Below are 72089 nucleotides of genomic sequence, written 5' to 3'. Positions count from 1 at the left end.
CTTGTACTGAGCGGGATCGCCGTTCGTGCTTCCAAACACCTGAAAACCAAGTTGTTCAAAAGTGTCCACCATAAATACCTATGCATGGCATTTCAAACCATTCCAAGTAAATTCTCATGCGCTACCTTTAAAACCTTCAAAATGCTTCTCAATTTGTGTTAATGTTTCATAGCTCATGAGGAAGTATGTGGTGTTTAGCTTTCAACCTTGTCATTTACTTTTGACGGACTCTCATATGGACTAGTGGCACATCCGCTTATCCAATAATTTTGCAAAAAGAGCTGGCAATGGGATTCCCGATCCCAAATTAATTAACTTAAATAGACACTCCTCCATGGTTTGTGATTGTTGGACTAGCACCCGAAGGATTCGGTTAGCCATGGCTTGTGTGAGCAAAGGTTGGGGGGAGTGTCATCATCATAATAAAACTTAAATAAAAAGGCACTCCTTCATGGTATGTGATTGTTGGCAGGCACCCGAGGATTCGGTTAGCCATGGTTTGTGAAAGAAAGGTTGGAAGGAGTGCCACCCAAAAAATAAATAAAATGGGAGCCGCTCTTGTGAGTCCGGTTGATGAGGTAGTTAGTGTACCCATTACCATTCGTTGACAACAACAAACACCTCTCAAAATAATTTTACTCCTGCTTTACAAATGAAAAGCTCTAGCGCATGTTAATCCCTCGCTTCCCTCTCGCGAAGGGTCAATCTTTTACTTTTATGTTGTGTCTTCATTCTTTCTTTGAGCACTATCTTGAGAGCACAACTCGTCATTCTTAGTATAATATGCTTGTCTCAAAATATGATTGATTGTGGTATAACTTTGATGCTTTTATCTTTGACAATCACTACTTCTAGTCTTTCTATGAACTCAAGAGGTGCCTCGGCATTTATGTTTTGCCGATCAAATACGAGCAAGCGAGATACCACTTTATCATATTCTCTTATGAACATTGCAATCCCGCTTATATACATGATTCATGGTGCTTATTATTAATTGTTGGTACCTCTCCATGATTGACATAGCTGTTGGATGATCTTATTTGCATGTATCTCATTATGAACTCGTTTAAGTATTAGCCATAGCATGAGAATATATACATCATATGAGCAAATGTGTTCGTGAAAGCTCTTTTATCGCTCGCTTGTTAACTGAATTGCTTGAGGACAAGCAATAAGCTAAGCTTGGGGGGAGTTGATACGTCCAAAACGTATCTACTTTTCCGAACACTTTTGCTATTGTTTTGCCTCTAATTTGTGTATTTTGGATACAATTAACACGGACTAACGCTGTTTTCAGCAGAACTGCTCTGGTGTCTCGTTTTTGTGCAGAAATCCAACTTTCGGGAAAATCCTCGAATTTATGCGTAAGGCCCTATTTTACCAAAATATTGACGGAGCTGTAAGGGCAAGGGAGGTGGAGGCCCGAGGGCCCCACACCACATGGCGGCGCGGCCTGTGGGGCCCGCGCGGCCATGTGGCGTGGCCCCCTCGGCCGGCCTCCGACGCCCTCTCGGACTACTTATTGGTTTCGACCTGAAAACGCACGGGGAGAAGTCGAAGTCGCCGTAAACCCTCCGGAGAGCCGCCACATCGCGAAACTCCGTCTCGGGAGCCGTAGTCTCCGTTCGGCACTCCGCCGGACGGGGAATTGGAGGAGATCTTCACCGCCATCACCTCCAACGCTCTCCATCGACCAGCCATGTTTCCCCCATCCATGTGTGAGTAATTCCCCGCCGTAGGCCGAAGGGGATGGTAGGGATTGGATGAGATTGGTCATGTAATAGTCATAAGATTGTTAGGGCATAGTGCCTAGTATCCGTAGATGTCACTTTTATGATATTGTTGCAACTTGTTATGCTTAATGCTTGTCACTAGGGCCCGAGTGCCATGATCTCAGATCTGAACATGTTATTGATTCATGAAGATATTCGTTGTTTATGATCTTACCTCGCAAGTTGTATACACATGTCGCCGTCCGGAACCAATGGCCCCGAAGTGACAGTAAATCGGGACAACCGGAGGGGATAGTAGTGATGTGAGGATCACATGTGTTCACGGAGTGTTAATGCTTTGCTCCGGTACTCTATTAAAATGAGTACCTTAATATCCAAGTAGTTTCCCTAGAGGCCCTGGCCGCCACCTACTGGTAGGACAGAAGATGTTGTGCAAGTTTCTCATTGCGAGCACGTACGACTAAATATAGAACACATGCCTATTGATTGATTAGTACTTGGATACCGTTTTATTATTATCTCGCAAATGCCCTCGCTTTGATTGTTACATGAGTTTCTCTCATCCATGCAACGCCCGTTAAATCCGTCCCCGTGCCTACGTATTTTAATCCTCGCTGTTTACTATAATCACTACCGCTGTCTTTATTTCACCGCCGTCGTTATTTCACTATTCCTACCGCCATAAAACCGTTACTATCGATAAACTCTTGCGAGCAAGTCTCTGTTTCCAGTGTGCACTGAATTGACAACTCCGCTGTTAAGGCTTACAAGTATTCTTTGTCTCCCCTTGTGTCGAATCAATAAATTGGGTAATACTTCCCTCGAAGACTGTTGCGATCCCCTATACTTGTGGGTCATCACCCACCTAGTAGAGATTCATGTTGATGCATGCGTAAAAAAGGAAAAATTAAAATACGGATCATGTTTGATATAAATTCTAAGTTCGTCTGTTTTGGTGCTGGTTAGAGGATGGATAACCGTGACTGGATGTACGATGGCAGAATCGGTCCGTGGAAATATACCGAGGAATGGGGAGAAAAGACCAAGCAGCTTCGTGGACGGGGCATTTGACATCCCTAGCAGTACCCAGGACGCTTTTTGCCCTTGTAGTAAGTGCAACAACCAAAAAACACAGGACAAGGAAACTATGAGTCTTCACCTGATCAAGTCCGGGTTTAAACCGTCCTATAAGATTTGGACTTTTCATGGAGAAAAGGCGAAGAAACGTGCTACGAAGGAGGTGCGGCAGATTCAACCTACGAGAGAATATGATACTGGGTTTGGAGTCCTACTCCGGTGCTCCCCCCTAACACAAGTTGAGAGGTTATGTTTTTTGTTTGTTTTCCAATCTTAGGCCCGCTGACCCATATCCAGCCCATGTATGCATGTCTATATACATACGGTATTTCTGTTTCTGATTTGGTGGGGAAATTGGTGGGGCGACATACGCGGAGACGTCTACAACTCTTTTATATGTCATGCCTATTCAGTACACGCACGTCACCGTACAGTATACTTACAGAAAATAATCGTACAAGATAACGTGAGCCATACGGGCCTCTAGAGGGTCGTACGTACATATCAGTTTTTTAAATTTTACGATCATGAACCCGCTTACGATGGGGTATTGAAAGATCTCAACCATTATTATTTTTGACGCAGCCTGACATTTGCCAGGGGAGCACCGGAGTAGAAGTGTACTTCAAAATCATGTAATATGCATTTGTACTTGCCGGTTGGACCAAGGACCAAAAAATACAAGTGAGAAACGAACCGTCAGTGGAGGCATTCAAGAGCTGTGCGTTGAGTGGGCTGCGACTGCGATGCCTCCATCTTGAATGAATGCGCGACCCAAAGAAACGAATCGACCAACGCCGCTTTCTCCACTCCCCCCGTCTCTTCCACCCAAACTCGAGAGAGACCATGTCGCCGCCGCTGCCGCTGCATCATCCTTGTCGCTCGCCGACGCTCCCTTCTCCTGATATGCTCGCTCGCCGACGCCGCATGGACGCCGCACCATCCTTCCGCGAAGCTCCTGCTTCGCCTGGTCCGTAGTCTCCTCGCCCTTCAGTCCCGGACTCCCCATGCGCTGCCGCTTGTGGTCTGGGAGCCAGCCACGGCGGACAACGCGCCGGTCACCGCGGAGACCATGTACCGCCCACACCGCCCCCCGCCCGGAGGACAACGCCTCAATCTGAAAAATACTTGCGGCGCATCTTGGCCTCACCCACCGGCGATGATGTCGATCACCGCCGTCGCTGGCAGCCCCGGCGACCGTCTACATAGGCACGAGTGCTCAAGGTACTGACTTGTGCCCAGTCTGAACCCGCTTGCTTTTCCCCACAATTTCATCTCTCTGACTTCAAATCGATTCTTTCCGGTCGGAGCAGTCCGCACGAGCGGAGATAGCTTGTCGGAGCAGTACCCTACAACAAGTCCGTCGCCAACAAGGTCCTGCCTGCCTGCGCATCCCACCCATCCCCATCCCTGCTACCCCCGTTTTGACCTAATCCGACCTAGCTCATTGTGAATTGGGCACTTTGGTATGTGTGGGAGCTACCTGAAGCCCCGAGTCCCAGGATATGTGCAACAAACAGGGGTTGTAGTTCGCCACGGCCACGGAACCTGTCGACGGTGCCTACCACACGGATAGCGCAACTTTTATTCAATCTTGATTTTGTCTTGGTAAATCAAAATGTATAATTCTACTTGCCGATTCCTTCTAAATTTATACATACAATCAAAATGTAAGAACGCCCTTTCCACAAGGACAATCGATTTGGGTTCCATGGAAAAATTAATGTGTATTTCATGACACAGCTGACCTAGCTCAGAAATCCTATCTAGTTATGATGTAAAACTGATCGTTTCATTTTCAATGGAATAGAATGGGGCTGCGGCCTTTTGATCTAAAAAAACTAATTTCTAGTTTGGGAATGTCAATCTTACTTCAGAGAGATGTCTATCGTACATCTGTAGATTTAATCGTACCAATTGTTTATCCATACTGTCTACAGAGCGCTCATATTTTTGCTATTATATTGATCAGGTTAATGGAGCGACTTGGTGGCTCCAGTGACGGCGCTAGTGTTGTGGAGGCCAGAGACCCCACTACTATTGTGGTCAGGATGCTTCTAGTATGACCTATACTTTTAGGAGGAAGTGGACCTTCACACATTGTTTGGTTCCGGTGTGGCGCCCTCTCTGCTCGGGTTCGCCACCCAAGACTCCGTCCCCAGCAAAAACGAATGTCCTCGGAGAAGATGCCAGTGCCGGCTGTGGACGACCTCAACCACGAGGTGTCATGTCCAGGATGGACACGCTTGCCGGCATTACCATCAAGTACAACATCAAGGTAATCTCACTCGTTCCAACCCTCGTGGTCTGATATATTTTGTTACTGCACCTTCTCATCTCTTGTGCATTATGTATATTCTTGCGAATGGGAGGAATAGGTTAGGGGAGAGTAAGAATTCCAGAAATGTTGGTACGTAATTGCTATGTGCCCTTCATATAATATGTGTGGAGTAATCATATAGTGTGTCGTGCTTTCCGTGGGAGTTTATTCAGAGCTAATAGTCTACCATTTCTCTATTTTGTTGCAGATTTGGAGATCATATTTCTCAAGTAGATAGATTACTAACTTTTCAGTTTTGACGCTTCTAAAACAAAAAATAATCGATCCTGCTGAGTTGTAGGTTTCTAGTTTTTCTGTTTGAATGTTTTAGCTTTGCTATTCTCTTGTAAGAATTCCCTTTCACGAGGATAATCGATTTGGGTTTCATTGAGAGGATTCTCTATATGCAGACAAAGCTGAAATTTGGTATCTCTATATAATAATTTGACATACTAACCTAGGTTAGAAATTCTGTCTAGTTTGGAATTATTATGTGTCAATCTTTGAAGTGCAACATCTGAGAGATGTCAATCCCACATCTCTAGATTTAAGCATACCAAAACTTTATCAATGCTATCTATCTTATGTTTCTACCAATCACTCACATTTGCTATTATTGACGTAGGACAATGGAGCAAGTTGTGATGGCTACGACGGTGTCGCTCGTGCGGCGGAGGACGCAGATCCCTCTGTAAGATGCTACTAGTAGGACCTGTACTTTGAGGAGGCAGTAGGGCTTGACCCATTTGTTAGTTTTGGTGTAGCGCCCTCGCCTTCTGGGTTCACCAACGAGTACGAAACCAGATAGGACGCTGATGCCCTCCTGCTTGGTCATGGACGACCTTGCACACAAGGTGTCCATGATGAACATGCTCACCGGCATCACCATAAGTTCAGGGTCGAGGTAATCTCACTCTCTCCAACCCTGCTGGTTTGGTTGATGTAGATGGTGTTCTCTGTGAATTGTGTTATTGCCAACTGTGAGGGATAACCATGGAAAAATAAAGGAAGTGATAATGTTTGCATGGTTCTTTTTTCTTTTATTATTATGTTAGCCTCTTTGGTTGATCTGGATTGGTAGCCTTTTTCTGTTGGTTGATGCTGGCCATGTGCAGGTAGAGATCGTGGCCGCGGTCATGGATTTGGATCCCAACTGCTTGCTGAAGCCCCCTGCCTCAAGCACGAAATGCTCTGTCAAGAAACACCTTCCTCCTCCAGGTTGCTTGTTACATTCTTCCCATAAAATTCTCCTCTTTTCTTTCCACCAGCTGCTCATGTAATTCTTGGTTAAAAAATATAAATAGCCACCAAATAAGGTTGACTTCTTCTCTATTTTGCTGTAAGGGAGGGGATAATTAAGTTAACTAGATCATTTTCTCATGCAGATGGATGCATCTTGTTTATGAATGTGTTGCTGTAGGTGAAGGACATCCATGCGCTCTATTTGGCTCTAAAGGATCTCGTTGATGATGTACCCTTCCTGGAGCAATTAGACAATGTCCTCTATGCTAGCCATTCCCTGGATGGTTGCTCTCACACGGTGAGATATACACAAGCTAATAAAACAGTAATTACTTCAAATTCTCCCCAATTTACTGGCTGCTAAATGAGTCTTCTTGTTGTCCCAGATCGATTTGGATTGCGGTGAAGACCATTCTGTTGGCTCTTATGATCTAGGCATGCAGGCCTTCGATCCGGTGATGAAATGGCAGAGACTTTGGCACGGGAGAGGGCGTCATCCGGAGGAGGGGGGCGACCTGGACATATTTGACGAGGACAATGGCGCTCTGCAAAAGGTTCCTTTTTTCTCTTCTCGTTCTGCTGTGCTCTAGCCTGGTTTCTATGATTGATACAGTGATAAAGAACTACTGTGCAGAAGTGTTCGTTGTGCTGCCATGTGGCAAGCATCACTAGCTGAGTTGTGTTTTTAAGCAACAACATATGTGCTCATTAGGATGAAGAAACCTGATGCCATGTGTTTTTGGGTTTGCAGTTTTTCTGTTTGAATGTTTTATCTTCGATTTATTTGGTACAATATTCATGTAGGTCAGTTGATAAATGTAGATTATGACCGTGTGACAAAACTATCTTATTAGCAACTTATTCTATTTGATCTAGTGTTGAAATTTTACTGCGTAGTGCTATTTTTTTTGTTGCCGCGGAGAATTAATAATATACCCTATGCATTGTATTGAGCTGGTTGTGTAATGATTGAAATTTGGTGCAACACCTCTCCACAGGGAGGGATCAGCCTACTGTAGCTTCACTATGCGCACACAACACTGCGGGTGTGTCATCATTTTGCAGATGAGGAGAATGTACGATTGAGTTTCTAATGTAAAATGTGTGTTAAACTAAATAAATCTTGAACGTCATGCTAATTTTGGGGACATTTCTGTGGCACTGGGATGATGATATCATTATTATCTTGCTGTTGGGATTTAAATCATACCCTATTCCTTGTTGCGTTGGGCATTGACAAAATTTTGGTGTCATGCCTTACACCAGGGAGTGATTGCGCCAGCGAGGAAGCATCACGAGTTGCTTTCCCCAAGGCTAGGTCGGGCACGTGCGCGTCCATGTCGTGCAGGAGGTTATGCCTAGATGCAGCCTTTTAGGAGCTCGTCAACACCGGCATCCAAAGGTGCCTTCTTTTTCTGTAACATAGATGGTGATGTGAATTTAAATGATATAATGTTGTGCAGAGAGCATTGTGAGCTGTGCTGTAACCCTTTTATTTATTTTTGTTCTAATATCTAGCTCATATATTAAATAGATTTACCAGACAGATGATATTTGCATGAATTGGAGGCTCTCTGAAGTGATAATTCATTCATGGCTTTTATTCATGTATGGGGTTAGCCCTCTACTACCCGTGTCCTGTATTTAGAGTCCAATAATGTGGGTAACTTCCTTAATTAAATAATCACTCTTTTTAAGCATTTGCATTCTAATCTTCGTGTCCTTTACATTTATTTTTGCAATGAATAGATATCAATCTGCTATTGCCTTGATTGATTTTGGTGCTCTCAAATTTGATTATCAGCTTTGGAAACAATTGTCTTGATCGAGCATTTTTGACCTATTAATTTGTTATAAGATTTGATATTGATCTTTGGAACCTCTGTTAAGCATCTAAGAAAACACCTAAGTACTTTAATATGCTTGATTCTAGCTGTCCTTATTTTCTGTCCAAACTTGTCTATCAATAGATTAATTGCTGCTTTGCTTTTGTTTGTTGGTGCCGGAGGATGAACTGAGACTTCCTATGGTATGGTTTACCTGAAGCTATCCTCCGGTCGAGAAAAGACTACTCTTTTGCCACAAATTGCTTTCTTTATTTGTTCCGTGGGCAGGATGAGGGGCTCCTTTGGTAGATCAAACCTGGGAACGCTGTTAATGAAAGTTCCATTGAAGACGCGAGTGTAGCACCACCTTGGTTCTGTGAACGTGGGTATTGATTTCTTGTTTCTTTTTGTTGTTTTAGTCGTGGTGATCACCAGGGAAGAAAGAAATGAATGAATGTCCTTTTGAGATGTAGAATAATACACATACCCAGATGCAATTTTTAGCTCAGTTCGAGGGGAAGACCCTCGAGCTATTAGGGAATACAACTAAGGTAGGTAAGTTACTTTTTTTGGTTTTCAAAGAAAAATTGGTAGGAATCTGATTAATTCCCACTGCTTTGATCACTTCACGTTGCTGACATACCCCGTCCAGTCGCTCGCATATTCCCATGCTGCTTTGTTGGGTACTATTGTGCAGGTTCTTTCTTGCATCTACAATTCATTGAATGATGGAAAATAGCCCACATTGGTTGTTCATCGCTTTAAATTATAAGAGAACTGTAAATCTTGCCCTAGTTTTTTCTGTCTTGTTTTAGAATAATGAGCGGGTAATAAAGGGAAGATGTTATATGTATGTTATACATCCAGTTTAGCATGATCTATGATTTAAAATCGGTTGAAACTGAATTTTGATGAACCTTGAGATGAATTTGTGTGGAGACATTAGACAATTGTGATGAGTAGACAAATATGTGACACTAATGCTAGCTGTCATGCCACCTAGGATCTTCATCTCAGCTCGTCGTTTGTTATGATTGTACTAGTCTTAAAGACAAGAAGGTTTTAGCTGTACACCCAAATCAATCTTGTTTTCTTTGGGAGCAGAATGCAACTGCGTTCCACGTTTGGTTCCAGATTTTCCAAATCAGTTCTATGTGAACCTTCTGAAACACATATAGTTAGCATGTATATGTGTTCGTTCGATTATTCTTAATATAGAGCAGCTGAATGTATTTGTTGTGACAGAACTATGAAATATAGATACAATTTTAAATGAAAATTGTCTTCTAGCATATAGTAGAGCACAACATCAAATTTATGGTGAAATCATCTAATAAGCGTTGACTGTTTTGTTGTTTGGGATGTCAACTGAGTTGTATCTCTTGTATAAAATACTATCTTTTCAATGAACGAAACACATTTTCTTGGATTTTTTTTAGATTAGGGGACAAAACAAGTTTCAGTAGGACGAGCATAACCAAACACCAGTGGTGATCTACAAATACTTGCAATATATCACAACGAATAAACAATGCTAGGCAAAATGAGAGCTGAATCGAATAAGTGCTGCAAGAGGAGAGGCCTATGTATTTTTATAGTAGATATTTCACTGTAGACCTCCCTTTCTTCAAGTAGATCATTAAAATTTCACGCTGCTAGCCATTCTTTGATGATTCAAAAGAAAAAATATTTAATGATTCGATTTGTAATTTAGCAACTATCATTAATTTTTTTTTTGTTCTAAACTCAAACCAGGGAAGGGCGGGCCTAGCGCAGCGGTAGAGTATCTCCACTTGTGTCCTGGAGGTCCTAGGTTTGAATCAGCCTCTTTGCATAACAAAATGCAAGGGAAATGTTGCGTAGAAATACCCTTCCCCAGACCCCATAATGTGTGGGAGCTTTCAGCACTAGGTACGCCCGTTTTGTTGGGACATGATGCAAACCCACAAGATTGAAATGTAAAATGGTGGAACACGTATGGGAGTAAACCCGTGTTAAACCTAAGAGGTTTGGCTGGTAAAATTTATATAAATTTGTTTCTTAGGTTGTAAGCACTATTAATTACTGGCGAGAAAGGTGGCCTCTCTTCTCCTAGAAACAGGGGCGGAGACATGCCCAGGGCAACAAGGGCCATGGCCCGGGGCGCTGGGAAAGTTTCTTCGTACTACTATGCTAGCGAAAGGGAAATTGGCCCAGGGCGCAGCCCAGGTCAGGCCGAACTCGACCCAACGAGCAAACCTTCGTTTGCCTCCAGTCTCTTGCCTCGGTCGAAGGCGCTGCTCCCGTACGCCCACTTCAACAACTCCTGCTCCTGATTGATTTCCGGTCGGTTGCTCCTCCTCCCGAACTAGGTAATTTCTTGTTTTAGAAATAGATAGGGCATGGAAATAGAGAAAGAAAAAATATAGTTTAACAATTGTTTATAATTGATTCTATGTTTAGGAATGATGAAGGGATTTTTTTTCGTTGATATCATCAGCCAATGCGCCAGGAAATCCCCAATCTGAATTAACTCCTCAAACGGAAGATGCTACTCAAAATGAATCAACTCCAGAAATTTTAATGTTTCCGACTCAAACCGAAGTAGCTCCTCATACCGAAAATAAATGTTCATCTATGCTATCATACCAAATTTTCTATGTTATTATAAGAAAATTAAGTAGTATTTTTGCACTTAGTTTTTGGCCCGGGGCTTGCTCCAATCCTGGCTCCGCCACTGCCTAGAAAGGAAAGAAAAGGCCAAACCAGGACGTCGTCATCCTCTGCCAGGTAGTTTTTTCTATCTAGTTAGCTAGTATCTTCACGTGTTCATGTGATTGAGTTGAATTGCTCCACTTTGTGTTCATGCTGTGTTGTTTTAACTCATATTTGATGTTACTAAGATCAGCTGTGAACTTTCATGAGCTTAGTTATCAAGTGATAAGAAATTCCTAGTATAGTTTGTTGTAATCTGGGAGTTTTCCTCGTTCCATGTGCTATTCTTCGGTATATATGCTGGAATTTGTGCCTTATTTTCGTTCAGCTGGGATGTGTTGCTAGGTTGCAACCAGTAGGTTATGCTGGAATTTGTGCCTTTGTCCCTGTTGAATTGAAAGTGTATAGGCAGTAAGGACGCATGTATGCAAGATGGACATCCATTTCCACTCAATAAAAACTCCTTGTGTCCATAGGCAGTACGTATGTATGTAATAATATTTATTATTATTTTTACTTCTTTTGCTGCCTGTTATACATAGGCAGTAGAGAAACTATAATATTTTCTTGTTCATAGTGTATAGGTTTTTCCCGCTTATGCATAAGATTGTTGTATGGAAACAAAAATGTACTGGACAGTGATAGTAATTTCAAGCTAGCTTCTACTTTATTTGGTCATACTGATACTACTTACTACTCACTTCTGTTTCAGTTTTCACTAAGGTTTGTTTGCTCGCTAACGTATGGCAGTTATTTGTGGCCACGACTTCTAGTGCCTACACTCTACGTACCAAAATCAGCGCCTTTTTTTATATGTATGAATGATGCAATCTTTTAGTGAATGTGGTAAAATGATAGTAAAGAGAACTACAGAAAAACATGAATGCATTGAGTTTGACATCTCCTAGTCATCTAAAATTTTAATTATTCTGCGAGTTTGTACTATGTGCAATGCCTGGTATTTTTGCTACTGGGTTTGGATTATCAGGAGTTTGACTAGTTAAACCAGTGCCTCATTAGAATTTCCTTGCTAAATAGCAATGCTGACTACAAATCTGGTTCATTAGTGAAGCGTCATAATTCTACCATAGTCTTGCTGCAGTTCAACCTATATATAGTTATGTGATTGTCATGACATCCTATTATTTTGTCAACTGAAATGCAGCTTGTGATGTTGCATTCTTCTGCTCCCTTATGATTCATCCACATATCAAATGATGCTTATTACTGGTTTAGTATTAGGTAGAACAAGGACGGGTCCCAGGTTGAGTACACGGTGTGGAAGCCCTTGAGATTTAAGTTGGTTTCTGCCATGCTCGTGGTGTGGACAACATCTTGATTGTAAGTTCATTGAGAATTAACATCTATTCTGAATTGTTTGCATACATTTCTTGTCAATGTTGCAGTGTAAATTAGCTTCATTGTTGATTTGAGGTGCAAACAAAGCTGTAGTATTTCTCATGTGCATTATTATGTCTCTGTTTTCTTACCTTGATGAACTATTCTTTATTTTCATGAACTACCTTCTAATGTATGATGTGTCGAAACAGCAAGCGTTTGAGTGGTGTTTTGTGTCCTGATAATTATGTCTTGTACTTTTTTCTGTTGTAGTTGGCAAAAATTCCATGGACTGAACCATGTAACTCTCTTATGATGGACTTCTCCCGATTGTTCTTTCCTTCCTAGTATGTAAGTAGGAGATACTATACAGATCTGATCTCAAGTTAACGGTTTGAACCAACAGAAATTAAAATAGCAGTAGCATTTCCCTTGTCATGTGATATTTTTTCATTTGTGTCTGCTATATTTCAAGAAGTCTGAATGTATATTCTTCACGTACATATGCAGATCAACACATACTGCACTTGTTATAATTATAGCTTGCTCACCATTCACTGCCGATGCAACAACCAGTACAACATTTATCTACTGTAGCTTCATTCTCTCGATTGGCTACTTAGATTAATGTGTGCGTTTTACATATTGTTTGGTCCCTTATTGCTAGAATCATATGAAAATATTTATGGCTTAGAAATATTTACCTAGTTATGTTTAATTGTGCAAAAACATGATTGAAGTGAGTCTGCCATCTTGTTGTCATTTAACATTCTAGTCTTTTCTGATATTTTAGTAATTAGCTAGTTGTAAATTAAGTACATTTCTTATTTTGAACAGTACATTTCTTAGTAAATTATGGTTAAACAAGTGTGGTGGTGGCTGAGGTCACCGCTGTGCTCCTGTCTCCACCATGCTGACAAAGACCAGATCATGGTGTTGCTGTCAACCTTGGTGAGGCCATTCATATCTAAATTTTTATTTGTGGGCGATGCAATAGTTCCATGGACCAATTGTTATGTGATAAACCGCTGCTAGTTCATAAATCTTTACTAAAAATGAACTTGCCATGAAGAATGGTTTTAAAATTTAGTTTACCTTGTTCGTTCTACATTGATATCTGATATGCAAATCTTGCAAATATTTTTAGTCACTGAACCTTCATGTATGGTAGATGACGTACTTTTTCCCATCGGATATGCTTTTAATAGCAAGCTTGTAGTAGTCTGCTATGTGAATTTTAACTCAATTGCATTTGAACCTTTTAACTGGATGATTCTTATTCATGTCTATTTGCGGATTCCTTTTTATGCACTGAATCCTTTACATAATAGCTTATTCTGTAGGTTGGCACTAGTTTCTTGTACGTACTCTGAACTTACAAGACCACATTTACATTCACTGCAGGTGCTCGATGGCACAAAGCAGGGGAAAATTGATGATAACCCCCCCAGTTGGCGCGCCTTCTATCATAACCCCCCTTTGTGTCGCTGACATGTGGGGTCCGGACCCACATGTCAGTGACACAAGGGGGGGCTATGATAAAAGTGTGCACCAACTTGGGGGGGGGGGGTTTCCTGGATTGCCCCCTTGGATGCTCGCCGGAAGATCAAGCAAATCTGAAGCATGCAAATTATTCACCATTTATCATGTCATCTTCATATCTTGTCTACTGTCTAGTTATTCGTGTCTATGTGTGGCGTCAAGTACTTCTGATGTATGTCTATGTCAAACTATTTATATATGTTACTTTGAAGCCGCTATGTGTATGACTAGTTGATTGTCATGTAGATTGAGTCAGATTTGTTTGTCTTGGTGTGTTGAACTGCTCTCTAAGTAGTAACTCATGGTGACCAGTATCTTGAGCAGCTTTTCAGCCATTACTGTTGTGCTGCTACATGTTGAATTTTCCAAATTTCCGTGTTGAACACATAATGTGTAGGTGAGCAGATTGCTAGGAGTTGATATACTCGTCCCCTTTAATCTAACCAGAAAAAATCTGTCAATTTGGGTTGGGTTCCTATTTGGGATTAAGAAACCCGGTCTCCATTTTGGAGGAACAGATTGGCCTGAAGACCAAAACGACGGAACCAAAAAAAACTTAAATAGTCGAATGTCCAGCTACAGTCGACTTGTCTAGCTTGTTGCATCTTGCAAATAAAGAGTATCCAATAGAGTGTCATAAATAGGAGTAGATTTTCATCTTGAACATTTTAGGAGTTAAGTAATATTGAATATTCTGTTGTGCTTGCTGACTGCCTTGCAAGTAGCCTTTTACCATACTTCCTTTGTATTCACAGTAGTTTTTGAAACTGTGAAATAGAATTCACAAGATTATTCTTCTTGAACAATTTCAGGGTTATTTGATATGGAGAATGGAACCCAGGAGCTGAAGAGCGACCTCAAGGACCTCCACATCAATACCACAATGTAAGTAGATGAATGATCAAGAATTCAAACTTGTAATCTTCGATATTTGTTCCAGGTTGTTTGCTGCAAAATCTGTTGTCCAGTGTTTTACATGTATTCGTGTTCACAAGAGTTTTTGAAAGTGTGAAAGAAAAATAAATAGTGAACTGATCATGTTCTTCACTTGCTACCACTCATGGATTGTATTCATCCATTTGTACATGTATATGTGACTTATCCCAACTTATAGTGTGAAATTTTTCACCGGTCAAGTGTTTCTTTGCTTGTTGTGTGAAATCAGATTGACAACACCATAGTTAGTTCTTATATTATGTGGTGGAGTCTGGAATGTGTCCACTTTGGTCAGATATTATGAACTAGTCTGTTCTTCATTGAGATTATAGGAATTAGTTAATGTTGAATATTGTGGTGTACTTGCTGCCTGATCCTATCTGTATTGGATATGGTGATCTTTAGGGAAAAGCATATATTATACAAATCAAGCCATGCTAACTCTTTTTTTGCAACATTCCAGTTACAACAGAACGTTCTAAAAAGTCATGTTACTTATGCATGCAGGGTCTTGCAGGTTGATACATTGATTGTGTGTGAGTGGGAGTTCTGCTGGGGAAGACGATGAAACAGGCGGAGATGAAAGAGAGACACTCGACGCTGCGGCAGTGACAAATTCCTGCTCTTGATGGCCATCATGGCTCTTGCTGAAATTTTGTCAATGAAGAAGTTAAGTTGTGAAAGTTTGGGAGCAGCCTTTGAACCAGCTTGGTTTTCTATGTAGAAGTAGTTTTGTGTTCTTAGGAGCCAATGAGTCCTCCTGATTGTATTGAGTGCTAATCACATACACAACTAGCTAGTTTGCTATCGTATAGTATTTCATGATTGACTAAGACCAGCAGAATATACTATTGAGTGTAACTTGTTATGTAAATAAAGAGTGCTGCTATGCGTACCGACTTTCAATGTCCGATCCCTGCACGGCGCCAGGTATCTGTGTGAGAAAAGAACCAAAACTAGAGCATGCCGCCGAACAGTTGCCGGACATGACAAAGTATTTTCGGTAAATAAAAATGCAGTATTTGAAACTGATTGGCATTTTTTCCTGCTGATTTGATCTCGGCTGGAGATAAAATCAGTATTTGAAACGTTACTTCCGGGGCTTGGATTTGCATCTCATCTGTGAGATAAAAGCTATTGATTTGGATGTGTACGCTGGGCTCTAATTTGCACTTGAACCTGCCGGCTCATTTGACGTTATACCATTCCGTCCCTAATTGATACATGTATTTTCCTAGCTTGAAAATGTACTGAAACGAAGAGTATTGTTAGGAATAAATTAGCGTCATAACTAGGCTAATAAGGCAGTTAACATTTTCATTAGAATAACTGCATAGCAGTTAGAATTATAGCGTTGTCCAAACGCTGTGTACATCGATCAGTCGCTACACCTTTTGGATGCGAGGCAAACCTTGTAACCGACATTTGTCAAGCACATGTTGGGGACCTATAAATACCTCACAGTCACAATCAATAGAATCATTCATTTTCCTTTCATTCTTTGTAAATGTTAAAAAGGAAATGTATAATAATACTTGAAAAATGATACAGTGCCCCTATATATCTGCCAAATAATCATATCATACTGATCTTGCTAACGGGCAATTAATGCCGTGAAGCAAATAGAGTAGTAGCCTCCTCGAATCCACACCTTGATTTAACTTTCTCCTGATACCGGGAAGGCCAAAGGCGCTGGCGCAAGAAGCGAGGATAATATGTGGGTGCATGCAAATTAAGGTACTAAGAGAAAGAATGCCGGGGACTTTTCCACGCACTATAAATACTGAAACCGATAGTATTAGCTAGCTTCCCTAGAAAAGAGCGATCCGCGTGATACCTGCCTAGGCCAATCATGTATTCCCTGATATCTATCGTTGCCACGGATGACCTGTGTTTCCTCACCCATGCATCCTCTATAAGTACAAGGTCATCGCCGGAAGCCGCGTGCGGGATGCGTGTGTGATTTAGACTTTGACTTTTACTTGTCGAGGAGAGGAGAGGAGAGTGAGCACCATTGCCGGCCGATTCTGCAAATGGAGTGGTGACGGTGGCAGCGATGAGGCGAGAGGGGACGCCATGGTCGGCCGATTCCGTGAGCGGAGAATTGACGGCAGCAGCGACAAGGTCAGGGCACACTCTGTGAGAAGAGAGGTATTTCTTCTTCGTTGGTCGCATGCACTTTTCCGCCGCTCTCGTTGACCTCGCCGTCCGCAGCGCTCCGGGCCGGCCGGCCGGACCGCCCTCGACGTCGTCGAGCTCGTAGTACGTATACATTACACGGGAGTATACCTAATCTTCCCGTCGTTCATCATCACCACCGCTTCTCTCTCTCTCTCCATATATTCTAGCTCTCGAGCAGATTGAAACTGTTACTAGGAATTTTAACAAAGAAAATGCTACGGACCAATACCTAGTCAGTTAGGGGTTGCATACGTGTTCTAACAAATCCATCTTTCTACGCGCGCCACACGTACCGTAGGTGCGGGAGCTGGAGAACTGCCCGCACTTCAACGCCGGAAAGGGATCCGTGCCGACGAGCGACGGCACTGCCGAGACAACCTGATGACGAGCGTGGCCATCGACTCCTCCGGCAACCTGGCGACGGCGACGTCCACTTGCGGTCTCGTGAACAAGATGGCTGGCAGGATCGACGACACCCCGATCATCGGCGCGGGCACCTACGCCAGCCCTCTCTGCGCGGTGTCCGCCACGGGCAAGGGCGAGTCCATCATCCGGCACACGGTAGCGCGCGATGTGGCGGCCCTGATGGAGCACCGGGGCCTGCCGCTGAAGGAGGCTGCCGCGCGCATCGTAGCAGGCGTGCCCAGAGGCGACGTCGGCCTGGTGGCCGTGTCGGCCGCCGGGAAGGTTAGCATGGTGTACAACACGTCAGGAATGTTTAGGGCGTGCGCCACGGAGGATGGCTACCTTTGAACCTTCAAACTACTTCTCAATTTGTGTCAATGTTTTATAGCTCATGAGGAAGTATGTGGTGTTTTATCTTTCAACCTTGTCATTTACTTCGACAGACTTTCACCAATGGACTAGTGGCACATCCGTTTATCCAATAATTTTGCAAAAAGAGCTGGAAACGGGGTTCCCAGCCCCAATTAATTAACCTTCATTAATAATTCTCTTCACGTGTTTTGCTCTGATTCATCAGTAAGCAACTTAACCTGCAAATAGATACCCCCCATGGTATGTGAATGTTGGAAGGAACCCGAGGATTCGGTTAGCCATGGCTTGTGTAAGCAAAGGTTGGGGGGAGTGTCATCCATAATAAAACTAAAATGCATGTGTAAACAAAAGAGAAGAGGGATGATTTACCTTGCTGGTAGAAATGACGTCCTTCATGGGAGACGCTCTTGAGAGTCTGGTTGGCGAGGTGGTTAGAGTACCCACTATCATTCGTTGACAACAACAAACACCTCTCAAAATAATTTTCTTTCTGTCTTTGAAAAAAAAATGAAAAGCTGTAGCACATGTTAATCACTGCTTCCCTCTGCGAAGGGTCAATCTTTTACTTTTATGTTGAGTCACTATCATTTCTTTGAGCACCTTCTTGAGAGCATAACTGTCATTCTTAGTATAATATGCTTGTCCCAAAATATGATCAGCTGTGGTATAACTTTGATGCTTTTATCTTTGACAATTTTTTACTTCTAGTCTTTCCATGAACTTCAGAGGTGCCTGGGCATTTATGTTTTGATGTACAAATACATGCAAGCGAGATACCACTTTATCATATCTTTCTATGAACATTGCAATCCTGCTTATGGAAGTGTTTCATGGTGCTTGTTATTAGTTTGTTGGTATCTCTTTCATGATTGATATAGCTATTTGATGACTTTATTTGCATGTATCTTATTATGAATTGCTTAAGCACTTGCCATATCATGAGAATATTTACATCATATGAACAAATGTGTTCGTGAAAGTTCTTTTATCGCACTCAGTTGTTAACTGAATTGCTTGAGGACAAGCAATAAGCTAAGCTTGGGGGAGTTGATACGTCCAAAACGTATCTACTTTTCTGAACACTTTTGCTATTGTTTTGCCTCTAATTTGTGTATTTTGGATACAACTAACATGGACTAACGCTGTTTTCAGCAGAATTGCTCTGGTGTCTCGTTTTTGTGCAGAAATTCAACTTTCAGGAAAATCCTCGGAATTTATGTCAAAGGGCTTATTTTTCCAGAAGAATCACGGAGCCAGAAGGGCAGGCCTGGGGAGGCCCAGGCCCCCCGTACACTAGGCCGGCGCGGCCCGTAGGGGGGGGGGCCGCCCTAGCGTGTGGGCGCCTCGCCAGCCCTCCGACACCCCCTCTGGACTACTTAAGGGTTTCGATCTAACAACGCGAGACGAGAAGTGGAAGTCGCCAGAAACCATCCAGTACGCCGCCACCGTCGCGAAACTCCGTCTTGGGACCAGAAACTCTGTTCTGGCACTCCGTCGGGACGGGGAATTGGAGGGGATCATCGCCGCCATCACCACCGACGCCTCTCCATCGACCAGCCATGTGTCCCCCATCCATGTGTGAGTAATTCCCCCGCTGTAGGCTGAAGGGGATGGTAGGGATTGGATGAGATTGATCATGTAATAGTCATAAGATTGTTAGGGCATGGTGCCTAGTATCCGTAGATGGTACTTTTATGATCTTGTTGCAACTTGTTATGCTTAATGCTTGTCACTAGGGCCCGAGTGCCATGATCTCAGATCTGAACATGTTATTGATTCATGAAGATATTCATTGTTTTATGATCTTATCTGCAAGTTGTATACACATGTTGCTGTCCGGAACCCGATGCCCCAAAGTGACGAAATTGGGACAACCGGAGGGGAAGGCGGTGATGTGAGGATCACATGTGTTCACGGAGTGTTAATGCTTTGCTCCGGTACTCTATTAAAAGAAGTACCTTAATTTCCGAGTAGTTTTCCTACATGCCCGAATGCCACCGGCTGGTAGGACAAAAGATGTTGTGCAAGTTTCTCATTGCGAGCACGTACGACTATATATGGAACACATGCCTATGGATTGATTAGTATTTGGATACCGTTTAATTATTATCTGCAAATGCCCTACCATGATTGTTATATGTATTCTCTCATCCATGCAACTCCCGTTCATCCATCCCCTGTGCTTACAGTATTTTAATCCTGCTGTTTACTATAATCACTACTGCTGTCTTTATTTCACTACTGCTGTTATTTCACTATTCCTACTTGCTACAAAACGGTTGCTACTTGATAAACTCTTGCGAGCAAGTCTGTTTCCAGTGCAGCTGAATTGACAACTCCGCTGTTAAGTCTTACAAGTATTCTTTGTCTCCCCATGTGTCGAATCAATAAATTGGGTAATACTTCCCTCGAAGACTGTTGCGATCCCCTATACTTGTGGGTCATCAGCCCATATGGTCCGCATTGTGTTGTACCTCGTTTTTGTACGACGTGGGGCGGTACTTAGGCGGATGAGATCGTTAACTGATCATGTGACCTCTTTATTTTCTTACGCGAGGTATACATACCGTATCAATATAGACGGGTACACATGGGTTGAATATGTGTTTCGGTGGATCCAACACAGGAAAGAAAAACAACTATAATCCTTAAACAAAGTTTAGAGGGAGCACCGGAGCAGGGCTCGCATGACACGGGTACACTTCGTCCAAATCGGCCGGGCGGATTTTCAAGAGTTCTACGGAACAAAATGACGGTCATGCTCATCCATACCGATATCGATTCATCGGTTATGCTCATCCATACCGATATCGCTTCATCTCAGCCGCCTTTGTGTTCGGATATTTTTTTATAAAAAAGGTCTCAGGAGCTATAGAAGTATCATGTTATTTATAAAGGCCCCAAATTAAATTGTGTTAGCTTTCTTTATACTGTATAAAGGCATCATGTTATTTAAGTATTTAACATGTACGGCACGTGCATTATTATGGGTACTCCATCCCTGCGCGAATAAGTACATGTTTTAATTTTTTGAAAGCTAAATATTTTTAAATTTGATTAAAGTTTTACCCAAATATAGCAACATGCGCACGCCATCAGATTGCTATATAGTATATTATTAAACTAAGTGTCAAGATGAATCTAGCAACGTTAATTTTGTTGAAATATTTGATCACTTTTAGTGGCCTATATTAAATTTTAGATTTTCCTATAAATCTCAAAGTCCACATTGTGGCAGCCCATGTGAGTTGAACCCAAGTTAGTGGCAGCTCACTAGTGAGTGACAAAAGATGGAAAATTTAATCCCACATGGAAAGTTAGAAGGAAGTTAGACCAGGTGGGTTGTTCCACCACTAGTAAGTGAGTGAGAATAGGAGTGGTACATGCACGCTCCTCCTCCTCCTCCTCCTCCTCGCTCGACTTGACACGACGCACGTCGCGATCGTGGTGAGTGGATTGAGCCTCAAGCCGAGACTTTCCTTTCTTTTTGCAGTTCAGGAAAACGAACAGAGTTCTAGAAGATGCGCCGCAGTTAATCGGTTCGGGTCGCTCCCGGATACCGCGAAACACATCATATACACGACTTAGGGTTTCCACCTCTCTCACCTTGCGCCGCCATCATACCCTACTCCAGGGCAGGTCTCCGAACCGCTAGCCTTTGCGATCCTGTACGGGATGTTTGGGAAACGCTCTGCGCGACTGCTCAAGTTCTTCACCACGGGTCGTCTTCCGTCTAAGTCGGACGGTGCTGCCTACCGTAGTCTTCAACGCCGTCTAATTTGACCCGTTGTCCCCGTCATCAACAACGTTACTGCTGCGACTTCATCTGCTACACCTCCACCACCACCTCCACCTGATCGGTACGTGCGACACATCTCAATCTGTTTAGGGATGGATGTTGTACCGTTTGCCCTCGCTATCTGTTCATGTTGATTAATGCATCTAGTATGTTTGAGTTTCACATGTTAGTAGTTGCTGTCGTCATGTTTAATATTCTGGAATTAATTATGAAAATTGTCCCTAATTATCCAATAAATTTAGTGTGATAAATATTGCTACTTTTTTTGAATGAGTTGTTCAAAATTTATAAAGTTTAACTAAAGACATGTTTAAACGTGGACCGAGGGAGTACTTGTAAGTGTAATTTGAGGCTGATCCGGACCGTGCCTTTCCAATTCCAATCCAAGAAGGGTAATAAATGTTTCCGATACGATTCAAAGTCAGTCTTACTAGATGATTATAATAACTACAGTACTCCGTATTGATTTGCTCCATGGCAGCGAGCCGGCCAGGATCTGTTGAGATACTTGTCGTGCTCCATCGATCCGAAACTTGGCACCCTAGCTCGACCGATCCTCATCATGTCCAACTCCGCCGTCGTCCACTTCGAACTCGAGTGCTCGCCGATCGATGAGGATGAGCTCCGCTTCGATCGCGCAATCTACTCCGACATCGTCTCCGCCGGAGGGCACGACTGGCGGATGGCCTGCACGCCGGAAGACGTGGACGGCTTCGTGTCCGTGTACCTCGAGCTCATCAGCGATGATAAGAACGTCGTCACGGTCATCTTTGACGCCGCCATTACGGGCAGCGACCAGGTGGTCGGGCCGTCGTGCTTCTCGCGTCGCAGGACCGTGCTTGTCTACATTAACCATAGACCCGGCGAGTACGAGCGGTCGGGATTCGCCCGGTTCATCCACCGGGGCGACCTCGGCGAGTACGCCTGTAGCAATGGCCGGGTCACGGCCATGTGTGCTGTCTCTGTTCTCGACGGCGATACGCCCACATCGATCGCCAGAGCGCCGCCGTTGCAGGAGAAGAAGGGGATAACCGCGCTGCTCTCTGAAATAGGAGATCATCTCGGTTGCCTGGTGGATTCCGCCGCCTTGTCAGACGTGTCGTTCGTCGTGGGCGGCGACGAGGCGCCGCCGCTCCGCGCCCACCGTGCTATTCTCGCCGCACGCTCGCCGGTCTTCAAGGCGCAGTTCTGCGGCCACATGCTCGAGGCCAACACCGACGCGCTGTCGCTGATCATCACGGTGCCGGACATGGACTCTGAGACGTTCAAGACGATGCTCCGGTTCATGTACACGGACAACCTGCCCGCCGGTCTTGGACACGACGACGAAGGCGAGGACGAGGCGCTCCTGTCTCTTCTTGCCGCGCGCGGCAGATCGGTACGCCCTTGACAGGCTGAATTAAGCTTTTGTGTGCGCGGAAGCTGCTGCGCAACATGACGGTCGACACCTTAATTATTCTGCGAGTTTGTACTATGCGCAATGCCTGGTATTTTTGCTACCGAGTTTGGATTATCAGGAGTTTGACTAGTTAAACCAGTGCCTCATTAGAATTTCCTTGCTAAATAGCAATGCTGACTACAAGTCTGGTTCATTAGTGAAGCGTCATAATTCTACCATAGTCTTGCTGCAGTTCAACCTATATATAGTTAGGTGATTGTCATGACATCCTATTATTTTGTCAACTGAAATGCAGCTTGTGATGTTGCATTCTTCTGCTTCCTTATGATTCATCCACATATCAAATGATGCTTATTACTGGTTTGGTATTAGGTAGAACAAGGACGGGTCCCAGGTTGAGTACACGGTGTGGAAGCCCTTGAGATTTAAGTTGGTTTCTGCCATGCTCGTGGTGTGGACAACATCTTGATTGTAAGTTCATTGAGAATGAACATCTATTTTGAATTGTTTGCATACATTTCTTGTCAATGTTGCAGTGTAAATAAGCTTCATTGTTGATTTGAGGTGCAAACAAAGCTGTAGTATTTCTCATGTGCATTATTATGTCTCTGTTTTCTTACCTTGATGAACTATTCTTTATTTTCGTGAACTACCTTCCAATGTATGATGTGTCGAAACAACAAGCGTTTGAGTGGTGTTTTGTGTCCTGATAATTATGTCTTGTACTTTTTGCTGTTGTAGTTGGCGAAAATTCCATGGACTGATCCATATAACTCTCTTATAATAGACTTCTCCCGATTGTTCTTTCCTTCATAGTATGTAAGTAGGAGATACTATACAGATCTGATCTCAAGTTAACGGTTTGAACCAACAGAAATTAAAATGGCAGTAGCATTTCCCTTGTCATGTGATATTTTTTCATTTGTGTCTGCTATATTTCAAGAAGTCTGAATGTATATTCTTCAGTCTTCACGTACATATGCAGATCAACAAATACTGCACTTGTTATGATTATAGCTTGCTCACCATTCACTGGCGATGCAACAACCAGTACAACATTTATCTAGTGTAGCTTCATTCACTCGATTGGCTACTTAGTTTAATGTGTGCGTTTTACATATTGTTTGGTCCCTTATTGCTAGAATCATATGAAAATCTTTATGGCTTAGAAATATTTACCTAGTTATGTTTAATTGTGCAAAAACATGATCGAAGTGAGTCTGCCATTATCTTGTCATTTAACATTCTAGTCTTTTCTGATATTTTAGTAATTAGCTAGTTGTAAATTAAGTACATTTCTTATTTTGAACAGAACAGAATGGAACAACCATGGTTAAACGAGTGTGGTGGTGTCCGAGGTCACCGCTGTGCTCCTGTCTCCACCACGTTGACAAAGACCAGATCATGGTGTTGCTGCAACCTTGGTGAGGCCATTCATATCTAAATTTTTATTTGTGGGCGATGCAATAGTTCCATGGACCAATTGTTATGTGATGAACCGCTGCTAGTTCATAAATCTTTACTAAAAATGAACTTGCCATGAAGAATGGTTTTAAAATGTAGTTTACCTTGTTCGTTCTACATTGATATCTGATATGTAAATCTTGCAAATATTTTTAGTCACTGAACCTTCATGTATGGTAGATGACGTACTTTTTCCCATCGGATATGCTTTTAAGAGCAAGCTTGTAGTAGTCTGCTATGTGAAATTTAACTCAATTGCATTTGAACCTTTTAACTGGATGATTCTTATTCATGTCTATTTGCGGATTCCTTTTTATGCACTGAATCCTTTTCATAATAGCTTATTCTGCAGGTTGGCACTAGTTTCTTGTACGCACTCTGAACTTACAAGACCACATTTACATTCACTGCAGATGCTCGATGGCACAAAGCAGCAGTAGCAGCTGCTCGCTGTCTCCTAGGTTCTCGCCTCCTTTGCTCTCCATTATCTACATTTTAGCAGCAAGGTAGTAAAATTGACAAGGCATAAGATAGGGTAAATACTATCTATCAGAGTCCGATGGCAAACAATCCGTCGGACCTCACCATCGAACAGACTGGTTCCACTTTTACATCTTTTTTTTCCCACCCTTAACCGTGCGTTGATCAAGATCCTAAATTTTCTGATCATTAATGTCTCCTGATATTTCTCTTCGTATCCCCAATCGATCCCCAAATCCAGACACGCCGCTGACCTTCGTCTCCTCGGCGCTCTACTCCATGATCTCCTCACATCGCCCCAACCTCTCCCACCGTGTTTCTTCTTCCCTCCATGTCATCACCTCCACATCTGCGCCGGCGGCACGCCCGAAGCTCCTCCGCGGGGAGATGTCGTGGAAGCATCACAGACCGGTGCCTAGCTCCACCTCAGCTTCCGCCGTTCTCCCTCGACCCTCTCCAGCACCCCACTGGAAGCTTACTCCCCAGCCGGCAGCTCCACAAGGCCTCGTCTGCCCTTCCGTGTGGCCATTGCAGCCGCTAGCCTCGGCTGCTTCCTCCACACCACAGGTTGCCACGCCCGTTTGCAGCAGCTAGTGGAAAACAAGGTACTAGCTATGACTACGAGCATAGGACATGTCCAATTCTGTTTTCTTTCTAATGAATTTCTTCTCCTGCTGTACTGTCTATATGAAAGTCAAAATTTACGTAATATAGGAGCAAATCTTTGACTCTTTGTACACCAATCCTGGCAAGGAGCTATCAAATTTGTTTACAGATGCATATCTACGTTTGATCTGCCCTCATATGTACTGTGAATCTGTGATATACTAGCATAATATATGTGTTTGATACTTACATGCTTCGGCTCCTTCTTATGTTGTTTCTATTACAATCGAACTTTGGTTCAACCATTTTCAATCATGCTTCGATTACTTACATTTTTTGCACAAGGCGATATCAGTTTTTTGCTTCTTATTATTCCCACTGTTGGTTTAGAAATTGATACAACCACTACTACCAGGCAATGTGCATCTCGCGGCTTCAACACGTCCATCCATGATTCATCTTACAGTGACCGTGCCAACAACTGATGTATCATAGCCTGCGAGGACGACGAGCATGCACAAAGCCTAGCCATGTCTGCTAGCTTCGTCGTGGAATGAAAGAGCTCGACGTTATTGATATTGACTGCATATTATGCTTCACCTTATTGTGCTTCCTTGTATTGCTTATAAACAATATTGATACTAACTGTATATTATGCTTCGCCGTCGTCTGCTTCTTGTGTCCATAGTTGTGCTTCGTCAAGGTTTTCAGATTGCTATGTTATAGAGGTAGTAGCATTTCTTCAGTACATACATTTGGCTCCATATTCTTGTTCCTTTTGCTTCCACCTCATGTTCATTTTGTTTACATGTTATGCTTATTATTAATATTATTTGTAGGCATCACGAAGGAGGCTGAGTTGAGCACCTGTTGAAGAGTTGATTTGTAGCATGGCGGTTGAATGATGCATGGCACGAGTAGTCTATGCATTGCCTCGTCGACGCAAGCCTCACAGTCAAAAAGCAGTGCAATGGCGAGAGAACAATCGACCCGTTGTCTAGGAGTGTGTCGCCGACCGAGCAAATTGCCCCCGTCCAGCAACGGCGGATGCTCACATTATTCTCCTGTAGCAAATTTCCTTTTAGAAACCACATGATGCCTTCATTGGGAGCATCTTTTTATTCGTGAATTTGACATGAGTGTGTAGGAAGAAAATAGAAGAGTCCATGGAAACATAGAATATTATGAACTGAAATTTAAATACTTGTGAAGCATTGTTCTAATTGACAAGAAGCATGTATTTACCTTGTTGGAAGTATAGTTGAATGGTGGTTGCATATATACAATGGATCGGAAGCTCCAATCTCCTATGTATGAAGCACCTAGCTGAAACGATGAAAATACATGTGGTTATCTGTTGAAAATTGTGTTCATGGAAGAAAACTCTTGATTGGATAAGAGTAGCTAAATTTATGTAGAAACAATCCTCACTTGGCTCGAAGCATTTGCAAAATACCCCGGTTTGCTCACTTGCAAAAATAAAATTCTTAATTGCTGGAAGCTATTCTCAAAATAATGTTGTGATGTTTCCTGTTCAAAAGTAAAATACCCAGTTTCGTAGGATAAATATTAGTTAATCCAGCGTGAAAACTTATTATCCAAGACGATGGAAACATAATTTCGCCGTGTTTCAATTAACCTGTACTCTGGAAGCATATTTTTAAAACATGGAAGAAAAATTAAGATATGTCAGAAGCAAATCTGCAAATATCCATAAAAAGTGTCGATTACCAGGGAAAACAAGGTTAGGAAAAATAGTTTCCTAAAAATTTGCTTCCTAATATGTGGAATCTGTTTCCTAAATACCGTATAAGCAATTAACGGCGGCTACCAGAATGAAGAGGAGAGCAAAATCAGCATACTTGACAAATTCAAGACGGAAGCATTCAGTTGGAGAATTTAAGACGGAAGCACTTAATTGTCCACAAATTCCAGGGATTAGACGTGGCTCTGTTTGACGATCGTACGGACCAGCAACTTGCAATCGGAGGGATGAGCACTGGTCCGATGGGAAGCCTAAATCGGGATCCGATTGCTAGTGGTGCCCATAAGATAGAATCGAATTTATAGAATTACATGGTTGATTGATTTGAGCCCTTGAATGCTCGCCGGAAGACCAATCAAATCTGAAGCATGCAAATTATTCACCATTTATCATATCATCTTCATATCTTGTCTACTGTCTAGTTATTCGTGTCTATGTGTGGCGTCAAGTACTTTTGATGTATGTCTATGTCAAACCATTTATATATGTTACTTTGAAGCCGCTATGTGTATGACTAGTTAATTGTCATGTAGATTGAGTCAGATTTGTTTGTTTTGGTGTGTTGAACTGCTCTCTAAGTAGTAACTCATGGTGACCAGTATCTTGAGCAGCTTTTCAGCCATTACTGTTGTGCTGCTACATGTTGAATTTTCCAAATTTCCGTGTTGAACACATAATGTGTAGGTGAGCAGATTGCTAGGAGTTGATATACTCGTCCCCTTTAATCTAACCAGAAAAAATCTGTCAATTTGGGTTGGGTTCCTATTTGGGATTAAGAAACCCGGTCTCCATTTTGGAGGAACAGATTGGCCTGAAGACCAAAACGACGGAACCAAAAAAACTTAAATAGTCGAATGTCCAGCTACAGTCGACTTGTCTAGCTTGTTGCATCTTGCAAATAAAGAGTATCCAATAGAGTGTCATAAATAGGAGTAGATTTTCATCTTGAACATTTTAGGAGTTAAGTTATATTGAATATTCTGTTGTGCTTGCTGACTGCCTTGCAAGTAGCCTTTTACCATACTTCCTTTGTATTCACAGTAGTTTTTGAAACTGTGAAATAGAATTCACAAGATTATTCTTCTTGAACAATTTCAGGGTTATTTGATATGGAGAATGGAACCCAGGAGCTGAAGAGCGACCTCAAGGACCTCCACATCGATACCACAATGTAAGTAGATGAATGATCAAGAATTCAAACTTGTAATCATCTATATTTGTTCCAGGTTGTTTGCTGCAAAATCTGTTGTCCAGTGTTTTACATGTATTCGTGTTCACAAGAGTTTTTGAAAGTGTGAAAGAAAAATAAATAGTGAACTGATCATGTTCTTCACTTGCTACCACTCGTGGATTGTATTCATCCAACTTATAGTGTGAACGTTTTCAAAGGTCAAGTGTTTCTTTGCTTGTTGTGTGAAATCAGATTGACAACACCATAGTTAGTTCTTATATTATGTGGTGGAGTCTGGAATGTGTCCACTTTGGTCAGATATTATGAACTAGTCTGTTCTTCATTGAGATTATAGGAATTAGTTAATGCTGAATATTGTGGTGTACTTGCTGCCTGATCCTATCTGTATTGGATATGATCTTTAGGGAAAAACATATATTATACAAATCAAGCCATGCTAACTCTTTTTTTTTGCAACATTCCAGTTACAACAGAACGTTCTAAAAACTCATGTTACTTATGCATGCAGGGTCTTGCAGGTTGATACACTGCTGGGGAAGACGATGAAACAGGCGGAGATGAGAGAGAGACACTCGATGCTGCAGCAGTGACAAATTCCTGCTCTTGAGATGGCCATCATGGCTCTTGCTGAAATTTTGTCAATGAAGAAGTTAAGTTGTGAAAGTTTGGGAGCAGCCTTTGAACCAGCTTGGTTTTCTATGTAGAAGTAGTTTTGTGTTCTTAGGAGCTAATGAGTCCTCCTGATTGTATTGAGTGCTAATCACATACACAACATGCTAGTTTGCTCTCGCGTATAGTATTTCATGATTGACTAAGACCAGCAGAATATACTATTGAGTGTAACTTGTTATGTAAATGAAGAGTGCTGCTATGCGTACCGACTTTCAATGTCCGATCCCTGCACGGCGCCAGGTATCTGTGTGAGAAAAGAACCAAAACTAGAGCATGCCGCCGAACAGTTGCCGGACATGAATCATAGAAGAGTCGTACGACAAAGTATTTTCGGTAAATAAAAATGCAGTATTTGAAACTGATTGGCATTTTGTCCTGCTGATTTGATCTCGGCTGGAGATAAAAGCAGTATTTGAAACGTTACTTCCGGGGCTTGGATTTGCATCTCATCTGTGAGATAAAAGCAGTATTGATTTGGATGTGTACGCTGGGCTCTAATTTTCACTTGAACCTGCGGGCTCATTTGATGTTATACCATTCTGTGCCTAATTGATACATGTATTTTCCTAGCTTGAAAATGTACTGAAACGAAGAGTATTGTTAGAAATAAATTAGCGTCATAACTAGGCTAATAAGGCAGTTAACATTTTCATCAAAATAACTGCATAGCAGTTAGAATTATAGCGTTGTCCAAACACTGTGTACATCGAACAGTCGCTACACCTTTTGGAAGCGAGGTAAACCTTGTAACCGACATTGTCAAGCATATGTTGGGGACCTATAAATACCTCACAGTCACAATCAATAGGATCATTCATTTTCCTTTCATTCTTTGTAAATGTTAAAAAGGAAATGTATAATAATACTTGAAAAATGATACAGTGCCCCTATATATCTGCCAAATAATCATATCATACTGATCTTGCTAACGGGCAATTAATGCCGTGAAGCAAATAGAGTAGTAGCCTCCTCGAATCCACACCTTGATTTAACTTTCTCCCTGATACCGGGAAGGCCAAAAGGCGCTGGCGCAAGAAGCGAGGATAATATGTGGGTGCATGCAAATTAAGGTACTAAGAGAAAGAATGCCGGGGACTTTTCCACGCACTATAAATACTGAAACCGATAGTATTAGCTAGCTTCCCTAGAAAAGAGCGATCCGCGTGATACCTGCCTAGGCCAATCATGTATTCCCTGATATCTATCGTTGCCACGGATGACCTGTGTTTCCTCACCCATGCATCCTCTATAAGTACAAGGTCATCGCCAGAAGCCGCGTGCGGGATGCGTGTGTGATTTAGACTTTGACTTTTACTTGTCGAGGAGAGGAGAGGAGAGTGAGCACCATTGCCGGCCGATTCTGCAAATGGAGTGGTGACGGTGGCAGCGATGAGGCGAGAGGGGACGCCATGGTCGGCCGATTCTGTGAGCGGAGAATTGACGGCAGCAGCGACAAGGTCAGGGCACACTCTGTGAGAAGAGAGGTATTTCTTCTTCGTTGGTCGCATGCACTTTTCCGCCGCTCTGTTGACCTCGCCGTCGCAGCGCTCCAGGCCGGCCGGCCGGACCGCCCTCGACGTCGTCGAGCTCGTAGTACGTATACATTACACAGGGAGTATACCTAATCTTCCCGTCGTTCATCATCACCACCGCTTCTCTCTCTCTCTCCATATATTCTAGCTCTCGAGCAGATTGAAACTGTTACTAGGAATTTTAACAAAGAAAATGCTACGGACCAATACCTAGTCAGTTAGGGGTTGCATACGTGTTCTAACAAATCCATCTTTCTACGCGCGCCACACGTACCGTAGGTGCGGGAGCTGGAGAACTGCCCGCACTTCAACGCCGGAAAGGGATCCGTGCCGACGAGCGACGGCACTGCCGAGACAACCTGATGACGAGCGTGGCCATCGACTCCTCCGGCAACCTCGGCGACGGCGACGTCCACTTGCGGTCTCGTGAACAAGATGGCTGGCAGGATCGACGACACCCCGATCATCGGCGCGGGCACCTACGCCAGCCCTCTCTGCGCGGTGTCCGCCACGGGCAAGGGCGAGTCCATCATCCGGCACACGGTAGCGCACGATGTGGCGGCCCTGATGGAGCACCGGGGCCTGCCGCTGAAGGAGGCTGCCGCGCGCATCGTAGCAGGCGTGCCCAGAGGCGACGTCGGCCTGGTGGCCGTGTCGGCCGCCGGGAAGGTTAGCATGGTGTACAACACGTCAGGAATGTTTAGGGCGTGCGCCACGGAGGATGGCTACATTTGAACCTTCAAACTACTTCTCAATTTGTGTCAATGTTTTATAGCTCATGAGGAAGTATGTGGTGTTTTATCTTTCAACCTTGTCATTTACTTCTGACAGACTTTCACCAATGGACTAGTGGCACATCCGTTTATCCAATAATTTTGCAAAAAGAGCTGGAAACGGGGTTCCCAGCCCCAATTAATTAACCTTCATTAATAATTCTCTTCACGTGTTTTGCTCTGATTCATCAGTAAGCAACTTAACCTGCAAATAGATACTCCCCCATGGTATGTGAATGTTGGAAGGAACCCGAGGATTCGGTTAGCCATGGCTTGTGTAAGCAAAGGTTGGGGGGAGTGTCATCCATAATAAAACTAAAATGCATGTGTAAACAAAAGAGAAGAGGGATGATTTACCTTGCTGGTAGAAATGACGTCCTTCATGGGAGACGCTCTTGAGAGTCCGGTTGGCGAGGTGGTTAGAGTACCCACTATCATTCGTTGACAACAACAAACACCTCTCAAAATAATTTTCTTTCTGTCTTTGAAAAAAAAATGAAAAGCTGTAGCACATGTTAATCACTGCTTCCCTCTCGCGAAGGGTCAATCTTTTACTTTTATGTTGAGTCACTATCATTTCTTTGAGCACCTTCTTGAGAGCATAACTGTCATTCTTAGTATAATATGCTTGTCCCAAAATATGATCAGCTGTGGTATAACTTTGATGCTTTTATCTTTGACAATTTTTTACTTCTAGTCTTTCTATGAACTTCAGAGGTGCCTGGGCATTTATGTTTTGCTGTGCAAATACAGGCAAGCGAGATACCACTTTATCATATCTTTCTATGAACATTGCAATCCTGCTTATGGAAGTGTTTCATGGTGCTTGTTATTAGTTTGTTGGTATCTCTTTCATGATTGATATCGCTATTAGATGACTTTATTTGCATGTATCTTATTATGAATTGCTTAAGCACTTGCCATATCATGAGAATATTTACATCATATGAACAAATGTGTTCGTGAAAGTTCTTTTATCGCACTCAGTTGTTAACTGAATTGCTTGAGGACAAGCAATAAGCTAAGCTTGGGGGAGTTGATACGTCCAAAACGTATCTACTTTTCTGAACACTTTTGCTATTGTTTTGCCTCTAATTTGTGTATTTTGGATACAACTAACATGGACTAACGCCGTTTTTAGCAGAATTGCTCTGGTGTCTCGTTTTTGTGCAGAAATTCAACTTTCAGAAAAATCCTCGGAATTTATGTCAAAGGGCTTATTTTTCCAGAAGAATCACGGAGCCAGAAGGGCAGGCCTGGGGGAGGCCCAGGCCCCCGCACACTAGGCCGGCGCGGCCTGTAGGGGGGGGGGGGCCGCCCTAGCGTGTGGGCGCCTCGCCAGCCTCTGACACCCCCCTCTGGACTACTTAAGGGTTTCGATCTAACAACGCGAGACGAGAAGTGGAAGTCGCCAGAAACCATCCAGTACGCCGCCACCGTCGCGAAACTCCGTCTTGGGACCAGAAACTCTGTTCTGGCACTCCGTCGGGACGGGAATTGGAGGGGATCATCGCCGCCATCACCACCGACGCCTCTCCATCGACCAGCCATGTGTCCCCCATCCATGTGTGAGTAATTCCCCCGCTGTAGGCTGAAGGGGATGGTAGGGATTGGATGAGATTGATCATGTAATAGTCATAAGATTGTTAGGGCATGGTGCCTAGTATCCGTAGATGGTACTTTTATGATCTTGTTGCAACTTGTTATGCTTAATGCTTGTCACTAGGGCCCGAGTGCCATGATCTCAGATCTGAACATGTTATTGATTCATGAAGATATTCATTGTTTTATGATCTTATCTGCAAGTTGTATACACATGTTGCTGTCCGGAACCCGATGCCCCAAAGTGACAGAAATTGGGACAACCGGAGGGGAAGGCGGTGATGTGAGGATCACATGTGTTCACGGAGTGTTAATGCTTTGCTCCGGTACTCTATTAAAAGAAGTACCTTAATTTCCAGTAGTTTTCCTACATGCCCGAATGCCACCGGCTGGTAGGACAAAAGATGTTGTGCAAGTTTCTCATTGCGAGCACGTACGACTATATATGGAACACATGCCTATGGATTGATTAGTATTTGGATACCGTTTAATTATTATCTGCAAATGCCCTACCATGATTGTTATATGTATTCTCTCATCCATGCAACTCCCGTTCATCCATCCCTGTGCTTACAGTATTTTAATCCTGCTGTTTACTATAATCACTACTGCTGTCTTTATTTCACTACTGCTGTTATTTCACTATTCCTACTGCTACAAAACGGTTGCTACTGATAAACTCTTGCGAGCAAGTCTGTTTCCAGGTGCAGCTGAATTGACAACTCCGCTGTTAAGTCTTACAAGTATTCTTTGTCTCCCCATGTGTCGAATCAATAAATTGGGTAATACTTCCCTCGAAGACTGTTGCGATCCCCTATACTTGTGGGTCATCAGCCCATAGGGTCCGCATTGTGTTGTACCTCGTTTTTGTACGACGTGGGGCGGTACTTAGGCGGATGAGATCGTTAACTGATCATGTGACCTCTTTATTTTCTTACGCGAGGTATACATACCGTATCAATATAGACGGGTACACATGGGTTGAATATGTGTTTCGGTGGATCCAACACAGGAAAGAAAAACAACTATAATCCTTAAACAAAGTTTAGAGGGAGCACCGGAGCAGGGCTCGCATGACACGGGTACACTTCGTCCAAATCGGCCGGGCGGATTTTCAAGAGTTCTACGGAACAAAATGACGGTCATGCTCATCCATACCGATATCGATTCATCGGTTATGCTCATCCATACCGATATCGCTTCATCTCAGCCGCCTTTGTGTTCGGATATTTTTTTATAAAAAAGGTCTCAGGAGCTATAGAAGTATCATGTTATTTATAAAGGCCCCAAATTAAATTGTGTTAGCTTTCTTTATACTGTATAAAGGCATCATGTTATTTAAGTATTTAACATGTACGGCACGTGCATTATTATGGGTACTCCATCCCTGCGCGAATAAGTACATGTTTTAATTTTTTGAAAGCTAAATATTTTTAAATTTGATTAAAGTTTTACCCAAATATAGCAACATGCGCACGCCATCAGATTGCTATATAGTATATTATTAAACTAAGTGTCAAGATGAATCTAGCAACGTTAATTTTGTTGAAATATTTGATCACTTTTAGTGGCCTATATTAAATTTTAGATTTTCCTATAAATCTCAAAGTCCACATTGTGGCAGCCCATGTGAGTTGAACCCAAGTTAGTGGCAGCTCACTAGTGAGTGACAAAAGATGGAAAATTTAATCCCATATGGAAAGTTAGAAGGAAGTTAGACCAGGTGGGTTGTTCCACCACTAGTAAGTGAGTGAGAATAGGAGTGGTACATGCACGCTCCTCCTCCTCCTCCTCCTCCTCGCTCGACTTGACACGACGCACGTCGCGATCGTGGTGAGTGGATTGAGCCTCAAGCCGAGACTTTCCTTTCTTTTTGCAGTTCAGGAAAACGAACAGAGTTCTAGAAGATGCGCCGCAGTTAATCGGTTCGGGTCGCTCCCGGATACCGCAGAAACACATCATATACACGACTTAGGGTTTCCACCTCTCTCACCTTGCGCCGCCATCATACCCTACTCCAGGGCAGGTCTCCGAACCGCTAGCCTTTGCGATCCTGTACGGGATGTTTGGGAAACGCTCTGCGCGACTGCTCAAGTTCTTCACCACGGGTCGTCTTCCGTCTAAGTCGGACGGTGCTGCCTACCGTAGTCTTCAACGCCGTCTAATTTGACCCGTTGTCCCCGTCATCAACAACGTTACTGCTGCGACTTCATCTGCTACACCTCCACCACCACCTCCACCTGATCGGTACGTGCGACACATCTCAATCTGTTTAGGGATGGATGTTGTACCGTTTGCCCTGCTACTGTTCATGTTGATTAATGCATCTAGTATGTTTGAGTTTCACATGTTAGTAGTTGCTGTCGTCATGTTTAATATTCTGGAATTAATTATGAAAATTGTCCCTAATTATCCAATAAATTTAGTGTGATAAATATTGCTACTTTTTTTGAATGAGTTGTTCAAAATTTATAAAGTTTAACTAAAGACATGTTTAAACGTGGACCGAGGGAGTACTTGTAAGTGTAATTTGAGGCTGATCCGGACCGTGCCTTTCCAATTCCAATCCAAGAAGGGTAATAAATGTTTCCGATACGATTCAAAGTCAGTCTTACTAGATGATTATAATAACTACAGTACTCCGTATTGATTTGCTCCATGGCAGCGAGCCGGCCAGGATCTGTTGAGATACTTGTCGTGCTCCATCGATCCGAAACTTGGCACCCTAGCTCGACCGATCCTCATCATGTCCAACTCCGCCGTCGTCCACTTCGAACTCGAGTGCTCGCCGATCGATGAGGATGAGCTCCGCTTCGATCGCGCAATCTACTCCGACATCGTCTCCGCCGGAGGGCACGACTGGCGGATGGCCTGCACGCCGGAAGACGTGGACGGCTTCGTGTCCGTGTACCTCGAGCTCATCAGCGATGATAAGAACGTCGTCACGGTCATCTTTGACGCCGCCATTACGGGCAGCGACCAGGTGGTCGGGCCGTCGTGCTTCTCGCGTCGCAGGACCGTGCTTGTCTACATTAACCATAGACCCGGCGAGTACGAGCGGTCGGGATTCGCCCGGTTCATCCACCGGGGCGACCTCGGCGAGTACGCCTGTAGCAATGGCCGGGTCACGGCCATGTGTGCTGTCTCTGTTCTCGACGGCGATACGCCCACATCGATCGCCAGAGCGCCGCCGTTGCAGGAGAAGAAGGGGATAACCGCGCTGCTCTCTGAAATAGGAGATCATCTCGGTTGCCTGGTGGATTCCGCCGCCTTGTCAGACGTGTCGTTCGTCGTGGGCGGCGACGAGGCGCCGCCGCTCCGCGCCCACCGTGCTATTCTCGCCGCACGCTCGCCGGTCTTCAAGGCGCAGTTCTGCGGCCACATGCTCGAGGCCAACACCGACGCGCTGTCGCTGATCATCACGGTGCCGGACATGGACTCTGAGACGTTCAAGACGATGCTCCGGTTCATGTACACGGACAACCTGCCCGCCGGTCTTGGACACGACGACGAAGGCGAGGACGAGGCGCTCCTGTCTCTTCTTGCCGCGCGCGGCAGATCGGTACGCCCTTGACAGGCTGAATTAAGCTTTTGTGTGCGCGGAAGCTGCTGCGCAACATGACGGTCGACACCTTAATTATTCTGCGAGTTTGTACTATGCGCAATGCCTGGTATTTTTGCTACCGAGTTTGGATTATCAGGAGTTTGACTAGTTAAACCAGTGCCTCATTAGAATTTCCTTGCTAAATAGCAATGCTGACTACAAGTCTGGTTCATTAGTGAAGCGTCATAATTCTACCATAGTCTTGCTGCAGTTCAACCTATATATAGTTAGGTGATTGTCATGACATCCTATTATTTTGTCAACTGAAATGCAGCTTGTGATGTTGCATTCTTCTGCTTCCTTATGATTCATCCACATATCAAATGATGCTTATTACTGGTTTGGTATTAGGTAGAACAAGGACGGGTCCCAGGTTGAGTACACGGTGTGGAAGCCCTTGAGATTTAAGTTGGTTTCTGCCATGCTCGTGGTGTGGACAACATCTTGATTGTAAGTTCATTGAGAATGAACATCTATTTTGAATTGTTTGCATACATTTCTTGTCAATGTTGCAGTGTAAATAAGCTTCATTGTTGATTTGAGGTGCAAACAAAGCTGTAGTATTTCTCATGTGCATTATTATGTCTCTGTTTTCTTACCTTGATGAACTATTCTTTATTTTCGTGAACTACCTTCCAATGTATGATGTGTCGAAACAACAAGCGTTTGAGTGGTGTTTTGTGTCCTGATAATTATGTCTTGTACTTTTTGCTGTTGTAGTTGGCGAAAATTCCATGGACTGATCCATATAACTCTCTTATAATAGACTTCTCCCGATTGTTCTTTCCTTCATAGTATGTAAGTAGGAGATACTATACAGATCTGATCTCAAGTTAACGGTTTGAACCAACAGAAATTAAAATGGCAGTAGCATTTCCCTTGTCATGTGATATTTTTTCATTTGTGTCTGCTATATTTCAAGAAGTCTGAATGTATATTCTTCAGTCTTCACGTACATATGCAGATCAACAAATACTGCACTTGTTATGATTATAGCTTGCTCACCATTCACTGGCGATGCAACAACCAGTACAACATTTATCTAGTGTAGCTTCATTCACTCGATTGGCTACTTAGTTTAATGTGTGCGTTTTACATATTGTTTGGTCCCTTATTGCTAGAATCATATGAAAATCTTTATGGCTTAGAAATATTTACCTAGTTATGTTTAATTGTGCAAAAACATGATCGAAGTGAGTCTGCCATTATCTTGTCATTTAACATTCTAGTCTTTTCTGATATTTTAGTAATTAGCTAGTTGTAAATTAAGTACATTTCTTATTTTGAACAGAACAGAATGGAACAACCATGGTTAAACGAGTGTGGTGGTGTCCGAGGTCACCGCTGTGCTCCTGTCTCCACCACGTTGACAAAGACCAGATCATGGTGTTGCTGCAACCTTGGTGAGGCCATTCATATCTAAATTTTTATTTGTGGGCGATGCAATAGTTCCATGGACCAATTGTTATGTGATGAACCGCTGCTAGTTCATAAATCTTTACTAAAAATGAACTTGCCATGAAGAATGGTTTTAAAATGTAGTTTACCTTGTTCGTTCTACATTGATATCTGATATGTAAATCTTGCAAATATTTTTAGTCACTGAACCTTCATGTATGGTAGATGACGTACTTTTTCCCATCGGATATGCTTTTAAGAGCAAGCTTGTAGTAGTCTGCTATGTGAAATTTAACTCAATTGCATTTGAACCTTTTAACTGGATGATTCTTATTCATGTCTATTTGCGGATTCCTTTTTATGCACTGAATCCTTTTCATAATAGCTTATTCTGCAGGTTGGCACTAGTTTCTTGTACGCACTCTGAACTTACAAGACCACATTTACATTCACTGCAGATGCTCGATGGCACAAAGCAGCAGTAGCAGCTGCTCGCTGTCTCCTAGGTTCTCGCCTCCTTTGCTCTCCATTATCTACATTTTAGCAGCAAGGTAGTAAAATTGACAAGGCATAAGATAGGGTAAATACTATCTATCAGAGTCCGATGGCAAACAATCCGTCGGACCTCACCATCGAACAGACTGGTTCCACTTTTACATCTTTTTTTTCCCACCCTTAACCGTGCGTTGATCAAGATCCTAAATTTTCTGATCATTAATGTCTCCTGATATTTCTCTTCGTATCCCCAATCGATCCCCAAATCCAGACACGCCGCTGACCTTCGTCTCCTCGGCGCTCTACTCCATGATCTCCTCACATCGCCCCAACCTCTCCCACCGTGTTTCTTCTTCCCCTCCATGTCATCACCTCCACATCTGCGCCGGCGGCACGCCCGAAGCTCCTCCGCGGGGAGATGTCGTGGAAGCATCACAGACCGGTGCCTAGCTCCACCTCAGCTTCCGCCGTTCTCCCTCGACCCTCTCCAGCACCCCACTGGAAGCTTACTCCCCAGCCGGCAGCTCCACAAGGCCTCGTCTGCCCTTCCGTGTGGCCATTGCAGCCGCTAGCCTCGGCTGCTTCCTCCACACCACAGGTTGCCACGCCCGTTTGCAGCAGCTAGTGGAAAACAAGGTACTAGCTATGACTACGAGCATAGGACATGTCCAATTCTGTTTTCTTTCTAATGAATTTCTTCTCCTGCTGTACTGTCTATATGAAAGTCAAAATTTACGTAATATAGGAGCAAATCTTTGACTCTTTGTACACCAATCCTGGCAAGGAGCTATCAAATTTGTTTACAGATGCATATCTACGTTTGATCTGCCCTCATATGTACTGTGAATCTGTGATATACTAGCATAATATATGTGTTTGATACTTACATGCTTCGGCTCCTTCTTATGTTGTTTCTATTACAATCGAACTTTGGTTCAACCATTTTCAATCATGCTTCGATTACTTACATTTTTTGCACAAGGCGATATCAGTTTTTTGCTTCTTATTATTCCCACTGTTGGTTTAGAAATTGATACAACCACTACTACCAGGCAATGTGCATCTCGCGGCTTCAACACGTCCATCCATGATTCATCTTACAGTGACCGTGCCAACAACTGATGTATCATAGCCTGCGAGGACGACGAGCATGCACAAAGCCTAGCCATGTCTGCTAGCTTCGTCGTGGAATGAAAGAGCTCGACGTTATTGATATTGACTGCATATTATGCTTCACCTTATTGTGCTTCCTTGTATTGCTTATAAACAATATTGATACTAACTGTATATTATGCTTCGCCGTCGTCTGCTTCTTGTGTCCATAGTTGTGCTTCGTCAAGGTTTTCAGATTGCTATGTTATAGAGGTAGTAGCATTTCTTCAGTACATACATTTGGCTCCATATTCTTGTTCCTTTTGCTTCCACCTCATGTTCATTTTGTTTACATGTTATGCTTATTATTAATATTATTTGTAGGCATCACGAAGGAGGCTGAGTTGAGCACCTGTTGAAGAGTTGATTTGTAGCATGGCGGTTGAATGATGCATGGCACGAGTAGTCTATGCATTGCCTCGTCGACGCAAGCCTCACAGTCAAAAAGCAGTGCAATGGCGAGAGAACAATCGACCCGTTGTCTAGGAGTGTGTCGCCGACCGAGCAAATTGCCCCCGTCCGAGCAACGGCGGATGCTCACATTATTCTCCTGTAGCAAATTTCCTTTTAGAAACCACATGATGCCTTCATTGGGAGCATCTTTTTATTCGTGAATTTGACATGAGTGTGTAGGAAGAAAATAGAAGAGTCCATGGAAACATAGAATATTATGAACTGAAATTTAAATACTTGTGAAGCATTGTTCTAATTGACAAGAAGCATGTATTTACCTTGTTGGAAGTATAGTTGAATGGTGGTTGCATATATACAATGGATCGGAAGCTCCAATCTCCTATGTATGAAGCACCTAGCTGAAACGATGAAAATACATGTGGTTATCTGTTGAAAATTGTGTTCATGGAAGAAAACTCTTGATTGGATAAGAGTAGCTAAATTTATGTAGAAACAATCCTCACTTGGCTCGAAGCATTTGCAAAATACCCCGGTTTGCTCACTTGCAAAAATAAAATTCTTAATTGCTGGAAGCTATTCTCAAAATAATGTTGTGATGTTTCCTGTTCAAAAGTAAAATACCCAGTTTCGTAGGATAAATATTAGTTAATCCAGCGTGAAAACTTATTATCCAAGACGATGGAAACATAATTTCGCCGTGTTTCAATTAACCTGTACTCTGGAAGCATATTTTTAAAACATGGAAGAAAAATTAAGATATGTCAGAAGCAAATCTGCAAATATCCATAAAAAGTGTCGATTACCAGGGAAAACAAGGTTAGGAAAAATAGTTTCCTAAAAATTTGCTTCCTAATATGTGGAATCTGTTTCCTAAATACCGTATAAGCAATTAACGGCGGCTACCAGAATGAAGAGGAGAGCAAAATCAGCATACTTGACAAATTCAAGACGGAAGCATTCAGTTGGAGAATTTAAGACGGAAGCACTTAATTGTCCACAAATTCCAGGGATTAGACGTGGCTCTGTTTGACGATCGTACGGACCAGCAACTTGCAATCGGAGGGATGAGCACTGGTCCGATGGGAAGCCTAAATCGGGATCCGATTGCTAGTGGTGCCCATAAGATAGAATCGAATTTATAGAATTACATGGTTGATTGATTTGAGCCCTTGAATGCTCGCCGGAAGACCAATCAAATCTGAAGCATGCAAATTATTCACCATTTATCATATCATCTTCATATCTTGTCTACTGTCTAGTTATTCGTGTCTATGTGTGGCGTCAAGTACTTTTGATGTATGTCTATGTCAAACCATTTATATATGTTACTTTGAAGCCGCTATGTGTATGACTAGTTAATTGTCATGTAGATTGAGTCAGATTTGTTTGTTTTGGTGTGTTGAACTGCTCTCTAAGTAGTAACTCATGGTGACCAGTATCTTGAGCAGCTTTTCAGCCATTACTGTTGTGCTGCTACATGTTGAATTTTCCAAATTTCCGTGTTGAACACATAATGTGTAGGTGAGCAGATTGCTAGGAGTTGATATACTCGTCCCCTTTAATCTAACCAGAAAAAATCTGTCAATTTGGGTTGGGTTCCTATTTGGGATTAAGAAACCCGGTCTCCATTTTGGAGGAACAGATTGGCCTGAAGACCAAAACAGACGGAACCAAAAAAACTTAAATAGTCGAATGTCCAGCTACAGTCGACTTGTCTAGCTTGTTGCATCTTGCAAATAAAGAGTATCCAATAGAGTGTCATAAATAGGAGTAGATTTTCATCTTGAACATTTTAGGAGTTAAGTTATATTGAATATTCTGTTGTGCTTGCTGACTGCCTTGCAAGTAGCCTTTTACCATACTTCCTTTGTATTCACAGTAGTTTTTGAAACTGTGAAATAGAATTCACAAGATTATTCTTCTTGAACAATTTCAGGGTTATTTGATATGGAGAATGGAACCCAGGAGCTGAAGAGCGACCTCAAGGACCTCCACATCGATACCACAATGTAAGTAGATGAATGATCAAGAATTCAAACTTGTAATCATCTATATTTGTTCCAGGTTGTTTGCTGCAAAATCTGTTGTCCAGTGTTTTACATGTATTCGTGTTCACAAGAGTTTTTGAAAGTGTGAAAGAAAAATAAATAGTGAACTGATCATGTTCTTCACTTGCTACCACTCGTGGATTGTATTCATCCAACTTATAGTGTGAACGTTTTCAAAGGTCAAGTGTTTCTTTGCTTGTTGTGTGAAATCAGATTGACAACACCATAGTTAGTTCTTATATTATGTGGTGGAGTCTGGAATGTGTCCACTTTGGTCAGATATTATGAACTAGTCTGTTCTTCATTGAGATTATAGGAATTAGTTAATGCTGAATATTGTGGTGTACTTGCTGCCTGATCCTATCTGTATTGGATATGATCTTTAGGGAAAAACATATATTATACAAATCAAGCCATGCTAACTCTTTTTTTTTGCAACATTCCAGTTACAACAGAACGTTCTAAAAACTCATGTTACTTATGCATGCAGGGTCTTGCAGGTTGATACACTGCTGGGGAAGACGATGAAACAGGCGGAGATGAGAGAGAGACACTCGATGCTGCAGCAGTGACAAATTCCTGCTCTTGAGATGGCCATCATGGCTCTTGCTGAAATTTTGTCAATGAAGAAGTTAAGTTGTGAAAGTTTGGGAGCAGCCTTTGAACCAGCTTGGTTTTCTATGTAGAAGTAGTTTTGTGTTCTTAGGAGCTAATGAGTCCTCCTGATTGTATTGAGTGCTAATCACATACACAACATGCTAGTTTGCTCTCGCGTATAGTATTTCATGATTGACTAAGACCAGCAGAATATACTATTGAGTGTAACTTGTTATGTAAATGAAGAGTGCTGCTATGCGTACCGACTTTCAATGTCCGATCCCTGCACGGCGCCAGGTATCTGTGTGAGAAAAGAACCAAAACTAGAGCATGCCGCCGAACAGTTGCCGGACATGAATCATAGAAGAGTCGTACGACAAAGTATTTTCGGTAAATAAAAATGCAGTATTTGAAACTGATTGGCATTTTGTCCTGCTGATTTGATCTCGGCTGGAGATAAAAGCAGTATTTGAAACGTTACTTCCGGGGCTTGGATTTGCATCTCATCTGTGAGATAAAAGCAGTATTGATTTGGATGTGTACGCTGGGCTCTAATTTTCACTTGAACCTGCGGGCTCATTTGATGTTATACCATTCTGTGCCTAATTGATACATGTATTTTCCTAGCTTGAAAATGTACTGAAACGAAGAGTATTGTTAGAAATAAATTAGCGTCATAACTAGGCTAATAAGGCAGTTAACATTTTCATCAAAATAACTGCATAGCAGTTAGAATTATAGCGTTGTCCAAACACTGTGTACATCGAACAGTCGCTACACCTTTTGGAAGCGAGGTAAACCTTGTAACCGACATTGTCAAGCATATGTTGGGGACCTATAAATACCTCACAGTCACAATCAATAGGATCATTCATTTTCCTTTCATTCTTTGTAAATGTTAAAAAGGAAATGTATAATAATACTTGAAAAATGATACAGTGCCCCTATATATCTGCCAAATAATCATATCATACTGATCTTGCTAACGGGCAATTAATGCCGTGAAGCAAATAGAGTAGTAGCCTCCTCGAATCCACACCTTGATTTAACTTTCTCCTGATACCGGGAAGGCCAAAAGGCGCTGGCGCAAGAAGCGAGGATAATATGTGGGTGCATGCAAATTAAGGTACTAAGAGAAAGAATGCCGGGGACTTTTCCACGCACTATAAATACTGAAACCGATAGTATTAGCTAGCTTCCCTAGAAAAGAGCGATCCGCGTGATACCTGCCTAGGCCAATCATGTATTCCCTGATATCTATCGTTGCCACGGATGACCTGTGTTTCCTCACCCATGCATCCTCTATAAGTACAAGGTCATCGCCAGAAGCCGCGTGCGGGATGCGTGTGTGTGATTTAGACTTTGACTTTTACTTGTCGAGGAGAGGAGAGGAGAGTGAGCACCATTGCCGGCCGATTCTGCAAATGGAGTGGTGACGGTGGCAGCGATGAGGCGAGAGGGGACGCCATGGTCGGCCGATTCTGTGAGCGGAGAATTGACGGCAGCAGCGACAAGGTCAGGGCACACTCTGTGAGAAGAGAGGTATTTCTTCTTCGTTGGTCGCATGCACTTTTCCGCCGCTCTCGTTGACCTCGCCGTCGCAGCGCTCCAGGCCGGCCGGCCGGACCGCCCTCGACGTCGTCGAGCTCGTAGTACGTATACATTACACAGGGAGTATACCTAATCTTCCCGTCGTTCATCATCACCACCGCTTCTCTCTCTCTCTCCATATATTCTAGCTCTCGAGCAGATTGAAACTGTTACTAGGAATTTTAACAAAGAAAATGCTACGGACCAATACCTAGTCAGTTAGGGGTTGCATACGTGTTCTAACAAATCCATCTTTCTACGCGCGCCACACGTACCGTAGGTGCGGGAGCTGGAGAACTGCCCGCACTTCAACGCCGGAAAGGGATCCGTGCTGACGAGCGACGGCACTGCCGAGACAACCTGATGACGAGCGTGGCCATCGACTCCTCCGGCAACCTGGCGACGGCGACGTCCACTTGCGGTCTCGTGAACAAGATGGCTGGCAGGATCGACGACACCCCGATCATCGGCGCGGGCACCTACGCCAGCCCTCTCTGCGCGGTGTCCGCCACGGGCAAGGGCGAGTCCATCATCCGGCACACGGTAGCGCACGATGTGGCGGCCCTGATGGAGCACCGGGGCCTGCCGCTGAAGGAGGCTGCCGCGCGCATCGTAGCGAGGCGTGCCCGCAGGCGACTGTCGGCCTGGTGGCCGTGTCGGCCGCCGGGAAGGTTAGCATGGTGTACAACACGTCGGGAATGTTTAGGGCGTGCGCCACGGAGGATGGCTACATTTGAACCTTCAAACTACTTCTCAATTTGTGTCAATGTTTTATAGCTCATGAGGAAGTATGTGGTGTTTTATCTTTCAACCTTGTCATTTACTTCGACAGACTTTCACCAATGGACTAGTGGCACATCCGTTTATCCAATAATTTTGCAAAAAGAGCTGGAAACGGGGTTCCCAGCCCCAATTAATTAACCTTCATTAATAATTCTCTTCACGTGTTTTGCTCGATTCATCAGTAAGCAACTTAACCTGCAAATAGATACTCCCCCATGGTATGTGAATGTTGGAAGGAACCCGAGGATTCGGTTAGCCATGGCTTGTGTAAGCAAAGGTTGGGGGGAGTGTCATCCATAATAAAACTAAAATGCATGTGTAAACAAAAGAGAAGAGGGATGATTTACCTTGCTCGGTAGAAATGACGTCCTTCATGGGAGACGCTCTTGAGAGTCTCGGTTGGCGAGGTGGTTAGAGTACCCACTATCATTCGTTGACAACAACAAACACCTCTCAAAATAATTTTCTTTCTGTCTTTGAAAAAAATGAAAAGCTGTAGCACATGTTAATCACTGCTTCCCTCTGCGAAGGGTCAATCTTTTACTTTTATGTTGAGTCACTATCATTTCTTTGAGCACCTTCTTGAGAGCATAACTCGTCATTCTTAGTATAATATGCTTGTCCCAAAATATGATCAGCTGTGGTATAACTTTGATGCTTTTATCTTTGACAATTTTTTACTTCTAGTCTTTCTATGAACTTCAGAGGTGCTCGGGCATTTATGTTTTGCTGTGCAAATACAGGCAAGCGAGATACCACTTTATCATATCTTTCTATGAACATTGCAATCCTGCTTATGGAAGTGTTTCATGGTGCTTGTTATTAGTTTGTTGGTATCTCTTTCATGATTGATATCGCTATTAGATGACTTTATTTGCATGTATCTTATTATGAATTGCTTAAGCACTTGCCATATCATGAGAATATTTACATCATATGAACAAATGTGTTCGTGAAAGTTCTTTTATCGCACTCAGTTGTTAATTGAATTGCTTGAGGACAAGCAATAAGCTAAGCTTGGGGGAGTTGATACGTCCAAAACGTATCTACTTTTCTGAACACTTTTGCTATTGTTTTGCCTCTAATTTGTGTATTTTGGATACAACTAACATGGACTAACGCTGTTTTCAGCGAATTGCTCCAGTGTCTCGTTTTTGTGCGTAAATTCAACTTTCGGGAAAATCCTCGGAATTTATGTCAAAGGGCTTATTTTTCCGTAAGAATCACGGAGCCGGAAGGGCAGGCCTCGGGGAGGCCCGGGCCCCCGTACACTAGGCCGGCGCGGCCCGTAGGGGGGGGGCGCCGCCTAGCGTGTGGGCGCCGCCGCCGCCTCCGACACCCCCTCCGGACTACTTAAGGGTTTCGATCTAACAACGCGAGACGAGAAGTGGAAGTCGCCGGAAACCATCCGAAGACGCCGCCACCGTCGCGAAACTCCGTCTTGGGACCAGAAACTCTGTTCTGGCACTCCGTCGGGACGGGGAATTGGAGGGGATCATCGCCGCCATCACCACCGACGCCTCTCCATCGACCAGCCATGTGTCCCCCATCCATGTGTGAGTAATTCCCCCGCTGTAGGCTGAAGGGGATGGTAGGGATTGGATGAGATTGATCATGTAATAGTCATAAGATTGTTAGGGCATGGTGCCTAGTATCCGTAGATGGTACTTTTATGATCTTGTTGCAACTTGTTATGCTTAATGCTTGTCACTAGGGCCCGAGTGCCATGATCTCAGATCTGAACATGTTATTGATTCATGAAGATATTCATTGTTTTATGATCTTATCTCGCAAGTTGTATACACATGTTGCTGTCCGGAACCCGATGCCCCAAAGTGACGAAATTGGGACAACCGGAGGGGAAGGCGGTGATGTGAGGATCACATGTGTTCACGGAGTGTTAATGCTTTGCTCCGGTACTCTATTAAAAGAAGTACCTTAATTTCCAGTAGTTTTCCTACATGCCCGAATGCCACCGGCTGGTAGGACAAAAGATGTTGTGCAAGTTTCTCATTGCGAGCACGTACGACTATATATGGAACACATGCCTATGGATTGATTAGTATTTGGATACCGTTTAATTATTATCTCGCAAATGCCCTACCATGATTGTTATATGTATTCTCTCATCCATGCAACTCCCGTTCATCCATCCCTGTGCTTACAGTATTTTAATCCTGCTGTTTACTATAATCACTACTGCTGTCTTTATTTCACTACTGCTGTTATTTCACTATTCCTACTGCTACAAAACGGTTGCTACTGATAAACTCTTGCGAGCAAGTCTGTTTCCAGGTGCAGCTGAATTGACAACTCCGCTGTTAAGTCTTACAAGTATTCTTTGTCTCCCCATGTGTCGAATCAATAAATTGGGTAATACTTCCCTCGAAGACTGTTGCGACCCCCTATACTTGTGGGTCATCAGCCCATAGGGTCCGCATTGTGTTGTACCTCGTTTTTGTACGACGTGGGGCGGTACTTAGGCGGATGAGATCGTTAACTGATCATGTGACCTCTTTATTTTCTTACGCGAGGTATACATACCGTATCAATATAGACGGGTACACATGGGTTGAATATGTGTTTCGGTGGATCCAACACAGGAAAGAAAAACAACTATAATCCTTAAACAAAGTTTAGAGGGAGCACCGGAGCAGGGCTCGCATGACACGGGTACACTTCGTCCAAATCGGCCGGGCGGATTTTCAAGAGTTCTACGGAACAAAATGACGGTCATGCTCATCCATACCGATATCGATTCATCGGTTATGCTCATCCATACCGATATCGCTTCATCTCAGCCGCCTTTGTGTTCGGATATTTTTTTATAAAAAAGGTCTCAGGAGCTATAGAAGTATCATGTTATTTATAAAGGCCCCAAATTAAATTGTGTTAGCTTTCTTTATACTGTATAAAGGCATCATGTTATTTAAGTATTTAACATGTACGGCACGTGCATTATTATGGGTACTCCATCCCTGCGCGAATAAGTACATGTTTTAATTTTTTGAAAGCTAAATATTTTTAAATTTGATTAAAGTTTTACCCAAATATAGCAACATGCGCACGCCATCAGATTGCTATATAGTATATTATTAAACTAAGTGTCAAGATGAATCTAGCAACGTTAATTTTGTTGAAATATTTGATCACTTTTAGTGGCCTATATTAAATTTTAGATTTTCCTATAAATCTCAAAGTCCACATTGTGGCAGCCCATGTGAGTTGAACCCAAGTTAGTGGCAGCTCACTAGTGAGTGACAAAAGATGGAAAATTTAATCCCATATGGAAAGTTAGAAGGAAGTTAGACCAGGTGGGTTGTTCCACCACTAGTAAGTGAGTGAGAATAGGAGTGGTACATGCACGCTCCTCCTCCTCCTCCTCCTCCTCGCTCGACTTGACACGACGCACGTCGCGATCGTGGTGAGTGGATTGAGCCTCAAGCCGAGACTTTCCTTTCTTTTTGCAGTTCAGGAAAACGAACAGAGTTCTAGAAGATGCGCCGCAGTTAATCGGTTCGGGTCGCTCCCGGATACCGCAGAAACACATCATATACACGACTTAGGGTTTCCACCTCTCTCACCTTGCGCCGCCATCATACCCTACTCCAGGGCAGGTCTCCGAACCGCTAGCCTTTGCGATCCTGTACGGGATGTTTGGGAAACGCTCTCGCGCGACTGCTCAAGTTCTTCACCACGGGTCGTCTTCCGTCTAAGTCGGACGGTGCTGCCTACCGTAGTCTTCAACGCCGTCTAATTTGACCCGTTGTCCCCGTCATCAACAACGTTACTGCTGCGACTTCATCTCGCTACACCTCCACCACCACCTCCACCTGATCGGTACGTGCGACACATCTCAATCTGTTTAGGGATGGATGTTGTACCGTTTGCCCTGCTACTCGTTCATGTTGATTAATGCATCTAGTATGTTTGAGTTTCACATGTTAGTAGTTGCTGTCGTCATGTTTAATATTCTGGAATTAATTATGAAAATTGTCCCTAATTATCCAATAAATTTAGTGTGATAAATATTGCTACTTTTTTTGAATGAGTTGTTCAAAATTTATAAAGTTTAACTAAAGACATGTTTAAACGTGGACCGAGGGAGTACTTGTAAGTGTAATTTGAGGCTGATCCGGACCGTGCCTTTCCAATTCCAATCCAAGAAGGGTAATAAATGTTTCCGATACGATTCAAAGTCAGTCTTACTAGATGATTATAATAACTACAGTACTCCGTATTGATTTGCTCCATGGCAGCGAGCCGGCCAGGATCTGTTGAGATACTTGTCGTGCTCCATCGATCCGAAACTTGGCACCCTAGCTCGACCGATCCTCATCATGTCCAACTCCGCCGTCGTCCACTTCGAACTCGAGTGCTCGCCGATCGATGAGGATGAGCTCCGCTTCGATCGCGCAATCTACTCCGACATCGTCTCCGCCGGAGGGCACGACTGGCGGATGGCCTGCACGCCGGAAGACGTGGACGGCTTCGTGTCCGTGTACCTCGAGCTCATCAGCGATGATAAGAACGTCGTCACGGTCATCTTTGACGCCGCCATTACGGGCAGCGACCAGGTGGTCGGGCCGTCGTGCTTCTCGCGTCGCAGGACCGTGCTTGTCTACATTAACCATAGACCCGGCGAGTACGAGCGGTCGGGATTCGCCCGGTTCATCCACCGGGGCGACCTCGGCGAGTACGCCTGTAGCAATGGCCGGGTCACGGCCATGTGTGCTGTCTCTGTTCTCGACGGCGATACGCCCACATCGATCGCCAGAGCGCCGCCGTTGCAGGAGAAGAAGGGGATAACCGCGCTGCTCTCTGAAATAGGAGATCATCTCGGTTGCCTGGTGGATTCCGCCGCCTTGTCAGACGTGTCGTTCGTCGTGGGCGGCGACGAGGCGCCGCCGCTCCGCGCCCACCGTGCTATTCTCGCCGCACGCTCGCCGGTCTTCAAGGCGCAGTTCTGCGGCCACATGCTCGAGGCCAACACCGACGCGCTGTCGCTGATCATCACGGTGCCGGACATGGACTCTGAGACGTTCAAGACGATGCTCCGGTTCATGTACACGGACAACCTGCCCGCCGGTCTTGGACACGACGACGAAGGCGAGGACGAGGCGCTCCTGTCTCTTCTTGCCGCGCGCGGCAGATCGGTACGCCCTTGACAGGCTGAATTAAGCTTTTGTGTGCGCGGAAGCTGCTGCGCAACATGACGGTCGACACCTTAATTATTCTGCGAGTTTGTACTATGCGCAATGCCTGGTATTTTTGCTACCGAGTTTGGATTATCAGGAGTTTGACTAGTTAAACCAGTGCCTCATTAGAATTTCCTTGCTAAATAGCAATGCTGACTACAAGTCTGGTTCATTAGTGAAGCGTCATAATTCTACCATAGTCTTGCTGCAGTTCAACCTATATATAGTTAGGTGATTGTCATGACATCCTATTATTTTGTCAACTGAAATGCAGCTTGTGATGTTGCATTCTTCTGCTTCCTTATGATTCATCCACATATCAAATGATGCTTATTACTGGTTTGGTATTAGGTAGAACAAGGACGGGTCCCAGGTTGAGTACACGGTGTGGAAGCCCTTGAGATTTAAGTTGGTTTCTGCCATGCTCGTGGTGTGGACAACATCTTGATTGTAAGTTCATTGAGAATGAACATCTATTTTGAATTGTTTGCATACATTTCTTGTCAATGTTGCAGTGTAAATAAGCTTCATTGTTGATTTGAGGTGCAAACAAAGCTGTAGTATTTCTCATGTGCATTATTATGTCTCTGTTTTCTTACCTTGATGAACTATTCTTTATTTTCGTGAACTACCTTCCAATGTATGATGTGTCGAAACAACAAGCGTTTGAGTGGTGTTTTGTGTCCTGATAATTATGTCTTGTACTTTTTGCTGTTGTAGTTGGCGAAAATTCCATGGACTGATCCATATAACTCTCTTATAATAGACTTCTCCCGATTGTTCTTTCCTTCATAGTATGTAAGTAGGAGATACTATACAGATCTGATCTCAAGTTAACGGTTTGAACCAACAGAAATTAAAATGGCAGTAGCATTTCCCTTGTCATGTGATATTTTTTCATTTGTGTCTGCTATATTTCAAGAAGTCTGAATGTATATTCTTCAGTCTTCACGTACATATGCAGATCAACAAATACTGCACTTGTTATGATTATAGCTTGCTCACCATTCACTGGCGATGCAACAACCAGTACAACATTTATCTAGTGTAGCTTCATTCACTCGATTGGCTACTTAGTTTAATGTGTGCGTTTTACATATTGTTTGGTCCCTTATTGCTAGAATCATATGAAAATCTTTATGGCTTAGAAATATTTACCTAGTTATGTTTAATTGTGCAAAAACATGATCGAAGTGAGTCTGCCATTATCTTGTCATTTAACATTCTAGTCTTTTCTGATATTTTAGTAATTAGCTAGTTGTAAATTAAGTACATTTCTTATTTTGAACAGAACAGAATGGAACAACCATGGTTAAACGAGTGTGGTGGTGTCCGAGGTCACCGCTGTGCTCCTGTCTCCACCACGTTGACAAAGACCAGATCATGGTGTTGCTGCAACCTTGGTGAGGCCATTCATATCTAAATTTTTATTTGTGGGCGATGCAATAGTTCCATGGACCAATTGTTATGTGATGAACCGCTGCTAGTTCATAAATCTTTACTAAAAATGAACTTGCCATGAAGAATGGTTTTAAAATGTAGTTTACCTTGTTCGTTCTACATTGATATCTGATATGTAAATCTTGCAAATATTTTTAGTCACTGAACCTTCATGTATGGTAGATGACGTACTTTTTCCCATCGGATATGCTTTTAAGAGCAAGCTTGTAGTAGTCTGCTATGTGAAATTTAACTCAATTGCATTTGAACCTTTTAACTGGATGATTCTTATTCATGTCTATTTGCGGATTCCTTTTTATGCACTGAATCCTTTTCATAATAGCTTATTCTGCAGGTTGGCACTAGTTTCTTGTACGCACTCTGAACTTACAAGACCACATTTACATTCACTGCAGATGCTCGATGGCACAAAGCAGCAGTAGCAGCTGCTCGCTGTCTCCTAGGTTCTCGCCTCCTTTGCTCTCCATTATCTACATTTTAGCAGCAAGGTAGTAAAATTGACAAGGCATAAGATAGGGTAAATACTATCTATCAGAGTCCGATGGCAAACAATCCGTCGGACCTCACCATCGAACAGACTGGTTCCACTTTTACATCTTTTTTTTCCCACCCTTAACCGTGCGTTGATCAAGATCCTAAATTTTCTGATCATTAATGTCTCCTGATATTTCTCTTCGTATCCCCAATCGATCCCCAAATCCAGACACGCCGCTGACCTTCGTCTCCTCGGCGCTCTACTCCATGATCTCCTCACATCGCCCCAACCTCTCCCACCGTGTTTCTTCTTCCCTCCATGTCATCACCTCCACATCTGCGCCGGCGGCACGCCCGAAGCTCCTCCGCGGGGAGATGTCGTGGAAGCATCACAGACCGGTGCCTAGCTCCACCTCAGCTTCCGCCGTTCTCCCTCGACCCTCTCCAGCACCCCACTGGAAGCTTACTCCCCAGCCGGCAGCTCCACAAGGCCTCGTCTGCCCTTCCGTGTGGCCATTGCAGCCGCTAGCCTCGGCTGCTTCCTCCACACCACAGGTTGCCACGCCCGTTTGCAGCAGCTAGTGGAAAACAAGGTACTAGCTATGACTACGAGCATAGGACATGTCCAATTCTGTTTTCTTTCTAATGAATTTCTTCTCCTGCTGTACTGTCTATATGAAAGTCAAAATTTACGTAATATAGGAGCAAATCTTTGACTCTTTGTACACCAATCCTGGCAAGGAGCTATCAAATTTGTTTACAGATGCATATCTACGTTTGATCTGCCCTCATATGTACTGTGAATCTGTGATATACTAGCATAATATATGTGTTTGATACTTACATGCTTCGGCTCCTTCTTATGTTGTTTCTATTACAATCGAACTTTGGTTCAACCATTTTCAATCATGCTTCGATTACTTACATTTTTTGCACAAGGCGATATCAGTTTTTTGCTTCTTATTATTCCCACTGTTGGTTTAGAAATTGATACAACCACTACTACCAGGCAATGTGCATCTCGCGGCTTCAACACGTCCATCCATGATTCATCTTACAGTGACCGTGCCAACAACTGATGTATCATAGCCTGCGAGGACGACGAGCATGCACAAAGCCTAGCCATGTCTGCTAGCTTCGTCGTGGAATGAAAGAGCTCGACGTTATTGATATTGACTGCATATTATGCTTCACCTTATTGTGCTTCCTTGTATTGCTTATAAACAATATTGATACTAACTGTATATTATGCTTCGCCGTCGTCTGCTTCTTGTGTCCATAGTTGTGCTTCGTCAAGGTTTTCAGATTGCTATGTTATAGAGGTAGTAGCATTTCTTCAGTACATACATTTGGCTCCATATTCTTGTTCCTTTTGCTTCCACCTCATGTTCATTTTGTTTACATGTTATGCTTATTATTAATATTATTTGTAGGCATCACGAAGGAGGCTGAGTTGAGCACCTGTTGAAGAGTTGATTTGTAGCATGGCGGTTGAATGATGCATGGCACGAGTAGTCTATGCATTGCCTCGTCGACGCAAGCCTCACAGTCAAAAAGCAGTGCAATGGCGAGAGAACAATCGACCCGTTGTCTAGGAGTGTGTCGCCGACCGAGCAAATTGCCCCCGTCCGAAGCAACGGCGGATGCTCACATTATTCTCCTGTAGCAAATTTCCTTTTAGAAACCACATGATGCCTTCATTGGGAGCATCTTTTTATTCGTGAATTTGACATGAGTGTGTAGGAAGAAAATAGAAGAGTCCATGGAAACATAGAATATTATGAACTGAAATTTAAATACTTGTGAAGCATTGTTCTAATTGACAAGAAGCATGTATTTACCTTGTTGGAAGTATAGTTGAATGGTGGTTGCATATATACAATGGATCGGAAGCTCCAATCTCCTATGTATGAAGCACCTAGCTGAAACGATGAAAATACATGTGGTTATCTGTTGAAAATTGTGTTCATGGAAGAAAACTCTTGATTGGATAAGAGTAGCTAAATTTATGTAGAAACAATCCTCACTTGGCTCGAAGCATTTGCAAAATACCCCGGTTTGCTCACTTGCAAAAATAAAATTCTTAATTGCTGGAAGCTATTCTCAAAATAATGTTGTGATGTTTCCTGTTCAAAAGTAAAATACCCAGTTTCGTAGGATAAATATTAGTTAATCCAGCGTGAAAACTTATTATCCAAGACGATGGAAACATAATTTCGCCGTGTTTCAATTAACCTGTACTCTGGAAGCATATTTTTAAAACATGGAAGAAAAATTAAGATATGTCAGAAGCAAATCTGCAAATATCCATAAAAAGTGTCGATTACCAGGGAAAACAAGGTTAGGAAAAATAGTTTCCTAAAAATTTGCTTCCTAATATGTGGAATCTGTTTCCTAAATACCGTATAAGCAATTAACGGCGGCTACCAGAATGAAGAGGAGAGCAAAATCAGCATACTTGACAAATTCAAGACGGAAGCATTCAGTTGGAGAATTTAAGACGGAAGCACTTAATTGTCCACAAATTCCAGGGATTAGACGTGGCTCTGTTTGACGATCGTACGGACCAGCAACTTGCAATCGGAGGGATGAGCACTGGTCCGATGGGAAGCCTAAATCGGGATCCGATTGCTAGTGGTGCCCATAAGATAGAATCGAATTTATAGAATTACATGGTTGATTGATTTGAGCCCTTGAATGCTCGCCGGAAGACCAATCAAATCTGAAGCATGCAAATTATTCACCATTTATCATATCATCTTCATATCTTGTCTACTGTCTAGTTATTCGTGTCTATGTGTGGCGTCAAGTACTTTTGATGTATGTCTATGTCAAACCATTTATATATGTTACTTTGAAGCCGCTATGTGTATGACTAGTTAATTGTCATGTAGATTGAGTCAGATTTGTTTGTTTTGGTGTGTTGAACTGCTCTCTAAGTAGTAACTCATGGTGACCAGTATCTTGAGCAGCTTTTCAGCCATTACTGTTGTGCTGCTACATGTTGAATTTTCCAAATTTCCGTGTTGAACACATAATGTGTAGGTGAGCAGATTGCTAGGAGTTGATATACTCGTCCCCTTTAATCTAACCAGAAAAAATCTGTCAATTTGGGTTGGGTTCCTATTTGGGATTAAGAAACCCGGTCTCCATTTTGGAGGAACAGATTGGCCTGAAGACCAAAACGACGGAACCAAAAAAACTTAAATAGTCGAATGTCCAGCTACAGTCGACTTGTCTAGCTTGTTGCATCTTGCAAATAAAGAGTATCCAATAGAGTGTCATAAATAGGAGTAGATTTTCATCTTGAACATTTTAGGAGTTAAGTTATATTGAATATTCTGTTGTGCTTGCTGACTGCCTTGCAAGTAGCCTTTTACCATACTTCCTTTGTATTCACAGTAGTTTTTGAAACTGTGAAATAGAATTCACAAGATTATTCTTCTTGAACAATTTCAGGGTTATTTGATATGGAGAATGGAACCCAGGAGCTGAAGAGCGACCTCAAGGACCTCCACATCGATACCACAATGTAAGTAGATGAATGATCAAGAATTCAAACTTGTAATCATCTATATTTGTTCCAGGTTGTTTGCTGCAAAATCTGTTGTCCAGTGTTTTACATGTATTCGTGTTCACAAGAGTTTTTGAAAGTGTGAAAGAAAAATAAATAGTGAACTGATCATGTTCTTCACTTGCTACCACTCGTGGATTGTATTCATCCAACTTATAGTGTGAACGTTTTCAAAGGTCAAGTGTTTCTTTGCTTGTTGTGTGAAATCAGATTGACAACACCATAGTTAGTTCTTATATTATGTGGTGGAGTCTGGAATGTGTCCACTTTGGTCAGATATTATGAACTAGTCTGTTCTTCATTGAGATTATAGGAATTAGTTAATGTTGAATATTGTGGTGTACTTGCTGCCTGATCCTATCTGTATTGGATATGATCTTTAGGGAAAAACATATATTATACAAATCAAGCCATGCTAACTCTTTTTTTTTTGCAACATTCCAGTTACAACAGAACGTTCTAAAAACTCATGTTACTTATGCATGCAGGGTCTTGCAGGTTGATACACTGCTGGGGAAGACGATGAAACAGGCGGAGATGAGAGAGAGACACTCGATGCTGCAGCAGTGACAAATTCCTGCTCTTGAGATGGCCATCATGGCTCTTGCTGAAATTTTGTCAATGAAGAAGTTAAGTTGTGAAAGTTTGGGAGCAGCCTTTGAACCAGCTTGGTTTTCTATGTAGAAGTAGTTTTGTGTTCTTAGGAGCTAATGAGTCCTCCTGATTGTATTGAGTGCTAATCACATACACAACATGCTAGTTTGCTCTCGCGTATAGTATTTCATGATTGACTAAGACCAGCAGAATATACTATTGAGTGTAACTTGTTATGTAAATGAAGAGTGCTGCTATGCGTACCGACTTTCAATGTCCGATCCCTGCACGGCGCCAGGTATCTGTGTGAGAAAAGAACCAAAACTAGAGCATGCCGCCGAACAGTTGCCGGACATGAATCATAGAAGAGTCGTACGACAAAGTATTTTCGGTAAATAAAAATGCAGTATTTGAAACTGATTGGCATTTTGTCCTGCTGATTTGATCTCGGCTGGAGATAAAAGCAGTATTTGAAACGTTACTTCCGGGGCTTGGATTTGCATCTCATCTGTGAGATAAAAGCAGTATTGATTTGGATGTGTACGCTGGGCTCTAATTTTCACTTGAACCTGCGGGCTCATTTGATGTTATACCATTCTGTGCCTAATTGATACATGTATTTTCCTAGCTTGAAAATGTACTGAAACGAAGAGTATTGTTAGAAATAAATTAGCGTCATAACTAGGCTAATAAGGCAGTTAACATTTTCATCAAAATAACTGCATAGCAGTTAGAATTATAGCGTTGTCCAAACACTGTGTACATCGAACAGTCGCTACACCTTTTGGAAGCGAGGTAAACCTTGTAACCGACATTGTCAAGCATATGTTGGGGACCTATAAATACCTCACAGTCACAATCAATAGGATCATTCATTTTCCTTTCATTCTTTGTAAATGTAAAAAGGAAATGTATAATAATACTTGAAAAATGATACAGTGCCCCTATATATCTGCCAAATAATCATGTCATACTGATCTTGGTAACGGGCAATTAATGCCCTGAAGCAAATAGAGTAGTAGCCTCCTCGAATCCACACCTTATTTTAACTTTCTCCTGATACCGGGAAGGCCAAAAGGCACTGGCGCAAGAAGCAAGGATAATATGTGGGTGCATGCAAATTAAGGTACTAAGAGAAATAATGCCGGGGACTTTTCCACGCACTATAAGTACTGAAACCGATATTAGCTAGCTTCCCTTCTCCATCAGACGGTTTAGAAAAGAGCGATCCGCGTGATACCTGCCTAGGCCAATCATGTATTCCCTGATGACCTGTGTTTCCTCACCCATGCATCCTCTATAAGTATAAGGTCATCGCCAGAAGCCGCGTGCGGGATGCGTGTGTGACTTAGACTTTGACTTTTACTTGTCGAGGAGAGGAGAGGAGAGGAGAGTGAGCACCATTGCCGGGCGATTCTGCAAGTGGAGTGGTGACGGTGGCAGCGATGAGGCGAGAGGGGACGCCATGGTCGGCCGATTCTGTGAGCGGAGAATTGACGGCGGCAGCGACAAGGCCAGGGCGCACTCTGTGAGAACAGAGGTATTTCTTCTTCGTTGGTCGCATGCACTTTTTTGTAGCGCGTCGCCGGCCCGGCCGGATGAGTGGATCTTGAACCTGGTGTCTTGCGTTGTTCCCTCAGTGTCGCTTGCTTCGGCCCGGAGGCGCCGGTGCTCTAGACGATGGATGTGGCGGGGGGCCGGCCGGGAAGTGGTGGATTGAGGGGACGCCCAACGGCGAAGAGGTCTCGGCTCGGCCGGGAAGTGATCAGAGTTGCCTGGTAGGTTGATTAATTATGTATGCTGATCGGTAGTTGTATGTGTTGGTATGCCTATGTATGCGATTCGGTCAATTCCGACCTCCTCCGAGCTCAACGACACCACCAAAGCACTCACGGTGAGCTTCTGAGTCTCCCAGTACCCGCGCTTCTGATTCTGATGCTAATGCTAATGGTGGGAATCAGTAATGGAGAGCAGTCACTGATGGAGAGTAAACGTGATTGTGTGTGTTTTCTATCTCTAACCTCTGCTGCAGTTTCATGCGTATTGTGCCTTCCATTAGCAGGCAAAGAACTCGACCAATTTGCTGTTTCAGTTGGTGTTGTAAGAACTTAATTTGGCTTCAAAATTATCAGGAGAGGAGAGGAGAGGAGAGTGAGCAACTTTCCCGCGCGGAATAGCGCAAACGCGCGAGCGCGGTAAAGTTTTTAACGCCCGCGTCTTTTTCCCGCGTCCGCTGGAGCTTCGCGCGGGCGCTTGCGCACGCCAAGCTGTCAGTTTTTTTTGCCGCGCGTGGCTTTTGCAGCGTCTGTTGGAGATGCTCTAAGGCACCATCAGTGTCTCGCTACAGGAGTCGCATGGTATGAGGTCCCTGAACCCTCGGTGAAAAACCCTTGGCATATATGTATGCAGCAACCTCTCTGATGGCATACATGAGCTGGCCCTCAACAAACAAAAACCCTTGGCATACACATCTTTGCCGAGGGCATACCTCTGTCGTTGGCAGACATTTGCGCTCTATCAGTGCCTACGCCATCCTACCTCAAAGATGTTTTCACCCCACCTACCTCACCAATAAAATGCTAATTTCTAGTTAATTGAATAAGTTAACGGATGGCTCTAACTTTAACCTTGTTAGCTGTTGATTTTTCAACCATGAGGAAAACTAACTCAAAGCCCTATCTGCGCTAACTACCTTCAAGATCAGCTGAAGCATCTCTACTACGCCAAGGAAGCAGAAGCCAGTATCTCTGCGAGAAGCCATACTAACTTGGTCTAACCTTGGAGTATAACCGCGCTAGCTTCAAGTATAACTTTTTGAAACTACCCTCTAACACACCGTCTAACAAGCTGAGAGGACAATAGCGTCAAAGCCAAGCTACATCACATGGTTCATCTGGTCCTCATCAAGTGAAGCTCCTGAAGATACCTCAAGACTCAAGATTAGGTGTAGTTTACCCGCTCACTTCTTAACTGGTATAAGTCAGCACCGACCCTCAAGCTGAAGATTGTCTCCGATGACCTTTGATGATGCTTCATTTGGACAACAACCAGGCGCTTCTTCGACTTACTAACTTACCGCGCGTTATATGGATTAGTAAACACCGTGAGTGCCTCTTGAAGCTATGGACTACACATCACCCTCTGAAGATTTTCTACTCAAGACGAGAGATATCACTTCCTCGAAGCACCGGCAAGACCCGTGCTAGAAGCTCTTAGTCTCTAGAACCCCCGTTGAACAATCTTAAGGGTGGAAGACATCGTCTTCCACTAAATTTTTTAAGCTAACTCTAAAAAGTTTTCGATTCTGTTAGGGCACCGTTGGATTGCACTACCTCCCCTAGAATCATGAACCCCGCTAGGATCCTTAAGAAAACTACAGATCCAACACCTGCTGGGAGTAGTCAACCTCTTCACGAAGCTTGCTCTCGGCCAGAATCTACCGTGTCTCTCAGAAGCTGAAGTTGCAACCCTCTCAACAGCGGCACATCTACAGAAGAATGGAGTCTAACTCTTGTTAAACTTTACAACCCCTCTAGTTCTACGCTTAGTAATCTTGGGACGGGATTATTTTAAGGGTGGAAGATCTGTCACACCTCAACCTTTGCAACCTGGTTTAGTTGCCCTTAGTGCAAAAATTAGGGGGAACAAAAACTTTTTCTATAGACTAATTAGATGAATTGCCTTGATCTGTTTGTTGTAATGAATTGCTCTGATATGTTGGTAGATGAATTGTCTTGATCAGCTTGTTGATTTTTGTCTTGAGCTACCCAAAAGAACAACACCTCTAGTGGTCAAACAAACAACTCACCAAAATAAAACACATATGTGACTTAGGAAAACTTGTTTTCCTTTTTACTACATCAAACCCTTCTCCTGATGGCAACATGAGTGTGTCATCTTAATATTCCTCTTTGTGAAAATATAGCTCAAATCATCCTTAATTCAAAACTTGGTATCATCTACCCCTTGCTACATCTTTCTCTTATACCCACTCATCCCGGTTGATTCTCGAAGCCAAGTCAACCATCTGTTTCGGCAGACTTATAATATTCCAACTTTGGCAGTTGATCTCTTAGCACCCACAACTGTTTTTGGTGACCTCAATGCATGGATCTCCTCTATGCAACACCCTCTTCAACCTCCACATCTTGGATGTCTCAGTAAATCTTGGCAACTCATGTATTCAACTTGATCTGGTATCCTATTCAATGTTTTAGCACCATATCTCTTCTTCCTCTTTTACCTCTTGTGTTTATGTAATCAAAGTTTAATATTCACAAAACCAAGAGTAGGTATGATGGGTACATTTTTGTAGCCACCATCTACCCTTGAGAACACTCCTTCCTAAATTAGTTTTCTTTCTCAAAAACCCTATTGCTTTTGTTCCCTGGTTTTAGCCACAAAACCACTCCTTGTTATTAAAACTCCTTAAATGTTTTCTTCAAATAACAAGAGGGAGTTGTGGATGGTATTTTATCATCTCATTTCCTTTTACCCAAAATACCTTTTTATAAAAGAATTTTATTCTTTCTTTTAAATGCATGGTTATGGTGCATGTGCCATCCTTGCACCCTTTTTGATAACACCTGGGAAAAATCTATTTGGCATTATTATGCAAGTAGACCTACTTTTATTAAACCACATTTTGACTCTTTCAAAAATATTTCAAAGGCAGGTCCAATATAAACCCTACCCATATGTTGATCAACTCTCAATATGGGAAAGAACATTTTCTTTCAAAATAAAATTTGAATACCACCTTCTGTTCATCTACCACAACCCATTCCTTTATGGCATACCACCATCACCACTACCACCTTCCCCTCACATTGAATTTCTTTGTCAACCTTGTTACAAGCTTGCCATTCTTAGTATCTTCAGCACCCCTTTGACTCTCTTTTCATATGAGGACTTGGCACAAGATATGAGCCGGCCACATGCATGCAATATCTCATGTGGTCAAATCACCCTCTCTCTTCCCTCTAGTTTGAGTTGTTCAAGTCTAAAATCTTGTGGAAGCCATCTCCAAGATGGCATGCACATGAAACCTTGTACATCACCATCACCATCATCTCCTTGGCACAAAGACATCATGCAACAAATACCATCATGGTGCATTTTACCATCACAATCTCCTTCCATCTCTATCTCTCTCACATTGCTCACTTGTACTTGGCAAGAAAGGGGCCGGCCATGACAAGAATTTCGGCCAGCCATCTTCCTCCTCATTTTCTTCCTCAACAAGCCTTGCCTCCCAACTACTCCAATCAATAAATGGACAGCCTCCCAACCAACCCAATCAATGAGGAGGCAGCCACCCCTCTCCCTCTATAAAAAGGGCTTGGCCGGCCACACTCGTCTCCTTTGCTTCTCATTTTTTGACTTCCCACTCCTTCCTCCACTCTCGCCTATCCATCTCCTACCTCTTCACCACGAAATGCTGCCTCCCCTAGCTTCCATGGCCGGCCATGGCCATGGCAAGCCACCAAGATGAAGCTTCCCTCCTCCCTCAAGCTCCTCCTCACCATGAGAGCCTCCCTCCCCTTCTTCTCCCCAACCCTAGATGGTTTTCCCTCCTCTTCTTCTTCCTCCCTTGCTAAGATTGAATCTTTATGCAGGTGCATGTTGGTCCAAGCATGGAGAAGCTTGAGCTATCCTCAGATCTGAAGTTCTTGAGCAAAGTTCGTCCAAATCCCTGCAGTAATTTCTGCTATCTTGCTATTTCAGATTCTGTACGATTTTGTAAAATCCGCCAAAACTCGTGTGGAGGGCCAAATCGAGTGATTCAAAGTTCCGCGGATAGGTATTGAAAAGATCTACAACTTGGCGTTGGTTTCACTCTCAAATTCGTTACATATTTTTCTCGGTAAATAAAGTTCTGAAAACATGCAGATTCACTGTTTGTTAAATGTGTTCCGTTTTACAAAACCTTTTTGAGCAAACTCAACTGTGAGTGAAAGCCCTCTTCAGCACCTTCATTTTGGCGGTGGTTTCACTTCGATTGACCTCCTGAAACGGAAATGGTTCAGAGATCAAGATCTGGTCAGATCTGATTTTGTCGAATTAAATCAGGAGCTTAGAAACGAATTTTTAAGTGAAACAAATTGGGTAAGAACCACCTTTTCAAAAAGTTTCAGATGCAATTTACTTCATATTTTTATGATTTGTGTATGATTTGTGGTGAATTAGACTTGTTCTGTGGGTTCTGCGGACATGGCTGCTAGATTTTAAATCACCAAAAATTCATCTTTGAACCTAATTGAGTGATTCCAACTTTGTAGGACTGTTGGATGTTTTCCTAATCATCTCGAACAAGTTTCAAACTTTTATCTGTTATAAAAATCCAGTTGTAAAGAAAATGGTAAAGACATGCAGTAACCTTGTTAATCCATTTGTGAGAGTTTCAGAAATATTTTGAACCCAAATCCAATTGTGTATGCATCTCTGTTTAAATATCTTTCAAATGCCAGTGGTCTCATATTTTTAGGATTTTTCTACGATTTATGGCTTACAGATCTTGTTTTCTGTACAGTCAGATTCAAACAAATTCCTAAATTTGTAGGTTTAATATTTTTGAGTGAATCCAATTGGGTTAGTCTTGTATTAGTACTGGCCATCTAGAAAAAATAGTGTTAGTCTCTGTTCATGCATTTTTGTTACTGTTAGTAATGTGTATGTGTGACATGGGTTATTGTAGCAAAACTTTTTGGTTTATTTGGAAACCTTAACCACCTCTTTGCATTAAAAATTGGTCAACCAATGTTTTATTCTTGCAAAACAAAACCTCTGCAACTTAACCTTAGTTCTATTGTTGGCTTAAGTTTTCCAATGATGTGGAATATTGTTTACTTCCTATTCTTGTGTAGTGTTATGTAAGCTTTATAAAATAGAGAGAATGATTTCTCGCTTTTCCAAAAATGGATCAAAATATAATATGAATGTTGGTAATGCCAAACTAATGCACTTTTCCCCTTTATGATGTTATCTACCAGGGGATGCTTAGTTGTGCCATGGTGATACCGAGAGAGGGAATTGCTAAGTATGATACTCTCATACCTTTACTAGGTAAATAAAATGGGTTATCCTTTAGTTGCTTTGTAGTATCTATAAGTCTTTAATATGTTAGCCGTATAAGAGTGGTTAGTTTTTGATTGATGCTTGTTGCTTGTTGTTTTGTTAGTGCAATGTGTTTGATTGAGTTCCTTTTATATTTTCTGGCGATAGATGCGAACAATTACGGAGAAGAAGAAGAAGTGGATTGGACAAGGTCTTATATTGTTGGTATTCTTATATTGATGGAGTTGAAGAAGTCCAGGGACAAATAAGCCAAGGCAAGCCATCTCTTGATCTCTGAATGTTGAATCACATATTGTTGTTACTTTGTTGTTATTATTGTCTCTCAATCTATCTTGTGGTGTTTCTACTTTTGTTGTTGGAGCATGCTCACCGTGAACATGTTTAGTCTCTTTGGCACCTCACCGACAACCTCCTTTAGTGACATGGTGGTTGTCATCATCATGATCTTGGTGTACCCTCTAAGTGTGATGGGTATGCCCACTTACCTTGAGTGTGTCGACCTCTCGACACCCTTTTTGCACCCCTTCGTGGTATGATAGTTAGTATCGTGCCCTTGTTATATCTTCTACTTTGAGGTATGCTATGCATACTTACTCCCAAGTGTGCCGAACCTCTTGTTGATGCTATACATACTTACTCTCAAGTATGTTGCACCCTTGTTGATGTTCTGCATACTTACTCTCGGGTATGTTGAACCCCTTGTTGATCTTATGCATGCTTACCCTAAGCATGTATGCCCCCCTTGACCGCCTATATTATCATCTTCTTAGTGGTATGGTGCTTAACATCATGACCCTTGTTTAATCATCCTACTTATATTGTCCCTACACATGCTTATCCTAAGTATGTATGATCCCCTTGACACCTCATTTATCACCTCCTTAATGGTATTATGGCTAGCATCATTCCATTGTTGTCTCTTAGTTGTTACATGAAACTATAGGTTGGGAACCCCTTGGAAAAATACCTTGTTGAAAAGAACTTTTGAAAAAACTTGGGTGAGTTGGACTTACCTAAGTGTGTGTTTATGAAAGAAAAGGATATTGGCAAAGATGGTTGGAAAGAGAATCTTGTTTATGAAAACATTGGCGTCTAAGTATTCACTCGTGAAAATTAACCCGCGCAACCACAGCTACTCCAACGTGGGCACAGAGCTTAGCTTGACGTTTGTTCTTCTTAGCATGAGGCACCGCACAACTATACAAGGGTACGGTTACCCCCGAGTCCGGGTTGTCATTGTTGGGACAATAGTATAACGGGAGGCCTTCGGGGCTGACCCGTCCGGAAGACACTATGGGTCTCCTGGCTTGGCGGTGGAGCCACGCTCAAGAGGAGGTGAGCTGCCACGGTGCCGGGGAGGTACATACTCCATAGGGTAGGACCTCTTGCTAAGTCGAATGGGTGAAAGGGTATGTTCGGGTATCCGTCGTGGCATAGGTTGTTATGCGGGGATGATGCCCACACGATAGGTATCCGGATAGAGGTGGGGAAAGTGTGCAAACTCTGCAGAGTAAAATCTATTCGAATATCCGCGTCCGTGGTCATGGACGGTTGGAATGGCTGTTGCTTAGCCTGATGAGTTTTGGTTTACAAAATGGTTTGGCAAATGAAAGGAAAGAACTCGTTTTGAAGTACCGGAAGGGTACGGGAAAGGTTGTGTCGACCATATGGAGATGGTCGGGAAGGATAAATAAATTGGGTTACCCCATCCTAGTGTTTTATGTTGTAGAACTCTTTGAAGTATCATCTTCAACAAAGATATAGAGATGTCATAGGGTATTTTTTTGAAGTATCTTCTTTAACAAAGATATAGAGATGTCATAGAAATGTCTTATCACCCTCTTAGTGTCCCCTTCAACTATGATGTGGGATGCTATATCCACAAGAGAAACTGATTCTCTTTCACATGCTATATCCACCAGAGAAACTATTCTTCCTCTCTTGTCTTCTTTAGTTAGAATTGTTATCACCTTCTTGATGGTTTGCGAGTACAATTCAAATGTACTCACGGCTTTGTCCCTGGCTATTTACTTGGCCAGACCTGGAGGACTTCGACAGATGAAGAAGGAGTTGACGACGTCTATGCGAGCTAGGAACGTTCTCCCAGTCAGTTGCATGTAGGGTTATGGCAGATGACTTGGGCTCTACGCTGATTGAAGTGATTTCCGCGACTCTGATGATTAGATTAGGCCCTTCGAGGCTATTATGTAAAGAAGGGTCATGTGACCTTATTGTAATTTTTCTTATTCCGTTTTGTAAAGGATGATGTAATTTGATATCAGTTCGGTTATGTGTTCACGGCACACTGATCATGAGAACGTGAACTGTATACATAACAGGGTATTTCGGACAGCTAGTCCGGGGTCCCCACAGATGATCCCAAAGAAGTGGTGCCGACAGCGGCTAGGGATAGGGCCCGCTACCATGCCGACCTGCAGGCGGTGGAGGCGCTAGCACGTGTGCTGGTAGAGGAGGCAACATCAACGGCAGAGGCGGTTGCGAAGAGAGTCCACTGGGACACCTCTTTGGCCAAGGCCGCCGAACGCCGGCGGCGGCAGGACGACGAGGCCATTTGGCGGCGGGCGCGACGCAAGGCGTGCATTGCCCGGATGCACTCCAACGACGGCACCGGCTCCTCAGGCCACTCCAGCGGCCAGTAGTAGGCTGCACGACTGCGAGTAACCCCAACCGTAGTAGGCGGTGCGACGACGAGTAGGTACGGCATCATAGGTTTAGGTTAACTCAACTAACCATTTCTATAAAGATGATCCTTTTAACCAATCAATAGTAATGAGAAATTATTTTGCTTGCCTTTGTCACTATCCAGCGTGCCCGAATGTGACCAACGCGGACGCGAGGCGCGACCGTGCAGACGCAAGCGCGACACAAATTTGAGCTGCGTTTACCTCTCGGCGGATAGCTCGGGCTGCTGGACCTGGGGCAGACCCATTTTTCAACCGCACTGTTACAAACGGTTGTTGCGCATCTGTATTCGTTTGCATCGCACCGCTGGAGACGTGGCTAGAACGTGACCCGAAGTCCGTGAGCCACATTTTTTGGCATCTTGTTGTGAAACGTGAACCCATTCTCGCGAGTCCACCGCAGAATCGACACGCGGCAGGCACATTAATCCACCGTAGCGGGAGGAGGATCCGCTGGCGCCCGGCCGATCCATCCGGCCATTGCTGAAAGGTGCAGCACGAGCAGTTGCCAATCTGCCGTCCAGCGCTGCAGCTGATGCAGTACCCACTAATCTTTTCTTAATGACCCATGCTTTGGGTCGTTTGTTTGTTGCGCCGCGCACTCGTACAAGACTGGTTGGTTGTTGCGCCATGGCTGACGCAGCATATATGACGACGGCCCTGTGGCGTGGCTCGCTGATACTAGTATATTAGCAACGGCGCTGGTGGCTTGACTCGACAGCCAGTGCCAAGTCAAGTCCAGGACGATATCGATGGGTTGGGCGATCGCGCTGCACGGCGGCGCCGGGGACATCCCGCGCTCGCTGCCGCCCGAGCGCAGAGAGCCCCGCATGGCGACGCTCCGCCGCTCTCTTGACCTCGCCGTCGCAGCGCTCCAGGCCGGCCGGACCGCCCTCGACGTCGTCGAGCTCGTAGTACGTATACATTACACAGGGAGTATACCTAATCTTCCCGTCGTTCATCATCACCACCGCTTCTCTCTCTCTCTCCATATATTCTAGCTCTCGAGCAGATTGAAACTGTTACTAGGAATTTTAACAAAGAAAATGCTACGGACCAATACCTAGTCAGTTAGTGGTTGCTTACGTGTTCTAACAAATCCATCTTTCTACGCGCGCCACACGTACCGTAGGTGCGGGAGCTGGAGAACTGCCCGCACTTCAACGCCGGAAAGGGATCCGTGCTGACGAGCGACGGCACTGTCGAGATGGAGGCCTCCATAATGGACGGCAACACCATGAGGTGCGGCGCCGTCTCGGGCCTCTCCACCGTCGTCAACGCCATCTCCCTCGCCAGGCTCGTCATGGAGAAGACGCCCCACATCTACCTCGGATTCCATGGCGCCGAGGCATTTGCAAGGGACCAGGTGCAGCTATTTATTTATTTATTGCCAATCCTAGTACTCCCTCCTATCCCTTTTATTTGCCTGTTTGCAGGATAATTTGCATATGTATATAGGTTTTTAACTGGTTTTATTTTTCATAACTAAACAAGTTCTTCATCCAAATTAAAGAAGAATTTATCATAGCTAATCTCGGTAACTTCTCAGGGTGTGGAGACCAGGGATCCAGGCCACTTCATTACAGACGAAAATATTGAGAGGCTCAGGCTAGCAAAACAGGCCAACAGGGTGCAGGTATATACCGTCACTGCTTTCTTGTCCAGTACCGCGCAATTGGTGACTGCTACGCGATTAGATACCATATCCTCTGTATGGCTCAAGTGACTCACTTTGCACATGACCCGACAAATATTAGGTCCATACACGAGGTGTCTGCAAGTTGATCATGTGTTACTATCTTTTTACTGTAAAAACATACTGTCATGCCATATACCACTATGAATTATACCATGCCCGTTTTCATTCTGAAAGAATAAAACCATAGTATTAAGAGACATGTTTTAGGAGAGAGCTGCCTGCTACTACCTTATTCCCCGGCCTTATTCCATTGTTTTAGGAGAACCAAATCAGAATTGTTACATTTCACATTTTTTAGATCATAAATTCATTAGATAATTGCTAGTGGAGCGTGATCGTTAGTTTAAGACAGTTGATTCATGTAAACTTCCTGGTTTCTTCTCAGATCGACTACACTCAGCCGATGAAAGCCCAACCTCCCACAGACGACAACAGCCGGATCGGCACGGTGGGCTGCGTGGCCATCGACTCCTCCGGCAACCTGGCGACGGCGACGTCCACTGGCGGTCTCGTGAACAAGATGGCTGGCAGGATCGGCGACACCCCGATCATCGGCGCGGGCACCTACGCCAGCCCTCTCTGCGCGGTGTCTGCCACGGGCAAGGGCGAGTCCATCATCCGGCACACGGTAGGGCGCGATGTGGCCGCCCTGATGGAGCACCGGGGCCTGCCGCTGAAGGAGGCTGCCGCGCGCGTCGTAGCAGGCGTGCCCAGAGGCGACGTCGGCCTGGTGGCCGTGTCGGCCGCCGGGGAGGTTACCATGGTGTACAACACGTCAGGAATGTTCAGGGCCTGCGCCACGGAGGATGGCTACTCCGAGGTTGGCATATGGCCCGAGGCTGATTCTGATGCTAATGCTAATGATGGGAATTAGTATATTGGAGAGTAAACATGATTGTGTGTGTTTTCTTTCTCTAACCTCTGCTGCAGTTGCATGCGTATGTGCCAGCCATTAGCACAGGCAAAGAACTCGACCAATATGCTGTTTCAGTTGGTGTTGTAAGAACTTAATTTGGCTTCAAAATTATCAGGTGTTTGTTTCAGTATGCAACTCGTTCACCGTGGCCTCGGACAAATAAATTAGGTCCTCTTCCATACTTTCTGACGGGTTCAAAACGGAGCAGATAATGTCCAGTTACGGACCCGTGCGTGGTTATACCATGCCGCATATATTTTTTCCGCATGTTTGAAACGGAAACAAAGAAACTTGAAACCGAAACAAAATTAATCAAATAGATATCAGAATTGCTAATTCTGGATAGACTGAGAACGAAACTCGTGCTCAGTAGACTCCTGACGTTGGATTTGCACCGTCATTTGTGACTTTAGTTTGCAACTTGAATTAAAACTGAAATTTTTCTCCAATTGCAAGTTCCCTACAAGGGGAGGGAGGGCTTGCTACCGTGGATGCCAAGCTTTGCTACAAGGGGAAGTGATACGGGGCGACCTTCGGTCTTCACCGCATCATGTGCTTCATCGCCAAGACGGCACGCAAAGGTGAATCTTCTCCTTTACGCGTGCCTCGAATCGCCTATTTGGGACGATATACTACTTCATACTCCGTCACATCTCGATGATAGGAACTCGACGACAAGTACGGAGGGAAGGGAGGATGCCATGGAGACCCAAGGACGCAAGGCCGATATCACGGAGGCATGGAAGAGAAGACGGAAGAAGGAGATGCGTCTAGGAAGGCCGGCACTACCGCCACGGAATGGCCAAGCATCGCCACCCCGCTCGACGCCGGAGGAAGACGGCACCTGTCGCCATGCCTACGCCGACACCGCCGTCCCCACTACGAAGCTCATAATCTAAACCATCCCATTATGCTCTTTGTATGCCTAAACTACCCCTCCTTAGTGGCTCCCTATATATAGGCTCCCACCTCCCCTTCATTAAAAAGACATAACTTGAGTGAGAACTTGGCTTATGCCTCCACCATCCCTTCGGGATTAGGGAAACCCCTCCTCTCTTAGACACAAATCTATGAGTTGTATCAAGGCACTCCTTATATGATTTATCTTTCGCACTTGTGATTCTACCGCGGTCTCTCACTCGTGTGACTCCATAGATCGTATATCGGTCTTTCTCTCGGGGATTCTACATCGTGTCTCTCCTTGAGGGATTCTATCGGGATAGTGGTTCGGGCTATCGGGAGTAAACCGAATTGTATCGGGTTGTGTTGCGTGCGTTCGCGTGTATTCATCGTGTTCTTCGCCACGTTCTTCGTGTTCTTCCTCTCCTCCGCCTTTCCCTCGGTCAATTCGTGAGATCGGGCAACACACGTGGCCTTAGGCCGCATCATATGGTATCAGAGCAAAGGTTGCCACGAATTTGACCCCCAAATCTCTCCAATTTCGCCCAAAAAAATTTCCCAAAAAATTGCCCCAAAAAATAGCTCGAAATTTGATCTGCGAATTTGTTGCGTTTTTTGTGGTTTTGGTCCACAGATCTGGTGTTACTAGTGCTGATCTATGTTTTCCCCAATTTTCGTGCTCCAATTCTTCCAATTTAACGCGAATCTGAGCAGTTTTTGGCTGGTTTCCGCGAAGAACAGCAAGAACAGTTCGTATTCACGAGCTGGTCAACACAGCCAAAGGAGCAGCTAGCCCCTGGCCATCTCCCGCCCGCGTACACGCTGCGCCCCGCCCAGCTCACGCTTGCTCCTCCACCAGCTCGTTGCCGGCAAGCCACCACGCCGCCTCGCCCAGGCCCGCGCGCAGCGCCCAGCCTCGCCCTGGCCCTGCTCACGCCGCCGTGCTCGCTCGACCAGGCCGCCTCCACCTCGCATCCTCCCTGGCCGCAGCGCGCTAGCGCCACCAGCTCGCCCCGCTGTTCCCTCACCACGCCGCACGCCTTGGCCTGCAGACCCACCTCCGCACCCGCCGCCCCTGGCCCCGAGCCTGCCCTGCTCATTCGCGCCCCTGCCGTGCCCATAGCGCCGCCTGCCGCCACCATCTGCTCAGGCCGCCCGCTCCCGCCAGCGCTGCGCGCAGCTCACCATCGGACAAGCACCAACGCGCGCCGGTCAACCGGATTGCTGACCGGGCCATCCGGTCGAAACCGGATCCCAGGCCGGTGCCAACCGGTGCAATACAGGGCCTCCATCCGGTCCGGGGCCCGGTTTGGACCGGGCGCGCCAGTCCCAGATCCGGTTTGACCGGATTCTGGACCGGTTTGACCCAGTTTTGGCTAATTCTAACTCATTTTTTGCTCCAAATTTTGACAACTTTTCGGCGCCCGTTTGACTCCAAACTTTAACAACACCCTCCAACGACTCTACATAGTCTACGTCTAATTTTTGACGATTTTTGGACACCAACTTTTGACCACTCGTTTTGACCCTACTTTTCGGGCATTGACTTAATTTGCCCGGTTTCCGTTTTGGAGTGCCCTTGGACCGTGAGAACCGCTTCCGCGCCTACATCAACACCGCGACAACGGTATCGGCACCCCGGATTCCGGCGCATCTTCGACACCATCGTCACCACCACTTCGCCATCGCAAGTTCATGTGCTTGACACCGCCTAACGTCAATAGGTATAACTTGCACCCCTCACCCCTTGTAGCCCCGTTTCTTTCTTTGTGTACCTATCCCATTGAGAGTGGCTTTCCGAGTGTTGCGAAGCATTGCACAAGTGTCACGACCGTGAGAGGGTTTGTGTGTGTGCGTCGTGTTGAGCGAAGCTCCAAAGCAAGCTCGGTGAGAAAGATACACAAAAGAAGAAAAAGTGTGACATATAGAGAAAAATAAAGCTTCTAAGCATATAGAAAAAAAAAGAGTGAAAAAAAGGAGAAAAAGAAAAATAAATAGAAAACGAGTGTGTGTCCACCGATACAAAGGAGTGCAAAGCTTGTAAGCACTAAGAGCGAAAAGAGAAGAGTGACATCTTGTGCAAATCTTGTTGCTTCCCTCTTATGCAACCGAGCTACGGTCTCTCTTGTGTTGGCGTGACACCGAGCATATAGTCTTCGTTAGGACCATCTTTGTCACTTGCTCACTTCCTTGGTCGCGCTAACCCCATTGTTCTCCTTGTGTGTGTTTCCGTGTTTCCTTGACATAGATCATCACTTTTGACATTTGACTTTGGATCTTACCCACATTTGACAATAGACTTTTCAGTTGATCTTTTTCGTTTGCTATCCACCCCTTACCCACCACATATAGAGTTCTTAGCCTTTTGCGTGTGCTTTAAGTGTGTGTGAGTAACCCCGATACATTTTGACTTTGCTCTTGACTTGAACCATTTCCCCGATATTTTCTTGAAAGGTTTGATAC

The 72089-nt window shown here is 43.8% G+C and overlaps 2 protein-coding genes and 4 pseudogenes across 2 annotated transcripts; all 6 read left to right on the top strand.

Moving 5' to 3' along the window:
* The first annotated feature begins 17270 nt into the window (after nucleotides 1-17270).
* LOC124689218 (isoaspartyl peptidase/L-asparaginase-like) lies at nucleotides 17271-17642 on the top strand. Its single transcript, XM_047222773.1, has one exon. It carries the CDS (start codon nucleotides 17271-17273, stop codon nucleotides 17640-17642), a length of 372 nt encoding a protein of 123 aa, XP_047078729.1.
* A 4385-nt stretch (nucleotides 17643-22027) lies between these two features.
* Nucleotides 22028-28961, top strand: LOC124689217 (annotated as a pseudogene).
* Nucleotides 28962-35696: 6735 nt separating this feature from the next.
* On the top strand, nucleotides 35697-42633 carry LOC124689215 (annotated as a pseudogene).
* A 1978-nt stretch (nucleotides 42634-44611) lies between these two features.
* On the top strand, nucleotides 44612-44985 carry LOC124689214 (annotated as a pseudogene).
* Nucleotides 44986-49371: 4386 nt separating this feature from the next.
* Nucleotides 49372-56308, top strand: LOC124689213 (annotated as a pseudogene).
* A 10555-nt stretch (nucleotides 56309-66863) lies between these two features.
* On the top strand, nucleotides 66864-68725 carry LOC124685963 (isoaspartyl peptidase/L-asparaginase 1-like). Its single transcript, XM_047219981.1, has 4 exons — nucleotides 66864-67025; nucleotides 67244-67477; nucleotides 67661-67747; nucleotides 68196-68725. The coding sequence occupies exons 1-4, from the start codon at nucleotides 66864-66866 to the stop codon at nucleotides 68682-68684; spliced, it is 972 nt and encodes a 323-aa protein (XP_047075937.1). The 3' UTR covers nucleotides 68685-68725.
* Nucleotides 68726-72089: the final 3364 nt, after the last annotated feature.

This window comes from Lolium rigidum, chromosome 2 (assembly GCF_022539505.1).
Source record: "Lolium rigidum isolate FL_2022 chromosome 2, APGP_CSIRO_Lrig_0.1, whole genome shotgun sequence".
Classification (NCBI taxonomy): Eukaryota; Viridiplantae; Streptophyta; class Magnoliopsida; order Poales; family Poaceae; genus Lolium; species Lolium rigidum.
Note: the sequence above shows the minus strand (reverse complement) of the source record. Positions and strands in the feature narration are given on the sequence as shown.

Excerpts from the sequence above, each read along its gene's own strand:
- LOC124689218 (XM_047222773.1), top strand. The coding sequence starts at position 17,271 with ATGACGAGCGTGGCCATCGACTCCTCCGGCAACCTGGCGACGGCGACG.
- LOC124685963 (XM_047219981.1), top strand. The coding sequence starts at position 66,864 with ATGGGTTGGGCGATCGCGCTGCACGGCGGCGCCGGGGACATCCCGCGC. Across the intron at positions 67,026-67,243 it reads TCGACGTCGTCGAGCTCGTA|GTGCGGGAGCTGGAGAACTG; the intron begins GTACGTATACAT and ends CACGTACCGTAG. Across the intron at positions 67,748-68,195 it reads AACAGGCCAACAGGGTGCAG|ATCGACTACACTCAGCCGAT; the intron begins GTATATACCGTC and ends GTTTCTTCTCAG.